This window comes from Pinus tabuliformis, chromosome 1_1, assembly GCF_031772625.1.
Source record: "Pinus tabuliformis cultivar Carrire ecotype Pingquan chromosome 1_1, CPIR1, whole genome shotgun sequence".
NCBI lineage: Eukaryota > Viridiplantae > Streptophyta > Pinopsida > Pinales > Pinaceae > Pinus > Pinus tabuliformis.
Window position 1 is genome coordinate 150535397 of NC_142297.1, and position 72089 is coordinate 150607485.

A 72089-nucleotide genomic window follows, 5' to 3' on the forward strand; every position below is an offset into this window, starting at 1 on the left:
TAAAAAAACTCCCTTTTGGCCTTAAGAATGCTGGGGCTACTTTCCAATGAGAAATGTCTGATGCTTTTCATGACATTAAAAACATCGTTCAACCTTATTTGGATGAGCTTCCTTCTCATTCACGTAAGCATTGTGACCATCCCAATCACCTTCGACAAATATTTCTTCGCTATCGGCACTATAATATTCGGCTTAATCTGCATAAATGTGTCTTCTGCGTTGAGTCCGGATGATTTCTCGGTTTTATTGTTTTGAAGGATGGTATTCGGTTTGATCCTCTCAAAGTTGAGGCTATTGTTAATCTACCCCCTCCCTCTTCATTGCATCAATTACAAATTCTGCTAGGGAAAGCGAATTTCCTTCGTCGCTTTGTGCCTAACTATGTTGAGCTAACTTCAGAGTTCACTCGATTTCTTAAGCAAGGAAGTATATTTTGTTGGGATGAGACTGCCTAAAAGTCTTTTGATGACTTGAAATTTGTCCTTATTAATGCTGCTTTATTGCACCCTCTGAACTATCATTGTGATTATTTCCTCTATCTAGTTGCAGCTTCTAGCACTATTGCTATGGTCATGGTGCAAGACGATGATGAAGTTCATGAACATGTCATTTATTACCTTAGTTGAAATATCCTAGATGCTGAGACCCATTATGCTCATGTCGAGAAGTTGGCTTTGGCTGATGTTCAAGTTGTTCAATGCTTTTAGCATTATATTCTCCTCCACACTACAATCATGATTTCTGATTGCAACCCCATGACTTATATCCTAACTCGTCATTTTCTTAGGAGTAAATATTCCAAGTGGATTTTCATCCTCCAGGAATTCGATTTGGTGTTCACTAATACCGAATCGAAGAAGTCACTTGTATTTTTTGAGTTAATTTTCTCTTTTCCCTGTGCTTCTCTCCCTACTGTTATTGATGAGAAGTTAACCAATGAGACTCTCTTTCTGATTAGCACTCTCGATCCTTGGTACAGTGATATCATTGTGTATCTCCAAAATTATACCTTCCAGTCTGCGTTGTCCAAGGATGATTGTCGATGCATCCAGCATCAATCCCAACCTTACCGCATCATTGGGGATACTTTATACCACATTGGTGTTGATTCAGTTCTTCGTCGATGTTTAACTCTCAATGAGGCTGAAAGAGTCTTAAATGGCTGCCATTCTGGCACATTTGGTGCTCATTTTTCTGGCAATTCCACTGCTCAAAAGATCCTTCACACTAGTTATTTTTGGCCCTCCATCTTTAAGGATTTCATTCTTGTTGTCTTGAAATGCCACCAATGCCAGATTTATTAGCGGAAAATGTGCACCCCACCCACTCTCATTCAACCCTTTATTATCATTGGTCCCTTTGCCAAATGGGGCATTGATTTTATGACATGTAACCCTTGTTCAGCCATGGGGCATGGTTATATTATCGTTGCCATGGATTACTTCACCAAATGGGCCAAAGCTCTGACTACATATTAAGCTAACGGTAAAACGGCGGCACAATTTCTATTCAATCATGTGATTTCCAGGTTTGGAGTGCCTCAAGTCATTGTCACTAACCATGGCTCCCATTTTTGCGATTATATGATGGCTCCGCTGACCTCAAAATTGGGCTTGTGTCATGATAGGTCAACTCCGTATTACCCTCAAGCCAACGGCCAAGTTGAAGCAATAAACAAAGTTTTAGTTAATGCTTCAGCGCACCATTAGGATGCACAAATCCAATTGGAATCTCATGTTTTTTTTAGCTCTGTGGGCCTACCAAACCTCAACTAAAGACACAACTGGATTCACACCTTTCCAGCTCGTCTATGGTCTCAAAGCTACCATACTGATTGAATGTGAAACTCCCTCACTCAAATTGGCTGTCGAATTACTCCTTGAAACCTCACCACAAGAAGAGTGTATCCTATATTTGGAACGACTCTATGAAACACGTCATCTCGTTGCTCTAGTCATTGAATCACATAAAAGGCGATTTAAATCCCATTTTGATCAGACGGTTTCTCGTCATGCTTTTTCTAAGGGAGATTTGGTCTTGTTGTATGACCAAGCTAACAATAAGCTAGGGGCAGGAAAATTCAAACCCATGTGGCATGGGCCCTATATTGTCAATCGTGTATTACAAAAAGGGGCCTATGAGCTAATTTATTATGAGGGTAACCATTTGAACAAGCCCCGCAATGGAATGTACCTTAAAAAGTATTATGCATGAGTCATCTCACATGACTACTTGTGTACATAAGTGTGTTATTCATTTTTGTGTAGTTTGGTTTGGTGTGTTTTTTCAAGCAGCTTTCCTTCTTATTATACCTTCACCTGCTTTGCAGATGTCTGTGACTCCTTATGTCGGTTTCACTAATGGTGCTTGTCATAGTACCCAGAATCTATCATCCACGACATGGGCTATTTATGACCCTCATGGTGAGTTGATTGATCTTCAAGGTATTTGTTTGGGTCAGACAACTAATAACATTGTTGAATATAGCATAGTTATCGAACTCTTAGCAGAAGCCATTGCTTTTGACATTCGAGAAATGGTTGTTGACCTTGATTCACAACTTGTTGTTCTTCAGCTCAATGGGAAATATTTTGTCAGAAACCCTCAGATATTGAGAATGTATTTGCATATTCGTCTATTGGAAATAAATTTGGATTATATCACATATCATCACATTCCTAGGCATATGAATACATTAGCAGATGCATTAGCTAATTATGTTTTAGAAAGACATTTATGCAATATGTGAAAACATTGTATCATAGTAAATAGGAAATATAGAATATATATATATAGATATATATATATATATCTATATATATATATATATGTTGATAATGTTTGAGTGTAATACATCAACATCCAAAAAATAATATATGTGTTCCAAGTACATTCGTGGCTCGCAGGCCTCAAAACTGTAAATGCTAAACTATGGACTACTCTGTGTGGTGATCATGATAACATGTTATTGCTCATACTACACAAGTCAGTAATCATCGAATCCGATCTGACACTCCCACTGTGTGCCAATGATAACGGCGAGGAATGTCCTTGATCCATGCATACTCTGGGATTCCTCTGGTCAGGCCCTCCAGATTTCGGGCAATCTCCTCTTCATTGTCCACTCCTTCCTGGTAAGGAGCGACCTTGAACTATCAAGCCACGCGTATATCTATAGGGGACATCCCTACTGGTCTTTCTGGTCCAACATCTGCAGTTACAAAGTCAAGATGTCACGAATACATACATGTAAAAAACAATAAAAAACCAAAAACAAAATTGTTTTTCTCACCTCCATCCTCAAAGTCTTCTCCCTCTAAGATTGGTATATCAGGATCACCATGGAAGTCAGTCCCACTGTATGGCCAATTGTCTACCATGATCAATTGTCGTCTAAGCCATACAAAGAAGGTAGGCCTGTAGGACGTCTGTTGGCCCCCTCTAGATCTAGGCATCAGCTCACTCCATCAGACCATCCGTGGATCTCATGGTATTGGGGGATTCACCTTTGCTATCTAGTAATGGAACAGTGGGATCTGTTCCAAGAAGAATATTAGTAGAATGGAACCATATCCAAATTGCCTTAATTTCCCTACTTTGCACTTGGATAGTTTCCTTTTCATGTTTACCTTCATGGCTTCTGCCCAGTTGAAAATTGTGGGCGACATGGCATCCACAGCATACTGGAACAGAGATTTGTTCGACTCTTGTAGTGCTTGAGCCCCAGCCACTTGGTTGATGGTTAAGAGTATTACCTTCAATACAATATTATTTATGGTCCTTATGTCGATCTTTCTTCTTGTATATTTCAGGGCTCCTGGGCAATGTTGGGCAAGCAGCATGTTTACATTCGCCCTAATAGGCCTACCTCCATACAATTGAATCGGTTCCCCTCTGCGAGACAGCCCAGTAATGAAGTAAATGTCTGAAGTCTCCAACTTCATCTCTTGTTCATGGATCACAAATATGTCCCATCCAACGTCCCATAGACTAATCAGGTATTGTAGTAACTCAGGTTGAGCCCGCAGGCCGAGTGTCAGAAAGAATTTGAGGAGCCCACAATTCCTCAATGAATCCAAACAATTTGGATCTTCCAAGGCCATTTGATCTATTCTTTCATGCTCACGTTCTCTCCACTCAATCACCATATTTTCTCTTTGATTTGCCTATAAACATCCCACATTTAATTTAACATCAATCTTTGAAAGGGAAATTTCAAATTTAAAGCATTAAAATTGGGAAAAGTTTGAAAAAATCTTGTTCTCTGCACTGGTGCGATTGGTTTTTAAAATAGGTGCACTGATGGCACAAGTCCCTATGCTAGAAGCTCCCAATTGGCACGGTCTCATGCTTAGATCCCGTGCCGACCTAGGGCGGATTTTTTAACTAAAAATCCCTTAAAGCCCCTGAAAATATGGCAAAATGCGTAAAAATCAGGTATCAATGCAAAGATTAGGGCCTCAACTCTTAACTGCAATAAACGGTTTGACGATCAACTTCCTGGATCCGCAACAATCCGCTCCTAAAGATTTAGGGCACAAGTGGGTGAAAATTGCTCCCAATGAGGCAAATGAGGTAAATGGTAACAATGTTTTACTTTTTTCCCTTTTTATAAGCTTTTCGCTCTATTTTATGGTTTTAAAAAGTATTTTTTTCCATTTTTCCTTAGAAATGGATAATGAATTTCCTTCTTATGCAGAGACATGTGATGGTTTGCTGGTGGTGATGCGAAACTGGAGTCCGCTTTAAGCTCTTTTCCAACTCTCAAAACATGAAAAGATTGTTGAGTTCTTGTTTTTTTGGCCTCGTAAATGGTTTTGAAACGTCGTTTACCCCTTTTTTGGGTTGGGCTAAACTATTTATGAAAAAGGTACTCCTTGGCTGACATGGTTAAGAGGTTCTTTTGAGTATTGTTTTCTACCTTTTCGGGCTCGAGAGACAACTTTACAAAAAAGGGACCTTTTGGAGTTTTCTTTTCCATGCCTTTTTCAAACTCTCTAAACATGAAAAAGATACCAAGTTTTTCCTTTGTCAAACGCCTTAAAATTTATTAACATCGGATTCGTCACCATGACAGACACCGATCTTCTCCTTCCTAGGGCTCGTTAATCTTAATAGGTCGGATCTATCTGAAGGATGGACTTATATTACAAGCATATGTTATCCCCTTCAAGCTTGTGATAAAAAATAATTGCGGTACCTACCAGAAATTGTGGGGGGGAATAGAAAATTTTTACCAGTTGTATCGGCATCTTGTCACTCTTGAACATGACACTCTTCTGCTTCATGTCAGGTTGGGATATCCTCACTTAATCATTGACCTTTTTTGGTTTGGGCCTCCACTTTTGCCTTTCCATCTGATCTTTTCCACGTCATCATGACCTCTGAATCTATAGATCCAAAAGCTGCCAAACTCTGGAGTCGTGTTGTCGATATGTTCAAGAGTTAATCCTTCTATAGTTTACATTCATTCCTGATTCTTTGTATCATCCATACTCATTTCATCCCCTTGTCTCATGTCAATGATGTGGGATACATCATGGCCCTCCTTTGACAAGGCCACTTCCTGTCGACTTCAACTCATTATCCGAGAACTTGGCCGAGAGACTCCCTTCCAGTACTTTAGAGCTTGCATACCTTAATGGCAAGTTCTTCGCAGACTTCACGGGTGTTTGACTTCAATCCCTTGTTCACACTCCGTGAATTGTGTTGCTGGTACCTTGAGAGACATTGTCATTATTGGTGGTTTCTCTCGTGCTTGTTAACGGTTCACATCATTGACCGGTAATCAAGCGACTTTCTAGCATGTTTGACTTCGACACATCTATTCACATGCTAGAATTTGTACTTTGATCAGGTTGTGTTGGAGTGAAGACCCTGGGCTCATATTACAGAAGTCCAGGTTGTAGGGCGATGTGACATGATCATGCTTACATACATGTCTCTTTCAGATGGATGGTTGTGACCATGCCATGAGTCTATTATATGTGATCCTTCTCATTATTGGATGGTTGCGACCATACCTTAGGTTCGATATGATCCTTCTTGCTGGATGGTTGCGCCCATACCTTAGATCCATTTACATGATCTTTTTCTGGATGGCTGCATCCATACCACAATTCATGTATCAGATATTTCAGTGATGTATATGTATCTATTCCTTCTAGTAGGTTTTCCGATGATAGTTCCGGTTCCATGCATCTACTCGTAAAGCATTTCATCCCTCACTCTTATTCAGCCTTCATGCTTTAGGGGGCATCTGTTACACAACATTTTGTCATTGTCCCTGTACTCCCCATTCCTCGATCCCTGAGTACCTCTACAGTCACCCTCATGTGTTTCCCTGTCATGAAGAACATGTCGTTACATCCCTATTCATCTATAGAACATTTTCATCTTACATCATTTCCCAATAATATTCCTTCAAACTCAGTTTTCATGATCGGCGTTATCACTCAATTTCTTCCCTGTGCTGATATGCAGAGTCTAACACTGGGCCTAGCGTCGAATGGCGCTGGTAATCTATTCATGACCCACGCTGACCCTCTTTTGGAAAGTTTTAAAAATGGAGTCAAATATTCCAGGTCTAGAAGCTTCATGAACAGAAGTCTGGTAAATGGTTTGGCAAGATAAAGCCGAGAGAGACTATTTGGGCTCCTTTCCCCTATTAAAGTTGAACAAACCAAAAGGGATAAGGCCTCTCCTATCACAAGAGGATCCATTTCCCCTCTATCAAGCTATATAAAATCCTCCTTTTCCAACCTCAGCTAGCTAATGAAAGGGCTGGAATAACTTGCAAATCTTGATAGCCATCTTGAGAGCCTTAGCCTTCTAGTTTGTGTTTGTGAAGGGAGAATAAGCTTGTATTTTGTTTGGCTTGGAGAAAAGAGGAAAGAGCCTTGAACTTCCATTGTTTTGAGGGTGAATCATGAGATTCTAACAGTGGTGCTGGAACTTAGATGCGTCGAAGGAAACTTGCAACAGTAAGGCGAAAGTTGTACTTTCCTTTTTTTCATAATAATACAACTGATATTTTGTTTCCTATATCAATTGCATATGCTATTTGGTAGCTTAAGACTCCTTAGCCTCTTAAGTAGGTTGAATATTTTGTATGCTATCATGTGTGCTTTGTTTTCTCGTCTCATTGTTTTAGGTGCTTCATTGACACTAAGGAGCTAATTGTTGAAGCAAAGGCACAAGGACTTCATCAAACAAGGATTAGCGATACAAGAGGTAGGACCTTATCCATTCTCAATCTAAGGGAAATTATATTAGATTGTCTTGTTTGTGGCTAGACCCTCACCCATGGGCTAGAGGGATTGTCTCTGTCTGCAGAGAGAATCTTCCTACTCCACAAGGAGTTGCTCAGCCTGCATCTGGCCAAGTCCGGAGAAGAAACCTGTGAGGGGAATGCAACAACCTTTGATAGACATGCTATCTTTCTACAAGAAAATCACTAAAGCTTGTGTACTTGAAGAAGCAAGACATGTTGCTATGAAAGGTTGGTAGGGAGGCTCCAAAATGAAGCTAAGGCAAAAGTTTGGAGGGTCATTGTAGCCACTACAACATGTAGATAGAAACATCCTTGATGCCCTTAAGGAGAGGGACCTTGACACAAAGAATATTTAATTCTCCTGTAAGTTCAGCTTCTTCTACAACAATAAACATAAAAATTATGCATTCCAACAAAAACTAAAGCTATTTAGTCTGTAACACCAAAAATAATGAACAACTCTACCAATTTATTTATTTAAAAATGAAAATTTTAAAATTCCTTGCTTAATAATGCTCAAAAGATTGGTTGTCCCTATACAATTTTAGTCAGCTCCCATTTACAAAGAATTCCAAAGGTTCACCATTTAACTTATCCATTTGTATTTCCCCTACATCTTTCATAGTCTTGATCACATATCCTCTAAGTCAATGCATCTGAAGTTTTCCTAGGTCCTTCAAGATTTATTGTCATAAAGTAAAACTAAATCCCATAGTTGAAATTATTTATGCTTCATGCATCTATCATGTCAGGCTTTCTCACGTTCCTTTTAAAATTCTGATGGAATCATGCAATTACTCAATATTCTTCTAACTACATATATTCTCCAAGCCTTAACTCCAATGCACCCAATTCAATCATCTATGTGAAGGTAACAATGCAAGGTCTAGGTACCAAAAATTACATTTGACAATTTCTTTCTATATAGTAGCCAAAAAGGATTTTGTCCTCTCAACCACTTGTTGGTTGTCTTATAGGCCAAAACTAAAAGAGGTATCCTTAGATCCCAGTCATCTCTATTCACATAGAAAACTTTGTTCAAAGAATGCTCGAATATTTTATTAAAAGCCTCAATTGTACCATTGGATTGAGGATGATAGGGCATACATTTTTGCTGATAAATCTCAAACTTCCGAGCCATTGCACAATTGTCGAGTTCAATAAATGAGTACCTTGATTAATCATCGTGATTTTGGGACATCTAAATCTAGTCACTATATTCTGAAATAAGAATTGTGCATCCATTTCTATTCTACAATTCTTCACAAGCATGGCTTCTATCAATTTGGTCAAATAATTTGTTGTAGTAATTATATACCCTACTCTTGATATTTTAGTTGGTGGGTTAATATGACCCACAAATTCCATTGCCCGTTGATTAAAATATTTTTAAGTATAATTTGTGGAACTAAGGGATTATCATTTATTACTAAGGCTTTCTGACCCTTTGACAAACATCATAACTTTTACAAAATTCTTTAGCATCAGCATGTAAAGTTGGCTACCAAAAACATGTGCGTAAAATATTCTGCACACTAGCTTGTCTTTCATAATGTAGTCAAACAACCCCTTAAGGTGATTTTGTCATAATTATTTTCCATTCATGAAATAACACACATTTTCATGATATTTCATCAATAAATAACTTGTACAAACAACCTGCGATCAACCGGTAATTTGCAGGCTTCATTACTAGTTTTGTTTTTCTAAGTGACAATATATTCTGCTGGAGAAATCCTTGTATTGAGTTACAAGGAATTCTCAACAAAATAATCATTAACCATCATAACTATAAATAACTTTGCATTGGATAGATCATCCGCCATATTCCAAGCATCTTCAACTATTGTTATCCTAGACACATAATCTGGGCCTATATTCAATCGCTCATGCTTAGTGACTGCCTCAAAATTATACTCCTGGAACAACAACAAGCATGTGACATATGTGCCCCCCAACACTAGCTTGTTCACAAAGTACCTTAGCACAAAATAGTATGTACCTAGCCTAAACGTATTGTTAATTTTAGGCAACAATGGTATGTTCTATGCTTTAGAGCAATTTTACTTCAATTTCTTTATTAGCCCAGTATCAATATTCAGATTAGGAATCACATCAACATGATAGTAAAATGCAGATAGAACATAAAAACAAACAGTAGAAGACAAGCCAAGACAAGAGGACACAAGATGTGGAACCAACCAGGGAAAAAACCCAATGTGGGGAAACCCTTGATCAAATCTTCTTTTAGTCTTCAATAGTTCAATGGAGAGATATAGTACAATTTACAAATTTGATAATTTATAATGGTAGCAAAAGAGCCCTAACCAGAAAAGTCAATGCTATTCAACAGGGCAGATTTGACCCTCAGCAAATCGGTCAACTTTAGTCAACTTGGGCCTCCAAATGACAAGATAAAACATCCCTCAAAACAATCAAATTAAACCTAGTCAAAGTCTGGTCAAACTGCCCACTTGTTGTCAGCCCTACCTGCAGTCAATGCTAGGTCAAACTATCCACAAATTCCGTTTCCTGAAATTTCGACCTCCTGAAATTTCACTCTCCTAAAATTTCAACCTCTTGAAATTTCGCTCTCTTGAAATTTCGAACATGTGGAGAGAGAGAGGCCCATAAATCTGTACCCAATCAATGAGGAGAGAGAGAGAGAAGTGTGAAGATGTGTGTATCCAAATGAGGCTAAGTCATCATGTATTTATAGTAAACATTGTGGGTGAATAGACGTGACTGTTGGGCTTCTAAGCCTACATAAGTTTGTTGGTCGACCTTGACAATTTGTCCATAATTAAAATAAATTCATAACTTCATTTGTACATGTTAGAATCGGATGATGTCTAGATCAATCCTACACCTCTCAAAGAGAGGAATCGAATAAAAATACCAACTGGCATAAATAAGATGACCCATGTGGAGTTTGGCCCTAGTTTCTGATTTTAACACTCCCTCTCAACTAGGGAGAACTCCATCTGCTAATCCATCTGCTAATTTGTACTATCTCTGCCACTAATGCACTGCTCTGCTTTTCTCTGATGAACTATGAAGAAGAAGAAGTGATCGAGAATGTATCATACCATTCTCTACTAAACCGAAGTCAGTTCCAATCAAAAGAGAGTGCCTCATACCACTCTTATTGACCCAAAGTAAGTTCCAATCAAAAGAGAGTGTCTCATACCACTCTTATTGACCCGAAGTCAATTCCCATTGATCCCAGGTCAATATTTGTCATCATAGCATAGGGAGTACATTAGTACACGATGCATCCATCGGTAGTACTATGGTCCCTATCCTCATTTTCCTACTTATTGGCCAAATGAGAGGTACTTCCCATGAGTCCCAGAATGCATGGGTAGGATGTCTCAGCAGGAGAAGGATGAACCACTCATCCTACCTACATTTTTCCAAGGGGTATCATAGGGGAAGGTTGAACCACTCACTATGTACATAGAAACCACTAAGGGAAGGCTGAACCACTCACTCTGTACATAGAAAACCACTAGGGGAAGGCTGAACCACTCACCCTATCGTTGCTCACCACTCCAAGAAGTACCACAAGCCCCCCAAAGCTCCCAGAGCTCAATTTCCATCTCATACAGGACCCTCACAACAGGGTCTCTCCACGACTCCAAGTCATTGTCAAAAGGCCAAGAATTTGACCTTCCCCTGGGGCTTTGTCAAAATATTGGTGCCCTGCTCATCAGTCCTAATGTGATGGAGCCTTATTTCTCCTCGCTATACCATATCCCAGATAAAGTGGTGCCTGATATCTATATTCTTGGAGAAATCATGAAACACGAGATTCTTTGATAATCGGATCCCACACTGGTTGTCACAGAGCATCACGATGGTATCCAGCATATGTCCAAATAGCTCACTGAAGAGCTTCCTCAACCAGACACATTCACAAGAAGTAATACTAGAAGCTATGTATGCGACCTCGACGGTGCTCAAGGCAATCGATTCTTGCTTCCTTCTCATCCAGGATATTGAAGCAGAACCTAAAGAAAAACAACATCCAGAAGTGCTCTTATGATCCACCACACTGCCAACCCAATCAATATCAAAATAACCATGCAGCCTCACATCTCAGGCAGTGTATCTCAGTCCATGAGTGATTGTGCCCTGAAAATATCTCAAAAGATTCTTGGCACCAATCCAATGTATATGATGAGGCTCAACCATATACTGGCTCAATGTGTTAACTGCAAAACATATGCCCTGATGGTATTTCACCAAGAACGTCAGTGATCCTATGAGTTGATGATACTCGGAAGCATTTCCCAATTTCAATCCAGCAACACTACCACATTACTTCTTAAAGCTAAGTTCCATCAGAGTAGTCACAAACTTTCAGTCTACCATCCCAAATATTTCCAATATCTTCACAACATATTTTCCTTGAGAGAGGAAAATTTCACCTGGATTTTGCCAGACCTCCAACCCTAGGAAATAGTGCATCGGTCATAGGTCCTTCATCGCCAAATCAAAATCCAACTCCCTCTTACATTTGTGAATGAGAGGGTCTGCACCTGCCAAAAATACATGGTCCACATAAAGTACCAGAATGAGAGGTTTATCATTTTCAACCTTAAAGTAAAGGTTTGGATCGTCTTCACTTCAAGTGAATCCCAACTTCATCATATAGTTATCGATCCTCTCACACCAAGCCCGTGGTGCTTTCTTAAATCCATAGAGAGCTTTCCTCAACCTTCATACATGATATTTCCGATCATGAACCTCAAACCCCTTGGGTTGTTCCACATAGACTTACTCTTTGATTAAACCATGCAAGAAAGTGGTCTTCACATCCATCTGATGTAGGTTCAATCCTTGCAAGGCATCAAGGGCTATGATCAAGCGAATGGTGGTGTATCGGGCAACAGGTGCAAATATATCATCGTAATCTACACCTTCCTTTTGAGAGAAGCCTCAAGCAACAAAGCAAGCCTTGAACTTTTATGCACTTCCATCAGCTCCATGCTTAATCTTGTAGAGCCACTTAGAGGTGACAACCAATTTTCTTGGGATCTAGGGACCACATACCAGACATCATTCTTCATAATTGACTCATATTCTTCGTTCATAGCATCCTTTCATACTTGATGCTTCATGGCTTCTTCGAATGATGAAGGCCCATTTTGAATGATAGTGCTCATGGCAATCAAATATCCTTGATACCTGTCTGACTTCTTCCGTTCACAAAAAGTCCCCCTTGGTGCAATGTGTCTCTCGGCATCTTTGAGAGTCTCCCTAATCATGAGGGTCTCCTTTTGTAGGAGGAGGGCTCATGAGGAGGAGGATTAATAGTATCCATAGGTTGATCAATATCAAGCATTGTTTCATCTTCTTTTTCACCCGGTGTCAGCTTCTTTATCCTTCCTTTGGATAGGAAGGTTGTTGATATTCATGAGGACCATATCTTCGTCAAAGGTGACATCATGAGTTATCTCAACTTCCTTTTGACCAACCACATAAATTCTATATCCCTTAGAATTTTCACTACAGCCCACAAAGATTCCTTTCTTCCCAGATGCACCCAATTCGCTTCTTTCTCTTTCAGCACATGAAAATATACGAGACTTCCAAAAATTTTAAAATGAGAGACTTTGGGTTTCTTACCATTGAACATTTCTTCAGGAGTCTTGGAGTCCAATTCTTGAGGAGGGCATCGATCTTGAACATACACGACGATATTTGCAGCTTCAACCCATAGGAACTTCAGAAGGCCTTGATCATGAAGCATGGCGCAAATTGCTTCTACAATAGAGCGATTCTTCCTTTAAACCACACCATTCTGATTAGAAGTGTATGGCATTGTAGTCTCCCTCTTAATGCTAGCTTCTTTTCAATAACCTTGGAATTCATTGGATTCGTACTCAGTCCCATTATCAGTCGTAAATATATTGATTTTCTTTTTGAATTGGTTTTTGATCAAGGCTTTGAAGTGTCGGAACTAGGTAAACAGTTCATCATTCTTCTTCAAGAAGTAGATCCAGGTATTGTGAGAATAATCATCCGTAAAGGTGAGATAATATAAATATCCTCCCAAAGAGTTTATAAGCATCATACCAGATATGTCGGAGTGGATCAATTGCAATATATATGTGGTCTTGCTATTACTTGAGGGGAATGGTCCCCTTGAAAGTTTTCCTTTGGCACATCCCAGACATACACCTTCATGCTGTACTTTGAACTTGGGAATACCTGTCACCCTCTGCCTCACATCGGGTAGGGCCTTATAATGAAGATGGGCAAACCTTTGATGCCATAGTTCAGATTGTAGAGATGTGTCGCAAGACATGGCCCCCAATGGACTTCCTCCAACTCGATATAAAGTGTCAACCCTACACACAAGAGTAAAAGAATATTTAAAAATTCATTTCCAAACAAGTACCTTTCCATCGATAATTTCCACCTTGAATCCTTTGTCCTCCATGGCTAAGATGGACACCAGCTTCTTCTTGAGGTCAGGTACATATAGTACTACTTGCAAATGAATAGTGTTACCTTGATTCAATTTAAGAGTAACATTCCCTACTCCCTTCACAAGATAGGTGGCATCATCTCCAAGGATGATCTCCAATTTTGTCTCCTTTTCTATCAGATTAGAGAGGGATTCTTTGTATCTGGTGAAGTGCCTTGAGGCACCACTATCAATCAGCCAAATTCCCAAAGTGTCCGGAGGAGAGGCAGTGGAGAGAGACGATATAAGATAGTACTCTTTTTTCCTATTGTTAACAACATTGGATTCTTCATACCTAGAGTTCCTTGATTTCTTAGAGGGTCAACCATTTCCTTAATATCCCGCATTCCTTTTTCCTTTTCCACTGGACCTGCCATTCCTCTGATCGTTGTTATCGTAGTTTCCCCTGGAACGATTGTGATCATGATCATGTTATGTGTCCCTTGTATTTGGACACTCCCTTGCATAGTGGCCAAACTTATTGCAAACAAAGAACCTGCCCTTCCTTCCTCCCTTAGATCCAGGCTTTCCATGGAAATGACCTTTAGACCCTGCATTATTTCTCCTTTTGGCATGAGCGGACAATGCAGTGGGTTTTCTTCTATTAGAAGCAATTTCTTGCTCCACCATTCTTCTTTCTTCTTGAATGCATCTCGACATCAATTCTTCAAACCCTGGAATTCGATCATTGTTGAGGACGGTGGTTCTAAATACATACCACTCAGGTGGGAGTCCTCCAAGGGTGGTGAGAGTAAGTTACCTGTCATGAATGATTTCTCCAATCAAGAGTAGATCATTCTTGATCTCAGTAATCTTCAAGAAATAGGATTGAATATCATTGTCCTTCCCCTCTTAATATCCTTCAACTTATTCTTGAGAAAGGGAATTCGATTAGGATTACTAACCTTGAACATGTTGACCAGCCTATCATATATCTCCTTGGAGGTCTTCAATTTGGAGATATAGGCCACCAGATGCTTGTCAATGGAATCCCTGATAATATTCTTCTCTTTGACTTCAACCTTATTGTACTTGGTCATTACAGTGGTTGGTGCATTTGAAGGAGGCTCAGGGATTTTACCCTGCACATAGTCCATCACTTGTTTTTCTTCCAAGGTCAAATCAAGAGACATCTTCCATCCATGATAGTCAGATTTATCATGGAGCTTGTCTTTAGTTGGGAAGTAGAATGAGGTACCCATTGAACCTTTTGTCCTTGTCCAACTACCTTTGGTGATTTCTCTTTCACTCTTTCTTGGGCTTTGTCTTCACCTCATCTCTGATACCATATTAATTTTAGGAAACAATGGTATGTTCTATGCTTTAGAGAAATTTTACTTCAATTTCTTTATTAGCACAGTATCAATATTCAGATTAGAATCACATCAAGATGATAGTAAAATGCATATAGAACATAAACATAAAGAGTTGAAGATAAGCCAAGACAAGAGGACACAAGATGTGGCACTAGCCAGGGACAAACCCCAATGTGGGAAAACCCTTGATCAAATCTTCTTTTAGTCTTCAATAGTTCAGCAGAGAGAGATATTACAGTTTAAAAATATGATAATTTGTAATAGCAGCAAAAGAGCCCTAACCAAAAAAGTCAATGTTGGTCAACAGGGCAGATTTGACTCTCAACAAATCGGTCAACTTTAGTCAACTTTGACCTCCAAACAATAAGATAAAACAACCCTCAAAATAGTTAAATTTAGCCCAATCAAAGTCTGGTCAAACATACCACCTATGGTCATCCCTAGCTGCAATCAATGCTAGGTTAAATTGTCCAGAAATTCGGTTTCCAGAAATTTTGGCCTCCTGAAATTTCACTCTCCTGAAATTTCGGCCTCCTGAAATTTTTCTCTCTTGGAATTTCAGACGTGTGGAGAGAGAGAGGCGCCGAAATCCATACCCAATCAATGAGCAGAGAGAGAGAGAGAAGTGTGAAGATGAGTGTGTCCAAATGAGGCTAAGTCATCTTGTATTTATAGAAAATGTTGAGGATGAATAGACGTGACTGTTGGGCTTCTGAGCCTACATACATTTACTGGTCAACCTTGACAATTGATCCATAATCAAAATAAATTCATAACTTCATTTGTACATGTCGGAATCGGATGATCTCTAGATCAATCCTACACCTCTCGAAGAGAGGAATCCAAGAAAAATATCATCTATCATAAATAAGATGACCCATGTGGAGATTTTCCCTAGTTTCCAATTTTAACACTTATTCCCTGAGAAGTAATGATGATACTTCTACAAAGCATAGACCATGGCTAATTCTTCTTGCTCTGTGATTGTATAATGTTTTTTTTCCATTGTTAACCTTCTGCTAGTGAAAGTAATTGGATGATCCAAGTCGCCTTCTCCTTGTTGCGCTAGAATCGCTCCCAAAACTATGGATGAATCATCCACATGCAAATGAAACTCCTTTGTCTAATCAGGAAAAATTAGAATGGGTGCAGAAACCATTTTTCTTTCAACGTATCTAATGCCTGCTGACATTCTTTCGTCCACTATTGCACATATTTCTTCAAGGGCCTCTCCATAGGTGTTCTTATACGCACATATCCTTTAATGAATTTATGGTAATACCCATTATGACCAAATATTGCACACAATTGTATAACAAATGCAAGAGGAGGAAAATCTAATATGATGGTGATCTTAATAGGGTCCACCAACAATCCTTGCTTACAAAAATTGTGTCCCATCAAAATACCAAAAGAGGAGAAAAATATATATTTCCTTAAACTCAAAGAAATCTTCAACTGGATACACCTATCCAACATTAAGCATAGCACCTCTATATGGTTTTTTAGTAAGTTGAATAGGTCCAATTATCTAGATACACCTCCAAGAACTTGTTGATGATCTCCTTGAATGTTGCAACCATGATACTAGGAAAGGTAACAGGTGTATTCTTCAATCCAAAAGGAATCATTGTATATTGAAAACAACCCTGCTCAATAGAAATTGCAATTTTATGTCACTCTTCTTCGGCAATCTTGATCTGATGGTATCCTGAAAATACACTAGTGAAAGAATATGCTTATTTTCCACCAACAATATCAAGGACCTCATCTATATGTGGGGTAGGAAACATATCATGAACACATGCATCATTTATTTTTCTTAGATCGACATAAATTTTGATTTCTTTCATCTTCTTGTTTCACACCACCATGGGATTGATCATCTGACTCTTCCACTGGTTCAATTATCCCTACCTCTAACATTCAGTACAGTTCCTACTTATCCCTCTGCTTATAGGTCATATTGAGTCTATGTGGTCTCTACTTGACAATCCTAACATCTAGCTTTAAAGGAATATATTTTTCATTGAGCTCACCTGCCATCCCCTTCATTTTGACAAAGGTGTTGTGGAATTAATCCTGATACTCCCTCAATAAATTAGTTATCTTCTTTAGTGCCTCATCTTCCCCATAATCCCCTATCAAAGCCATCTTTGGGTTCTATTCACTGACAATGTTTACTTTCTTCATCTTAATAGGCTTTGAGTAGTCCCCCATCTATAATTCAAGTCTTGATATGGTGCACTCTCTTTCAGTCTCTAGAATTTGCAAGTGCCTTTCATCCTAGTCGGCATCAACACCTTATGAAATGATATAGCATTCCATGATATCTTTAACATTCTATAAGTGCATGTGCATTTAATGCAAAAATACAGATCGATGGGGAATCTGATCTTCAAGCACAAAAGTATTCTTCTTCATAACCTCCAAAGCTCTATCCAATGCACCATCCTCAACTACAAAAATCAATGTAGACTTAAAAATCTAGGTCATCTCCTCTTAATGTACCATGCCTTTGCACACCTCTAACTGAATATACTAGTTCATGGGAATGACATCTAAAGTGTGCACAAACCTATGGACTTGTTCGTCTTGAGGTATCTTCCTTTTATTTCAAGTAGTGACACAACTTTCTACATGGGTTGTTGGACAATGAAACTCAGTGTAATTAAATCCTCTAACCCCTGACTCAAGACCAAATTGAATACATAACATGTACTTACATTTCAACTAGGTAACTACAACAGTCTTATGGACTGCTCATAATTGCACTAGAGTTGACCTCAAAGCAACATATAATGCTAACAACCTTAAATGTTTAGGTGTTATTTCCTTAAATTCTTAGAAAAAAGACATAACATTATTTAGATAGTCATACCTGGGAGGACTCTACACTTCTTTCGTGATCCAACACGTTGCACGAGTGATATGCGCACACCTCGTAGTAGATACTTCATGCAATTGATTCTGTCAATTCTCCAGTCCTTCTTCAGAGTTTGACGGACATGAACCAAAATTGTGCCAACTCAATACCCCATTTACAGTAGGGTTAACATAGTCCTCCATCTGTGTAGTCATATTATAGATATTGTCTAATGCCTTTATGTCCAGTGCCTCCTGAATAGTCGATACATATCTATCTCCTTCCCTATGATCTAATGGTGCGATTACTTAGACATCGTTAGATTCAAATATAATCAATATTTTCTTCAAAATGATAATAACCTGATTTTCAAAGGTCTAGTCAATACCCAACAATGTTGGATATGGGTTAATATTATCAACTATCTCTATAACTTCAAAATATGTCAGACTCTTGACCCCATCGATATCCACCTCTAAATTTGACAATCTTCCAATCACAAAATATCCTGTACTAATTCGCCAATCTTAGTTGGATAGGAGTTAGGCCAGCTTATGGCTCCCCATCATATGCTAGATCTTCTTATGAAAGATATTCACATAAGATCCCAAGTCAAGAATGATGTTATTCACATCGTAATCTCCTATCCGCACACAAAAAATAAACTCTCGACTTGTCCTCTTCTTCCACACAACTTTATTGACAGCGCATCTTGGGGAATGTGTTGTTACAACTTATGGTTCCTTAGTACATTGATCAATCATTCTATGAAGCTTCTACAAGGCATTGCCATCTTGCATCAAATCTAGGTAACTCTTCAAAAATTCATTAATAGGACTATCTCTTACTTTAAGACTCTTAATAGTGGTTCTATCATAGACTCTAGGCATCTCATACACTAGGCTATCCTTCAAGATATCTCATTCTGATGAAACAAAATCTCTACGTGTGTCCACATAAGTGGCCTTCTGTTTCTATGGATCAAACTTGTGTTAGGTCACTATACTACTAGTGTAACCCCTTATTGTTATTAGTGCAACCCCCTTATTATATTGTTGTGCCCATGTAGTCCCCATATTGTTATTATTGTGTCCCATAGAAGCCCACTATTTTTATTGTTGTGCCCTTACATTATTATTGTTATGTTGGCTCTGATTATATTATGACCCCTTAGACTCCTATATATAGAAAGGAGGTCTTGTCATTTGTATCATCCAAGAATTTTTCATTTGTGTAATGTAAATAAGGTTTCCCCCTCGAAGAGGCTGATTTTGAAGTCATTGATCTATATTTTATATCTTTTTCTGAGTTGGTTTCATAACAACTTGCGTGGTGGATCAACAAGTTTTCTCACCCACTAATGGCTTGTGTTATTTAGTGTAGCAACATAGATTCATGTCTTGGTACCTCCATGTATAACAACATTCACATACGACTAATCGTTGTGTCGTTTTGCAGTAATCTTTTGAATATTTTTCCCCTTCTTCTCCTAACACTTTGTTATAAACATAGGACAATCTTATTTTGCATGATCGAAATCTTTGTAGTACATATATGTTGAACAAGAATTGGTATAATCTCTGGCCAGATGTCCTAGTTATCCACAATTATAACAAATAATTGATCCTCTTCCCTTTTCCAATGTGCCTCATCCTTAATCAAGCCCTCCAAGTCCTCTGCGCAGAATGACCTGACCTTTGCCTTGTTGTGTGTATGCTCCTGGTTGATTATGATTTTTTACCATCCCATCCTATCCCTCATGCACTTATATGAATCTATAGTGCAATCCATCATCAAATCTAATGCACAGGGTCTATGAATATCATGTTTTAATGAATTATAGAAATCACAAAACAGAGTCATTGCAAAGTTTTCATACTTATGCATCATGGGGAAAATTGGTGGTGAATTCCCCCCCACACTACAAATTTCACATGATATTCCTCTTACTTGTGCTATTGCATGGGTTTCACCAATCGCCATGTAGTCTGTTATAACTGGGAATTCATTTCTATGGTCCCCCTCCTTTCTGTAGATTGTACACTAGACCAAGTGATTCTCCTTGCATTTGGCTAAATCTTGCAATTGGGCAATGAGCATGACCAACTGTGATTGAATCAAGACATGCCATAATTTTTTCCACTTGATGCTAGAGATGCCTCCAACTTCAATGCAAATTCCAAAACATCCAATTAAATCACAATTTCTACTGGGTTAATCGCATTCAAATATGGGGAAGAAATTTGGAAATAAAACAATTCTCATGTTGCTCATATGGGATCTCAAATGCAAGTTTGCCTAACAATACTCTAAACCTCGTCCATAATCCTAAACAATCTCATTCTATTCTTGATTAATCTCCTTCATCTTCGTGATGCACTATGACGCGGACTTAGGCCTACATAATTCTTTCAACATCTCATACTTGATCTCTGCTAAGGTTCCCGACTATCCAACTAGTGCATTTCTCTTGTACTTCATATACTAGGTTAATGCCTGATATCTAAAAGTGGTTTGAGTTGTATAATCTTGGTGGCATCATCTTGCACAATTTTAGCAACCATATTGCCTCACACACAAACATATGATATTCTAGATCCTCTCCTTCTATGCATGGTATGCCAATTTTCACTCTCTCAGGGCTTCTCTGGTTTCCTCTACTTTTTCTTCCCATATGGCCTCTCTTTATCTCCTTCACTAGACATCAATCATTCGTAGCTATAGACACAAATCTCTCTCCTCTCTCATAGTTAACTCAAAACCTTCTTCCATTATGCAAGATGTTGGTCTCAAATTTTTTCATGCTTTCCCTCCATACATTGTCTCCCTTGGCCTCTTTGTCATACCCCTAGCAATGTATTTATAGTTCTCTATAGCTCCTTCATTCTCCTTGTTCTTCTACTCCTACATCCTAACCCTGTTTACCCATAGTACTCCCTGTTCATCCCCTAGATCATCTTTTGCGCATAAGGGGTTTAGCCTCTCATGCTACCGAAATACATATTCATAGTTCCCTTATCACACAACAACATCTTGATGAGAGTAGGAAAGGATCAAATATACTCATCACATGGTCCCTTCAAAAGCGTTCTCTCGACAACACTATAAGAGACTGTAGATTCAATGGAAAACTATGTAATATACCCTTATAAGATATTCTCAAGCTAGTAATCTATGGCATGGGAAACCTTATTATTAACAACTTTTAATAATTGAACTAACTCAGGAGTTCATATTCTAGGATTGAAAAGGTTCTAGTTTCTATTTTGACCATTTAGATTTTGTATTTGCTCTACTAGAAAATGCAGGAACTCGACAAAGAAAAATTCATAAAATTCAATAAATACCAAACGTTGTAGCCATTCATGTACATTGATCCATCGATCTCCAATTTATTTGGAAACAAATTACCTTTCCTTCAATTCAAGCCATAGGTTGATTTCCTCCTTCGTGGGATTCCACATTCTCTTTAATAATGAATCCTAGTCTTGAAAATATAACTATTTTTTGGAATTTTCTATAGTTCGACCTACGTTATGTGCAAAGTGTGGACAACAAAGCCCCATTACGTAATGACACTTTTAACATCACCTATAGAGTAGATGCGGTCTCACTTGGGGCGTCAATGGGGGCTACAGGAACCAAGATTTTGCAATATCAAAGGGAATAGTGATCAAATAAGCGTACAAATTTACAACGTCCTACTCATTATTCATATGCTAACACCATGTGTAAATATACAAAATAACCAATATTACATCACATTTGTTTTAAAGGGGGTGTCTTAATTTACCAAAAAGTTGTAATAGACTCGGGGATCAATCAAAACCATTAAAAAGAAACATAACTAATACCTAATAAAATCATCTCACATAATACAGGAATTGAGAACAAACTAAGCTTCAACCATATTTCATTAATAATAAAAAAGGAGCACTTTGAGCAACACTTACAACATACAACAATATTTCCCTCAGCTCACCAGCCTAATTATCATAATATTACAACAACAAAGAGACTGATTGAATACCCTTAGTTTCCCAACTATCCAACCAACCAACCAAACAGAATCCCTCAAAATTTTCCTATTTATACACAGTTACATACATATGAATCGACCATATTACCAAGGGTAATACGAGGGAATATAATTATTGGGAAACAAACTACCATTGGTAATCTAAGCCAAATAAAAAAATTGGTTCAAAGATGCAGTCAAACTTAGCCAGTCTCGCTCATTCACTTCATGTGTTGCTCCTTTTTGTATGGTTCTCCTCTTTTCACCAGTTCTTCGAACTACTCCTAGAACAAATCTATGCGTCACTTATGTGTTTTGTCTTCTACACTTCTGCACGGAATTTCGCTCAAGCTGCTAAGAATTTTTCAAAAATTAATTAACTCTTTTTCACCAAAAACTAGCCCCAACACATCCATATTGGTAATTTAATTTCCTCAATTTATGAAATTTAATTCCTTGAAATGTTTGGTGTTCTTTAGAGGGACATGATAAAGGGATTAGAGATTTCATAGCTTGGCTCTATTATTTATTTTCTGCAACTAAGTTTTTATTCGTGGAAATTAGACTCCCATGTAGAACAAATAGTTTGGCGACAATAAGGTATTAGTAGCATGGGGATTCCAAGTGCATGAGGTGTGGCATGATTTCAATTTTTGCAAAGAATTTGATTTTCATGGGACTATTAAATATTGTAATTTTAATGTGTTAAAAAAATGTTGGATGTTGATCTATTTATCAGTAGGAGCTCTGGACCATCAGGAGGAAATTGAAGATTTTCAATAATTTATTGAGTAAATGAGGATTAGCTCCCAATAGGACATTCTGAAATCCTTATCCATAACCTATAATTGTCACTATGGATGGATCTTCCTTTTAAGAAGAGCAAGGAATCCATGAAGAATATCTATATAAAAAGGATTTAGAAGTCCTTTATACTTAGAATATGAAGGAGATGAATGAATCTTGGTCCACATCCTATCAAGATAAATTAGAACCAAAGATTGAGGAAATTCTTTAATTCCTATCACCAAACCCTTTGTGCATTCAAGAATGGGATGAGCAACCTTCAAAAACGTTTGATGGCTTGAAAACCATACAGGGATAAAGAGACAAAGACTAGATTGAGACATGGATCCAAATTGTCATCAAGACACAAAACCACTCCATATTTCAACATTTATTGATATTATATCCATATGAGAAATTTTCCTCTCACATCCCAACAATTATTAAGCCTACACTTTTTAGATTTGGACATGAGTTTAGCCGCTATCTTGTTTCGTAAGTGGATGCATTAGAAATATTTCCACACTTGAAGAATATTTTTTCTTCCAAAAGAGCAAGCTATTGTAGGGAAATAAAAGAATAAATAAAATAATAAAGATGAAAACTAGGGCTTCACTATAGTTGGACATGAACTTTTCTTGAAAACCAAGCTTTTGGATAGCAAAGTTCACAATATTAATGTAAGTTCAATCGTTTATAACTAGTTCTTCAAAGGTTTTTTGAATTTGATGATGGACCAAGTTCATGCCAAGCACATTATGCATATGTTTAGTAACAATAGTAGTGGGTTTCAAAGAGGGGGTTCTCTATTTTGGTAGCACCAATAATCTACAATAGTTTTGGTAGTGGACTTCCACCTACGAGAAATATGGTAGCACCAATCATCTATAAGAAATATGGTAGCAGAATATCACCTATAGGAAATGAAATAATGTCCATTATCTATGTGTAATCCATTAGTTGATTGCCACCTACACGAAATTTGGCAGTGCCTTGATGTTCAACATATTTTTTCCATTATGGATAAGTTTTTGCATCTTGGCTTTCTTAAGGATGATGTTGTTATGCTCCTTATAATTAAAATCAAACTTACATCCCTTGAATAAGGCATGAATATTCAGTCAAAGTACACATTTGGAATGTCTTTCCTTTTATGATATATAGACTATAAGCTACTTGTTTGTCATTCACCAAATTACTAGTCGAGTTCAATGATAAGAAGGGGTTATCCTCAGAGGTCATCAATTTTGGTAGCAATTATCATATTTCCCACATAATTTCAAATATTGGCTTAAAATTTATTGTTAACTCTCTTACTAGCAGAAGTATTCATGTTCTAGTACCAACTGCCTCATTCAACAAGTTGTAGACAACATACTCTCTAGCACACTAAGCCTAACATATATTTCTTACATCAAATCAAAGACAACCAAGCTTCTCCATGTGGTTTGATAGTCCCAAAAAGCTTTGGGAAGCTTTTCTACCCAATATTTGAGGTGAATATGAATGGTATTGGTCAATGTGGTTTGAAAAGTTTTATTTTTCCCCCCCACCACATATATGTTGGCGTATAAGTGGTAAGGCATGGTTATCCCATGTTTTATTTTGTACAACTTTTTGTTGGTTTTAATATGTTTTGAAGTGAATTGAGCTCTTCATCTATAATAATCTCTTGGGTTACTCCAACAACAACAAAAAAAATTTAGTTGTAGAGAAAATATGCTACTTATTTTTCTATAGCTATTGTTGGAAGTGGTTTTGCATGCATCCATTTGGTAACATGGTCCTTGCAAACAAGGATGTAGGAGTTTTTTCAAGATGGAGGATTGATTATACCCACAAAATTGATGGCCCACTTTTCAAATGGTTCTACCACAAGATGTGTTTCCAAAGGCGTCTCATTGGAATGAATTGGGGGTCGCATTCTTTGACAACTTTCACATATTTTCACGTATTGTTTTCATCACAGAAGATAGTGGGCCAATAGTACTCAAGATGGAGTACTTTGTGGCCAGTCATCTTATTTTAAATATGTCAACTTCATTTTCCATCAAGAAAATATTTTAATGTCTTATAAATTTCATATTCTTGAAGATAATGTTGTGTGATGAGCCCTATCCCTATAGAAAATATGTCCCTCGATCTAGGAATACGTACTAGTTTTCTTGAAAATTATTTTCCATTCTTTAGGTGAGAGATGTAGTGGAATCTTCCTCATCGTTGAATCATTTGAAATATCTACAAACCATGGTATTTAATTTGATATTTCAAAATGATGTTCGTCAAGGAAGGTATTGTCAATTGGAGATGCATTCCTATCTATTATAAGGTTGTAAATGAAGTTGACAAAAAAAATTATCTCTCTTATGTTTATCAATGATTATGATGTCAAACTCTTATAATATTAATAAGAATTTGGTCACCCTACCAATATTAATAGGTTTGTTCATTAAGTATGATATGGTAAAGTTGTCATTATATATAATTATGAAGTACCTAGTTATATATTATCGAAATATGTTGATGATTTGGAAAAAAAAGAATCTACTTTTTGTTCTTCTATAATTTAGCTCAACATGAGTGAGATTCTTACTAATAAAGTATATTGCAGATGGATTATATTATTCTTGTTGTCTAAGTACTACCACAATAATGATATATGACACATTCGTAGATATTTGAAATGGAAGGGACCAATCTAGTCCTCTTAGGATAGGTGTTGTGGTTAATTTCTTCTTTAGTCCTTCAAAAACATTTTGGCATTTCCCACTCCAACTAAATCGAACAATATTTGTGAGTTATAAAAGTAAATTACATGCAATTTTTGTATAATTTTTTATAAAACACCTATAATATCTATTCTTTCCTAGAAAACTTCTTACCTCTCTTTATGTTTCTATGGGAGGGAGATTGAGTATTTCCGGTATTTTCACTTGATCAACTTGTATATAATGTCCCAAGAAACTACCTTGTGTTAGCATAATGGCACATATTCCATTATTAAGGGCTAAATTTGACTCCTCACATCCCTTAAGTATATTTTTAAGTGAATTAAAACTAATGCAAAGGTATCACCATGTGTTGTAGAGTTATTCACATATACTTCCACGCATTCTTGATTTAGATCAGCAAATATACCAAGTTCTAGTCCCTTGAAAGTAGATAGAGCATTATAAATACAAAATTACAACACCCTATATGAAAATATTTTCCATGGTGTTGTAGTTTCTACAACACCCTCCAAAATGTTGGCCTATACCCAATTTCGGAGCCTTCCTTGATCTTGTTGATCATTGTCGCACACTTTGAAACCCATTCCATTTGTTTTCTTAGAGTCTTGTTTTCCCCTTTGCAAGACGGGAAAAGTGTCGTCATTTAGCATGTTCACTATCATATCCTATGTATAAGCCCATTTTGGTAGTTCTAAGAGGTCATATTTGTGCAAATTAGTTGTTATAACCTTGTAAGTACCTATCGCACTCATTTCCAAAGTTTTGAGCATTGTCACACAAGTGTTGTTACGGTTGTTGTAAAGTACATCTTTGGTGTCGCACTTGTCATAGCTTATTGTAAATCTATTAGATGGATGATCTATGTTATCATGTCATCAAATATTCTAAGTGTGAGATCACAGTCAAAGTTCATCAATGTTCACACTAATCTCATTGATTCCACACTTAGCCATTTTCGGAAAAACTTCCCGACCAGGAAACCTAGCTTCATCGGGCCTCCCTTCAGTTAAACATTGTGTATTCTCACTCTTTTAGTTTTGACATTGCTACTTGGCACTACGCAATTCGAATTTCCTGCCTCCTAGGACTGTTTCATTGGACAATTCTTCTTCCCGAGCCTCATCCTTCACCTCCATAATTGTTCAGTCATTCTTCCTAGTTCGGCCTCCACTGCGCATTGCGCAATCACAAGCCTCAAGATATACCTTAATATGTGTATCTTTGTAGTAGCCTTGCATCCTTTGTCTCCCAAAAATGTGTAGTGTGTCCTCTCATTGCTCATTCCCTTAGCCTATCCCACTAGCTTCTAAAATTGGGTAGTCTTGTCCCCTAGCTTGGCTTAAACTACACACCTCGCAACCTCAATCCTCAAGCTCAATCACTAGGCCCTTAAACTATGAAGCTCTACAGCAGCCCAACCATCCTTGACTCCCAAAACTGTGTTGTGAGCTCTCCCAATTCCCATCCCTTCAACCTGTTGCACTAACTTCGGAAATTGCGCAGTCTTGTCCCTTAGACCTTCCTGAACTATGCACTGTGCAGTCTTAAGACTCAAGATTTTCATCTTGATTCTACAACAATGGACTGCACAATCACTTAGTCCCTCTTCCTAGCCTGTCACTTGTTCCAGGCTCCGTTGGTGGATAAGAATGCATCATCTTAGACTAGGGGGTTTTCCGATTGATGTTGTCTCGTCATGAATTAATTGTAGGAACACGTACCCTATCATGTCATGAAAAGATGATGAAGAAGGCAGAAGGATGGAAGCATGCTCAAAGCCTCTCTTGTAGATGAACTTACAAGTTGATTTATTAAGAGAAAGTGAAGGGACACTAGTTTGCAACCACTATTCAAGACTTGAGATCATTGAAGATTCCCCATCACCAAGCCATGTGGAGGTGGAAATAAAATCATCTTAAAGAGAAAATCTAACACTTAACAGGAGGAGTGGCTTGACATTTCCATATCATAAACTAGTCTATGTCAACGGTTTCATGTCATGCCATGTCATTTCATGAGTGGTCATATACCACCTCACTTTTGTGGATCATGTATATTGTATACAAAATGTATTGTGAAGTGGAAGTCCAAAGGACACGCATGGAATGTAAATAGTCATGTAAGTTGAAAAGTCATAGCAAGTCCAACAGTCATGAGGGTAGTCAAAGAGTCACCCTTGGTTATATATACTCCCTCATTGTATGAGCAAATGACTTTTCACATTGGCTCCTCCCGCAAGGCACTAGAGAGACAGATCAGTTCTTTTGAGGGGCAAGGAGTAGCTCCAATGCTCCACTATTGGAGATAGTGATGTTCATTGTATACATGTGTCTTGGAAATTCTACTTGATAACAAAATCCTTCAAGACCAACATGTTCTTCATGCATGGATTATGGATATTTTTCACACTATTATGTGAATGTTTGTAATTCATGTTTGCATTAAATCTGTGCTAAAGTAGTTGAATGATTTAGGTTATTTTGGTACTTATCATATTGAGAATTTGTTGTAATTTCTATTATCGTTGTCACATCCTCGTGGAATATTTCGCTGGATATTAGACAAATATTCCTCATCATATTGGTTTCAATGATTGTCGCATCTCTGTGGACTATTCCTCTTGATGTTGCATGGACCCCTCTTGTTCATGCGTGTCTCTACTAGGGTGGTAATACTACCTCTCTCTTAAAGGCTAACTTCTCCTCCTCTTCGCAGTGAAAGAAATTTAACACACATATGATCGAACACTCACCAAGCACACCCCCTTACTTTTCAAAGGTGAATGTGCGCTCCTCTCTCTTGTTGATAGTTAGAGTCAAGGCATATCTATAAGAATACATGGCAACCAAGCCGGTCTTCTGGATGGGGATCATATTCCAAATGATGTGAGGTATAATTGGGACTTCACGTCGGGAAGACCCTTTGCTTAATGGATTTCTAGCACCGTCAATAGTGGCGCTAGAAGGAGGGTCAGATGACAAGTTGAGCCCATTGATTTTGGTCTGAATCTCTTATTTAAAATGGCTCATACTCAAATTTTAATCCCCAGGTGTTTATCTTATATTTCCCTTTATCAATTTTCAATCCTCGATGAGCCTCTTTATCACTTGTCTAATTTAAAGTTTGATGATGAGGATGGAAAATCCATAACCGAGCACATTTATGATTTTAAATTTTGTGAATCTTATGTAATCAATGATGAAGAGTTTGCTTGTGTGCTTTTCTTCCTCACCCTTGAAGGTCATGTTTATTGATGGTTCCATACCTTTCCACCTGCTTCAATCAGTTCCCTTCATTATTTCCTCAGGGAGCTTCATCAAGCCTTTGATAGGTATAATTTCCAAGTTGTTTGTAAAAGAATCACTCTCTTAAGAATAAAGCCTAATGAATCAGTTGAGGAGTTTTCAAATCGATTCCTTCACCTTTGTTGTGAAATTTCTGAAGAAGACATGAATCAAGATTTCTTGAAACAAAAGTTTGAGTGCTTGGTTCTTATCGCTTTACATGGTGAACCTGAACCCCCTGATTTTACTACTTCCCTAACTCTTTTGAATCATGAGACACCTCTAATTTCAAAGGAGGAATTTACTGCTCCTTTTTTCTTTGTCCTCCTCCTTTTCCAGTTCTGATGAGGGTGCCTCGTTGCAGTGATTATGAAGTTGGTAAATCTGGAAATCAAATTCCTAATCCATATTCTCATTTTTCTTTTGATTCTCATGACTCAGATTCAATGGAGGAAATCAAAGAATGGCTCATGAATCCTATTGTGAATACTAGCTCCTCCATTCTGCAAGATGATGTTACTGTTCATAATTCTAGTCTCGAATCTGATTTAGATTTTTTTTATCCTCTATCATCTACAGGCCATGATTCTTTGTACCATGATCTGCGTGAGCAATCTGTTCCACCAGCTAGTTTTCTAAACTCTCCTAATTTTTGCGTTGCTGGTTTAAATTGCGATTAGATATAAGACGGTCACATTACATAGTTGGAGTATAAAGGTGAAGATTTTTTCAACCCCTCTTCTATTTTCAAAAATCCTCTATGTGAAGATGATGCACTTCCATTCTTGGATGATTCTCAATCTGCTTATCTCGGTAGTGAATCAAATGTAATCAATTCTTTTGATCAATATGTACCCTTGGGAAACAATAATTCCAATGATGATGACTCTATTAATGTATGTAATCACAAATGCCCAGGTGTATCAGCGGATATTTTGGTTTCTCATGAATATTTTACTTTCGATCCAGAATATGATTTGGTCAAAGAAATGTGCTTATTGAAACTTCATCTTCATCTCACTATACCTTGTGCTCTACTATCTGTGATGCATCTTGCAATGGAGATACCCCATGTTCTTCAAGTCTGACATCCGAAGACTTAACCTCTTAATTGGCACAAATTGGTGATATTATCCATGATGCGAATGAAAACAATCAAATCATTGAGTACTCTTCCAAACCCTTATCATCTCTTCTCTTGCATGAATACAACTCTTCAAATCAGCTTGATCATGAAATCTCACCAATTTATTCATCCTTGAATTTGTGATTAGAAGAATCTTTCGACTTTAGTAATATGGTTGTTGGAGATGAAAGTTCTAGTGAATTTAGTGACAGAGATGGTTGTCATCCGGTGAGTAGTGGTCTTATTGAAACCAGTGGTACTAGTTATCCTCACACCATGCATGATTTGGTCCAGTCTTTAAAATGTGATTCTACAATCCTTGAAAGTTTTGAGACCTGTCAGGGGGTAGAAGCACTTCAACTTCGATTGATGGTTATGCCAGGATCTCGTGACTCTGGTAATCCCCCTTAACTAAGTTAGATCTAGTTTCTCATGCACAATCCTTCTCTTTGCATGGTTTCACTATATGAAAATTTCCTTTTGAAAAATGTTTGGTATTTCGGTTGTGATCTTTCAAATTTTCAAGATTTTACTTTTGACTGGATTTAGCAATTTTTTTGGGTTGATTCATCTTCATGCAAATCTCTTGCATCAAACTCGGGTTTGGAATGTGTATCTCTCATAGATTCATGGAATCTTGAAGTTGATGATTCCAAGGATTACCTTTGGCCGAAGGAATCATGCCTGTCATATTCATCTCTTAATAGTCATCTCCCAGGTTTTCTCGTGAATGTTATATTGCAAATATTACCTTTCATCACACCTAAAGTCCTATTGAGTCATAATGAATGCACGAGTTATCACACGAATCAAGGTATTCTCCATTCACCATGTCCCGACTGGTATTATGTATTTGTTGTGCTGACATCCCTTTTAAATTATTTTCATGATTACGATGTTTATATAGTTTGTCACTAGTTACATGAAGATGGTTTGTCACATTCGGCTTGCGAGGAACTTAGTTCGATTGTTTAGAGAATCGCAGAATTGTTCAAATTGATTTATCTTCATTTATTACAAATTGGGAATCTGATGCTTTAATCAATTCATCTAATCATTATTTTGTCTTTGATGACTGTCATTTGTTTTATATTTTTCTCACCATTACTTCCAATGACATTTGTTTTACATCCTTTGATCTTCATCGTTCAACATCTCACTATTCGATTTTTTGTCGATCAATTGAGGCACTTCAGCCCTCGCTAATGGTTATGTCAAGTCCTCGTTGTCTCGACATGACTGCGGAATATGGTCATATATATTTTCCCTCACAAGGTTCCCGTTATAATCCCGTGCCTCTAATTATAAATCCATCTTTCCAAATATTTTTGGGTTTTAAAGAGGATCATTATGAATTTTATGATCTAATCGTTGAATGGTTGGAGCAATCTTACTCTGCAAGCTCCATTGTAATAAACTTGTTTCACCCTTTTCGTGTGCTTGCTAAGTAGGATGACACAGAAGAAGGTGTGTTCGTAAGAAGTCTTCAAGGTTTGTCTGATTATGCTTTCCATTAGAGAGGTAAGAATGTGATTTGGATGAAAGTAGTGGTTGTGACACATATTTTTGCCTACAGGAAAGACCTTCAAATGTTTGTGCAAGTTATTTAAGTTTTTATCTTTTCTGTTGCAAATTACTTTATATCTCTTTTAATTGTTCATATATTTGTGGATGCAGGTCGGGAACAACTATATTGGCTTCACTGGAAATTTCATTATACGTGACCCCGAACTTCTATATTTTAAGTTAGGAGTAGAATTAGTTCCATCCTAGTTTTCCCTATCTTGCATTCATCTTGTGTTGTTCTCTTTAGTCTCTCTTGTCTTTTCTTATTTATTTTTTCTCTTGCATCATGCTTTGGTTTAGTTCTTTTTCTTAGCTTTTGGTTTTTTTTCCTTGTTGTGTGTTGTATTTCCTTTCATTTTGTTTCTTTAGTTTTTCTTTCTTGTTTTCACCATGTGAATAAGTTTTGTTCCTCGACATGTTGTGGCTTATTAGTATGTGTGAGGCCTAACTCTAAAGGGTATTGTGACACTTCAAAATTTGGCTAACCTTCCGTCCATATTCCTTGTGTTGGTTATATCTCTTGGTCGATGAAGTGCCGACGGAAAATACGATCAGTTTGTAAGGAGATTTTTTTCCAACCATGAACCGTTGTCTATTCTGGAAACCTCATGCCTACACTCAGCCTTTATGTTTCAGTGTTTTTATGCTTATCCAATCAGTATAATTGGAGAAGGGGAAAATCTAAATGAGAAAACCTAAATTAAAGGTCCATGTATGATTCTCTGAAGGAACAACCTCTTACGCTCTCAATAATTTGGGATCCCTCTTCTGCCCCAAAATAAATAAGTGTTGATGCACAGTCCTCTTAAAATAAATAAATAAAGGTGAAATAAGAGAAATAATTCTTGTGTAGAGAGGTGAAGCAAGAAACTCTGCTAGGGTACTGTCCAGGCTCACTGGCAACGAAGAAATGTTTGTGTTCCTACATGACTTCATTGGGGTACTGTCCAAGCCTACTGGCAGCAAAGCAATACCAGAGATTAAGAATTATACTCTGAAAATATTAAGATCGTGAGCTACACTACCCTTCCCAACTCAAAACATGCATAAATGGGACCATGTCTGTTCTTGGGGTAAGTGAGAATACCAAATTAATCTGCATGATGAATCAATACTCCTTGAAGAACCAAGCCCCTGCATAGAGAAAAGACAATCGAGACAGAGAACATGAATTCTACTAGTGTGTCACCAAGTGGTGTAGTTTCTACAACACCCTCCAAAATTTTAGCCTATACTCAATTTGGAGCCTTCCTTGATCATTTTGGTCGTTGTCGTAAACTTTGAAACCTCTTTTATTGTTTTCTTAGAGTCTACTGTTCCCATTTGCAAGATTGGAAAAGAGTTGTCTTTTAGCATGTTCGTTGTGTTGGGTGTGGAGCCTGATTATCTTCTTTATTTAGAGGTATCACCGCATTGGACCCCAGTTAATGTGGTGACAATGCCACCCGTAATATTTTCGTTGCAAGGGGGGTCCAAGGGGGCGGAGGCAGTGCCCCTGAAGCTAAAAATAGATGTAAAATTTCCTTGTAAAATGTTGTAATTTTGTATCCAATCTGGGTTGTTCATTAGGTGGAGATCTGACGGTAGAAGTTATGTTTAATTTAGGGTTTATTGCCCTAAAAGGCAACCCCTCGCTATATATGAGGGAATTGTATGGAATCTATGTAGATCTATATTCTGAGTGAGAAAGGGAGAGGAGATTGTGTGAGAGCAAAGAGAGAATTACAGCGGATCTGTTGTAGGTTGTATCTCTTCAGTTTGATGGATAATATAAAAGGAAGGACTAGTTGTTTCCCGTTGACGTAGCTCAAATTGGGTGAACCACGTATATCTGTGTCTATCTTGTTTTATGTGTTTATACTTATGCAATATATTTTATGTGTTCCATTGCTCTGTAATATATAATTTTCTAACAACTGGTATCAAAGTTGAAGGTCTATTTGGTTGATAAAATCGCAGGAGAGAATGGTTCCCGGTTCAAGTGGGAGCAATGGTGGAAGATGGTAGGTTTAGGGTCGAAAAATTTAATGGCCAAAACTACCAGCTATGGAAGATTATTTGTGCTAGAAAGATTTGTACTAACCATTGAGCGGAAAAGCAAAGAAGTCGACGAGTATGACAGACACAGAATGGGATATTCTCGAGGGAAAGGCAATTGAAACAATATGGGTATGCCTGGCGGCATCAGTAGCCTTTAATATTTCAAAGGAAACAACAACAGAGGGTTTAATTATGGTTTGTAGATTTCTATGGTGTGGTTTTTGAGACAATGAATTCAGATATTCCACAGTTTTGATTTTCAATTTGTCGACGTTTCTAGTCTAGACCAAGACTCATCATCAGGACTGATTTACAAAGAAGAGGAGTTGGAGTAATAAATATGATTAGGTGAGGTTTTCAAGTTAGGGAGCTGACCAGTTTAATGATTTATATTTTAAATTCATTATTATTATTTTATTGTTAATAAATTACTAATTATATAAGTTACTTTATTTTAATAATTGATATATTGCGTTCATTATTGATTATATTTTTCTTTTATGTTTTTCAACTTTTTTATTTTAAATTTATTCTAATTAAATACACTTATTTATGTTTAAATTGTTTTACCCAATATTTTTAATAATTGATTAAAAATATTGGGTAAAACCACCTCTTTTCCTTTCCTTTGTGTAGCTGATGAATCATTCTTTGATGCCTCAACATCCTTCCTTTTCTGAATTGGTTTGGCCATCACATCTCTGTTTCTAAGTGAATATCGCTGCTACTGTGTGAACAGAGCATTCATATACCCCCTTTGATACTCCTCTAATTCTTCTTGTAAAACAGTGTCACTTGCTAGAATGAAATCTGCATCTTTGTGTGTAGCTGAGCTCACCGCACACTCCTCTTCTTCGGTAATGTAAGTAGGAAGCTCATCTAGAGTAAAGAGATGGTTTTCTTCACGTATTAAATTTCTGTCCTCATCTGACTCCGGTCCATACACAAAATTTTGCTGCAAAGGTGTCTGTACTGGCTGTTGTGCTGTCTTCTCTCGGGCGCGCTGATCTCTCTGTCTTATTCTATATTGTGGCTGCTACTACTGGCCACGGAAGTTAGGATTTCTAACTTGTGGCTCAGGTTTGTCGAGCTTCACCCTTTCAGGCATCTGCTCTACCTTTTTGAGTAATTGATCCATCGAAGAAGACTCTTCCTTAATAGTGACTTTCTTTTCTGCTTTTGCTCTAGCTCTCTTGGACAGCGGATTTGCTTCAACGTTGACCGTGATTTTCTACATGTCTTCCATTGTGGCCGGTTCTCTCTCTCTTAATTGGTAGGCCATGTCAGCATCAAAACCATCTGGAAATTTCGTCATAGCTCGTCCCACAGGTGGCTTTAGATGATCTGGAATTTCGTTATAAACTGAATTGAATCTAACATAATAGTCTTGGACCGACTCACCAGCGTTTCATTTGATTTGCTCATATTCAGCCAGAATTTGAAGAGGATTCTTTTTCACTTCCCATCAGTTTAAAAATTGTCTTTGTAGGTCGGCCAAGGTAGCGATACTTGCCGCCGGCAAACCTCTGAACCATTTCCTCACATCACCTGCAAATGTCTGTACAAAGAGTCTCATTGCCACATTCTCCACATTGATCTCATGAAGTTCATAGAAATCAGCCATTTTGTCCACATGTTACTGAGCAATAATGCTGTTAGGAGTGCCATCAAAAAATGGGATTTTGCTTTGATAATCTGCAGGCATATCACCTAGAACTTGAGGTAAAACAAGGGGTGCAAAACGGGCAGCCATCACTCTTGGTGGATTTGGCCTTGGAGGTGTTGGAGGAGTTTGCACAGTTTGTAAGGGGCTAGCAATTGGAGTTTGAGGATGTGTCGCAATATAATTATCAATTAGTCGATTAGCTCTTTCGGTTTCTAAATCTACAAGAAATTGTGGATTGGGGACAATATAGTCAACAACCCTTTCGGATTTAGACTTGAACTATATTTCAAACCGTTCGTCAAACTCAAGCTCTTCAAGATACTCAAAAATGTCAGGACATGAATGGGATTTGAACATGGGAGTTATGGTGGTCTCTTGATGAAGGAGTCTCGGAATCAAATTGGGGTTTTCGTAAATATGAGGAGGATCCGGGTCTGGATTGGCTCTGGTATATTGTCTCAAAGCCAGCGTGCTATTGAGAAAAATCACAGGACACAACCAACTTACTCAGCCTATCCAATCCTAAACTTATCATCCGGAAGCTTAGAATTATTAAGAAATAAGGGGATTTTATTTCAGTTTCCCCAGCGGAGTCGCCCCTATGTTAGCACCTAAATCTACCTTAGGCTGAAGGAAGGCAAAATTCAGGGTAACCACAAATCACACTCAGTCTCGTAGCTAGCCCTACCAGAACAGGAGAGGGCTCTATCCGAGTCACGCTCAGTGAATGGATAAACGAAACGGTCTGAGATGACTTCCATTGAAGTATTGATCTTAGGTTAGTAAGTGAATAGGGATACAAGAAACAATTTTTATGAATGACTGAGCTTCTGGGATGGTATGGGACCAACAGTCAGCAAAGAACAGAGAATTTAATACAAAGGCACAGATTACTTCGTGAGGCAAGGCAGGCGGAAAGTGTAGCAATTTAGTTTGAAATAACGCGGAATGGAGAGATTGTTTAGGAGAGTGAAAAGGGCATAGGAACATGAATCCTTTTCAACAGAAGAAGAACACTGAACATGAAATTTTCCCACAGGCAGAGCAATAAAATTGAATTCTACCTTATCTAACTCATAAAATTTCACTGGAAATGAACATGAATTGAATTATGAAACATAACGAAATACATATGAAAACATAAGAGACACATTTGCTACACTCACAACCACATGAATCTCATGAAACAGAACTGCTGCCTTTCATTAATACTTTGTCAAAAATATACAGTGAAGAAGTAGAGTTTCTTTCCCACAATCTCCCAGAAGTTACAAGCCAACCAACCCTTTGCAAATGGTTTGCATACAATATATAGAATGTGCCATGAAGAGATAGAACGCCCAAGGGTTGGGGAGTTACTCGAATCATTACAAAATGGAGATGAAGAGCCAACCATCAGCTACAGGTGCAGCGTTACAAACATGACAAATGGCTTGGGTGACCGTTTGCCTTCTTTCGCCACTTGGATAGAAGCCAATCTGGAGAGAAAATACTTTAAATGCCACCTTAGGTGTCAAAAAACTAAAATGTAGATGAGTGGGCCCACTTGGAGAAGTCGCGAATCGAAATTTCACGAAACGAAGGCAAATTTGGCATTTTTTCCTCTATGCGCCGCACCATTTTCTCTGTGCGCCATGTCACTTGGGAGCCTATTTTGAGGCACTTATATGAGTCCAAAATGTTCCCAAGTGTGCTTGTTGGAAAGCCTATCCTGTCTAATTCCTAACCCAACTGAAATTTCTGAATTTGGTGCTCATTTGCCCCTCCAAATCTTCATTCTCCCAAGACTGCTTCCTGTGTATCAAAATAGGGGCAGAGAGGTCATTTTTTGGGTGTTTTTGACCTCCTGGAGACTCAGATCTTTCCCAAATTTCTTGTCCAAGCACCAGTAGTCGTGATTTTTCATGCTGAATCCAAAAATGCAAACCATTCTTCATTTGGAGTTCCCAATTTTTAGCGCCACAGGGAGAAAAAACTTGTGTTTTGCCAAAAAATTTGTCATGTGACCAAAATTTCCTCAAATTTCTTGAAATTTGGGCTGGAGGTCCCCTATGAAGTGCTATGCTATGATAAGGAAGCTTCAGCCAAGATTCGAAGCTGATCTTGCTCTTTTGCCTCTTTTGCCTCTTTTGTTGCTTTGCTCAATTTTTCCTTCAAGCTCTTTATCCGGGCCCTTGCACTCATGTTTCGTGCCCTGTAATGGAAAGCCATGTGTCTCAGTAAGGCATGGTCCTTGTCGGCCTTGTCCAGCAGCCTCTCCAAGTGCATGTTGACTCTCTCTAGATTGGCCTCCCGATCCTCATTGATCTCTTGCTCCAATGACGTGAGCTCAACTCTTCTTCTTTGTGCAGCTTGGCGATGCTCACGAATGTTTTGTAGCTCCATAATCGCCTGCTGATCCTCTAGCTGTTTGTTTCTCTGCTCCAGGTACTTCATGTTCCACTTGGCCCTCTCCAAGTCAAGGGATAAGGCCTCAATCACTGATTGCTGCTCCTGGATGATCTCTCTAAGCTCTGCATTTGTTGGTTCTGTATCTGTCTCATCATCATGAAGGAGAACGAATTTTGTCTCTCGTTCACTTGATGGCTCACCTGAAGGCCCCTCATCATGCATTGGCTCCTTACCTCTGTCCTGTTCCTGTGTCATCGATGTAGGAAGCGAGGCCCCTTCCACCCCGGGTGGAGATAACACTCGCTTTGCCGCTGCAAATAAATGTCTACTGCCTCTCTGATAGGTGATGAATACTAGCATAGTAGCGGTCTCATGGCGCTCATACTGATGAGAAGGACCACCTATCTCATTCTCTCCCTCTGATACTACCTGTCGAGTGCTGAAGAAGTCACGGGAGATGAAGTCCTCCCAAGCAATGCCCTACAATCCCAACTGATGATCCACCAAAATCCGGACAAGAGCAAAGTGATAAACACTGTTAAGCTGCTGCTCAGGGGTCTTATGTTGCATGAAATTGTTCATCCTCTCTATGTTCCTGCAAATGAAAAATGGAAGGTTCATCATCCGCACCCTGGTAAAGTGCATGAGCAACCTGATGTGATAGGCATATAGGTGAGAGAACCTCCCCTCACAACTGAAGTACTTCATGATCAATTTCATGAGCGGTGCATACTCATCTTTCAAATATCTGAATCGGAAGACTCTTGTGAGATGCCTCAAACAACTGGCCTTAATGTAAGGCTCATAGTATTGCCTATCCAACTTCTTCTTCTTATGCCACTATTCTCCAACATTTGGTATGCCTATTGCCACTGAGATAGTTTCGGGTGTCAATGTAAAGGTGACCCCGGCGAAGATAGACTGACAAAAAGACGGGCCAACTCATGATGAACTCTAACATTTGCCACCCTTTGACAAAATTCAAAACATGCTAGGTGCTGGAAACATGACATAGCAAGAGGGCATGCCTGCAATTCAATGAGGGTGTTTGGCTCATCCCTAACATGTTTTCCACTCTTGTGATGTCTCCTGGGGGCCTGTTCTCCTGAAGCTGTATCACTGTGATTTTCCACCTCATACTCTGATGAACCCTCAGATGCCATGACTACTGTTTATATATTGTATTAAGGTTGCCCTTTGATGATGGTGAAGCTGGGTGTTGTTTGTGATATCTACCACCAAGGGGAATAATGAAACAAAGGGAGTATTAGGAGGGCAGTAATGTAATGGGAATAGGGGTTACAGGGAGAATTTTGGTTAGGGATATGTAGGGGTTTTGGGTATTTTGATAGGTTAGGGTTTGCGGTTTTTATTGACCAATAGGAGGAGGGGGGAGGGAATAGGGTTTGGTAGTGTTTTAGTGTAGTGATAATAGGAAAAATGGCATGGGGGAATAAGGAAAAATGGTAAGGAAGAGAAAATGGTACCTTGGCATCAACAACACAACTACACAACCCTAGCAAAAATGGCCCTTTGTGTTTTCTTGTGGTTGCTTTATGAGTTTTGTTGCATTTCAATCGTAAGCATACATCACTATATCATTTACATAATTTGAGGAACCATTGAGGTTATAGAGCCTACCTCTCGAGCTGATGGGCATCCACAAAAGATTTGAGGGAGTTTTGGCAAGTTTCTGGCACTTTGTCTGTGTGCGTCGCCCGCAAAACCTAGTGCACCGTGCTCTAGGTGTGCGTCGCGCTAGTTAGGAATTTGCACTGCGAGCGGGCTCTATGTGCGCCGCGCCCCTGCCTATATGCGTCACATGCCTATAATGGCCTCCAAACTTGCTCCAAACCATGCGATTTCACTCTCCACGACTTTGCAATGTTTTACCTCTGCCTTTGATTGCACAATGACTTTGATTTTGGTGGGAATTTTGTATATATAGACTTGGAGGTCATGATTTAAATTTTGCTTTTTCAAAAAACCCACTTTCTAATGTTATGTTTGACACTTTTTTACTAACTTTAAAATAACCCTGATTTTCACTTTTCCTCTGAATTTGGCTCAAGTGATGAAATTTTCGACACTCTTTGCAGGGATTGCTTGACAGGACATTTGGCCACGGAAACCATGATTACACCTGAAGAGATCAACTGAAGATTTTTTTGAAAATTTTATCACCCATGACACTGTTTGACTTTTCTTCAAAACAGAGTTTTGGAGAACAGTCGAAGTTTATCAATATGACGATGAAACTCTATGAATCATTACTTTACAAGGGCATCTATCTAGCCTGCATGGCTTTACTGGACATATTTAAAGACCAAATTGATTTAATCCCTAGACCTAATGACCGAAAATGACTTTTGTCCATTAAAGGACCAGACCTTGACTGTCATGGACTTTGGTGATCATTGACAAAAGACCTAAGCCAGCAGGAGCCAGACATGAGGGGAAATGACTAGCATGACCTTCTCCGTCAGATCATGGCATGCCCCTAGCGGAATGCAACTGAATGAATGGAGCGAGACACCTAAAAATGAAATGCATAAAGAGTTTTGATCTCTGACGGAGGGCTGACCAGACCAACTCTAACATTAGCTCCAATGGGGGATGGTAGCTCCTTGGAGGTGCCAAGAACAGCAGATCTCTGGAAGAGCTAGATAGTGCCTTCGTCCATTGGGCTATGGAGTCATTTTTCGAAAAACAACACAGGACTCTGACTCATTTATGAAACTAAAATGACCAAAAATTGACTCAAACTTGACATTGAAATGACTCAAAAACTAACTTGACAAACTCAAACCAAACTGAAATAAAAATGGTATTTACAATGACAGTGGAAGCAGCGTTAATAACTCAGAAATGGTACCACTTGAGCAGCCGACCATTGATCGGCCCTCCTGGACAATCTTCCCCGTTCATTTCCTTCAGAAGAAAGGCATTTTGACCCCTATATGCTGCAATCTTGAAAGGACCTTTCCAAAGATTCTCGAACTTACCGTGCTTACCTTTCTCCTCATTCCTTGCATCCCACTTCAGCACCACATCATCCAACTGAAATTTATCCACCTTTTCTTTTCTGTCATAAATTTTCTTGATCTTCTCCTGCAATTTGGATGTGTTCTTGAAAACTTCTTCTCTTGTTTGCTGCAAGTGGACCATTTGATTCAACCTTCTCTGCACGGGATCTTCTTCACTGCCGGCCTCCTGAAGAAGTTTGACTACCGGGACAGCGAGAGAGGTAGGAAATACTGTATCAACTCCATAAACAAGCTCAAATGGTGACATACCAATGGATTTTTTGTGACTGATCCGATCTGCCCAAAGCGCATGGACCAACCTCTTATTCCAACTCTTTTTATTTATTTCCAGCAGCTTCTTGATGATGTTGACCAATGATTTGTTCAAAGACTCCACCAATCCATTGCCTTGCGGATGATAGGCAGTTGAGTGACCCAAAATGATGTGATATTTATGACAAAATTCTACCATCCTTTTTGATTTGAAAGCTGCTGCATTATCAGTGATTAACTTATTCGGACAACCAAAACGAGACAAGATGTTATTTTCAAGAAATGAAATGATTACCGTATCTGTAGCTTGTCTGGTGGGAGTTGCCTCAATCCATTTTGTGAAATAATCTGTCACTGTGAGGATCCATCTATGCTGACCGGAAGAAGCGGGATGAATTTCACCAATGAAATCCAACCCCCACTGCTGGAAAGGAGCGCTCACCTCAATAGGCTTAAGTGGCAAAGGCTGTAACTTCTGTTTTCCTTCGAAAATCTGACATTTATGACAGCGCTTGACCATCTTATATACATCAGCAAACAATGTCGGCCAATAGTACCCTGCTCTCAGAATTTTATTTGCTGTTGACTTCCAAAAAAGGTGACCACCACACTCTCCTCCGTGGAAATCCTCCATGACTTTCTTTGCCTCCTCTTGTTGGGTGTGGAGCCTGATTATCTTCTATATTCAAATGTATCGCCACATAGGACCCCAGTTCGAAATAGGGGCGGAAACACCGCCCGTAAAATATTCGTTGTAGGCGGGGTCCAGGGGGAGCGGCTGCGACCTTTGGGAGCCCCCTGCTGGCGGGGGGTTTCGGGGGCAGCGCCCCCGAAGCTAAAAACAGCTGTAAAATTGCCTTGTAAAAGTAGAGTAATTTCTAGTCAACCTGGGCCGTTCATTAGCCAGATGATCTAACGGTAGAACTTATGTTTAGTTTAGGGTTTTTTGCCCTAGAAGGAAAAATCTCTCTTTGTATGAGGGTATTGTATTTGAGGCTGTGAGATAGATGTGTATTCTGTGAGCGAGAAACATAGAGGTGAGACTGTGAGAGAAAACAGAGGATATTACAGCGGATTTGTTGTAGGTTGTGTCTCTTCATTTTGCTGGATAATAGAAAGGAAGGACTAGCTGTTCGGGGTGGACGTAGCCCAAACTGGGTGAACCACGTATATCTGTGTCTCTCTTGTTTTGTGTGTTTTCTGTGTTTATATTTCTGCAATATTTTATGTGTTTCATTGCTCCGTAATATATAATTTTCTAACAACTGGTATCAGAGCTGAAGGTCTATTTTGCTGATAAACTCGCAGGAAAGAAGGGTTCCTGGTTCGAGTGGGAGCAATGGCGGAAGATGGTAAGTTTAGGGTCGAGAAATTTAACGGCCAAAACTTCTCGCTGTGGAAGATGCAGATGGAAGATTATCTGTATCAGAAAGATCTATACCTACCATTGGGCGGAAAAACAAAGATGCCGATGGGTATGAAAGACGAAGAATGGAACCTTCTCGATAGAAAGGCACTCGGAACAATACGGTTGTGCCTTGCTGCGTCAGTCGCCTTCAACATTTCGAAGGAAACCATGACAGAGGGTTTGATGCAGACGTTGTCGAAACTATATGAAAAACCCTCGGCCTCAAACAAGGTATTTCTTATGAAACGGTTATTTAATATGAATATGTCGGAAGGTGGATCTATTGCAAACCATTTAAATGATTTTAATACAGTTACAAGTCAGTTAAGTTCTGTAGTGGTAAACTTTGATGATGAAGTTAGAGCTCTGTTATTCTTGTGTTCATTACCAGAAAGTTGGAATGGTTTGGTAATGGCCATTAGTAACTCCGTTTCTGGATCTAGTACTTTAAAGTTTGATGATGTTGTCAGTGCTATCCTTAGTGAGGAAATGCGACGGAAAAGCTCCGGTGAGACATCGGGAAATGCTTTGAGTGCAAAATCTAGAGGAAGAAAAATGGAAAGAGGAAAGAGCTCAGGATATCGCAGCAAATCAAGGAAAGGCAGATCCAAGTCCAGATCGGGGATAGTGTGCTGGAAATGTGGAAAGAAATGATACCTAAAGAAAGACTGTAGATCTCGAAAGGGAAAAGAAGGAGATGCACAGCAAGAAAACAATCATGAAGCAAATGTGACAGGTGAGGTGTTACAAGATGCTCTGATTCTTTCTTTCGAAAATATTGTTGATTCCTGGGTGGTAGATTCAGGGGCTTCATTCCATGCCACACCTGATAAGAAATACTTTCATGACTATGTTCAAGGAGATTTTGGACAAGTTCGTCTGGGTGATGATAAACCCTGTAAAATCGTTGGAATGGGTAAGGTTATTGTAAAACAGCAGAATGGAAACCAATGGCTACTAAAGGAGGTAAGACATGTTCCAGATCTAAAGAAAAATCTGATTTCAACAGGGCAGTTAGGCGGTGAAGGTTGTGTGACAACTTTCATAGATAAAGCTTGGAAGGTCACCAAAGGAGCCCTGGTAATAGCAAAAGGTGAAAAGGTTGGTACATTGTATTTATGCAATGGTATTTCTAACTCTGTTAATGTTTTAACTTCCAAAGGAGCAGATGCAGCATTATGGCATCATAGGCTCAGACACATGAGTGAAAAGGGGATGAAGATTCTTCACTCAAGGAATTTGTTGCCAGGTTTGAATAATGTTGATTTGGACTTCTGTGAGAATTTCATTTATGGAAAACAGAAGAGAGTCAGATTTCTCAGAGTTGGGAAAGAAAAGAAGAATGAAAAATTAGATCTTGTGCATACAGATGTATGGGGACCTGCTCAGGTATCATCTTTCGGTGGCTCTCGTTATTATGTTACTTTTATTGATGATGCAACTAGAAAAACTTGGATTTATTGTATTAAGAATAAATCTGATGTATTTGATACTTTCAAGAAATGGAAAGCTTTGGTTGAGATTGAGACAGGAAAGAAATTGAAGTGTCTTAGATCAGACAATGGAGGTGAATATTGCAGCAAAGAGATTGATAAGTACTGTTCAGAGCATGGAATTCGCAGAGAGAAGACAGTTCCAAGAACACCACAAGAAAATGGTGTGTCAGAAAGGATGAACAGAACAATCATGGAGCGTGCAAGGTGCATGAGATTGCATGCAGGATTGCCTTTACAGTTTTGGGCAGATGTTGTAGATACTGCTGTATATCTAATAAACAGAGGGCCTTCAATTTCCTTAGATGGTGGTGTTCCAGAGGAAGCATGGATAGGTAAAAAGGTAAACTACTCCATTTTAAAGCCTTTTGGTTGTGAGGCCTTTGTCCATATTGATAAAGAAAATAGAATAAAGCTTGAGGCAAAGTCAAAGAAATGTACCTTTATTGAATATGGTGTTAATGATTTTGGTTATTGCTTATATGATTACGAAAATCACAAAATCATTAGGAGCAGAGATGTAATATTCAATGAAAATGTCTTGTATAAGAATCAGTTGTGGGAAAATAAATAGGAAAAGGAAAACAAGGAATACGCAGTTCTTGATGAAATCACTGGAAAAGTAAAGGTGCCTGAAAATAATAATAATCAACAACCACAACAATAGCAACCACCACAACAACAACAGGCACCCCAAACACCTGAAAGTGGTGTTAGAAGATCTACCAGGATAGGTAGACCCCCTGAACGATACTCTCCTTCATTATATTATTTATTGTTGACTGATTCCGGTGAACCCGAATGTTATGAAGAAGTAATGCAGGTTGAAAGCAGGAAGAAGTGGGAGGTAGCCATGGAAGAAGAGATGGACTCCTTAATGCATAACCAGACTTGGGATTTAGTCAGGTTGCCTGTAGGAAAAACTACATTGAAGAATAAATGGGTTTACAGGCTGAAGGAAGAAGATGGAGGAAAACAGAGGTATAAAGCTGGACTTGTGGTGAAGGGGTTTGCACAGAAGAAAGGTATTGATTTTGATGAAATATTTTCTCCTGTTGTTAAAATGACTTCAATCAGAACTATTTTAAGTCTTGTAGCAGCTAAAGACTTGCATCTTGAGAAGTTAGATGTAAATACAACCTTTCTCCATGGGGATTTGGAGGAAGAGATATATATGCAGCAGCCACAAGGATATGAGGTGAAAGGGAAGGAGAAACTAGTGTGCAGGTTGAAGAAGAGCTTGTATGGCTTAAAACAAGCTCCAAGGCAGTGGTATCTAAAATTTGACAAGTTTATGTCTGAACAAGGTTATACTAGATGTCACTCTGATCATTGTGTTTATTTGAAAAAGAAAAATGATGGCAGCTATATTATATTGTTACTGTATGTAGATGACATGCTTGTTGCAGGATCTAACATGCAGGAAATAAATGTGCTCAAAAGAAAATTGGCAAATTCATTTGCAATGAAGGATTTGGGAGCTGCAAAACAAATCCTTGGTATGAGAATAACTAGAGACAGGAAAAATCATAAATTAACATTGTCTCAGAATGAGTACATACAAAAGGTGTTGAAAAGATTTAACATGCACAATGCAAAACCCGTTAGTACACCTTTTGATAGCCATTTCAAACTTAGCAAGGAAATGTGCCCAAAGACCCAAGAAGACATGGATTATATGTCTAAAGTTCCATATGCATCAGCAGTTGGAAGCTTAATGTATGCAATGGTCTGCACAAGGCCTGACATTGCACATGTAGTGGGAGTTGTAAGCAGGTAATGAACAATCCAGGAAAAGAACATTGGATGGCAGTGAAATGGATTCTCAGATATTTGAAAGGTACCACAAATCAAGCATTATGCTTTGGTGGTTCAAACATCTCCCTACAAGGATATGTTGATGCAGATATGGCAGGTGACAGAGATAACAAGAGGAGCACTACAGGATATGTATTTACTATTGGAGGAACAGCTGTCAGTTAGGTTTCAAAAATCCAAAGTGTTGTTGCACTTTCAACAACAGAAGTAGAGTATGTTGCTGCTACAGAGGCTAGTAAAGAAATGATTTGGTTACAAAGGTTTATGGGTGAATTGGGTAAGGATCATGATATGGGCACGTTATACAGTGATAGCCAAAGTGCCATTCATCTTGCAAAGAACTCAGCATTTCATTCCAGGACTAAACACATACAGCTCAAGTACCATTTCATACGATCAGTGTTGGAAGATGGAGAGTTGAAGCTGGAAAAGATACACACTAGCTAGAATCTTTTAGATATGCTAACAAAAGTTGTAACCAGGGAGAAACTGAGAATATGCTCAGTTTCAGTTGGTCTTCAAGGATGACGATGAAGATGAGAAACAGCCAAGTCCAAAGAGGAGTCATTGTCCAGCAAATGGAGCAGCGGTGGAGTTGCTACAATCAGTCTCCAAGTGGGAGATTGTTGGGTGTGGAGCCTGATTATCTTCTATATTCAAAGGTATCTCCACATAGGACCCCAGTTCAAAATAGGGGCGGCATCGCCGCCCGTAAAATATTCGCTGCAGGGTCCGGGGGGGGGCGGCTGCGACCTTTGGGAGCCCCCCCCTGGCGGGGGGTTTCGAGGGTAGCGCCCCTGAAGCTAAAAACAGCTGTAAAATTGCCTTGTAAAAGTATAGTAATTTCTAGTCAATCTGGGCCGTTCATTAGGCAGATGATCTGACGGTAGAACTTATGTTTAGTTTAGGGTGTTTTTCCCTAGAAGGCAACCCCTCTCTTTGTATGAGGGTATTGTATTTGAGGCTGTGAGATAGATGTGTATTCTGTGAGCGAGAAACAGAGAGGTGAGACTATGAGAGAAAACAGAGGATATTACAGCGGATTTGCTGTAGGTTGTGTCTCTTCATTTTGCTGGATAATAGAAAGGAAGGACTGGCTGTTCGGGGTGGACGTAGCCCAAACTGGGTGAACCACGTATATCTGTGTCTCTCTTGTTTTGTGTGTTTTCTGTGTTTATATTTCTGCAATATTTTATGTGTTCCATTGCTCCGTAATATATAATTTTCTAACAACCTCTTCCACCAAAAAATTTAACAAAACGCCACCGGGATATTTCCAATACAACGCAGAATTTAGAATGCAAAACTTGGCAGCTTTCAACTTGAGTGTTCTCACTTTGTTTCTAGGCATGCCGGGTGGTGGTGACAAATTTTTAAGCACATATATGATATCTGAATACCATGGAGAAAGAGCAAACATTTCAGATACCTGCATTGATGATGATTCTTCATTCTCATCGGACATAGCAGCGATCAGGTTTATTTCCAAGGCATGCAAGTTTGATTCGGCCATTAGCTTTGCCAATCCCTGTCCTTTGACCAAATTTGTGGGCTTTATTTCCACATCATATTCTAGCAAGGCTGCAATCTATTTTCCTCTTCTTCCTTCAAGATCGGTCTACACTAAAACATCTTTTACAATGGCGTTAGGTACATAGGCCAGAATATGAGAATGTAGAATATATGCCCGGAAATCTTTCAATGCCTTCACAAGTGCCAGGGCTTGTTTCTCAATGATGTTGTACTTTAAGGCTGCATCCCTTATAGCTCTGCTAAAGAATGCAATGGGTCATTCATGGTCATCTCTTTTCTACAATAATACTGCTGCCATAATGTACTCCGAAGCAAACGAAAACAATATGAAATCTTGAGTGTAGTCCTGGCTTACTAGAACAGAAGCTGAAGAAAGATCCAATTTAACCAAATTGAAATATTTTACAGCCTCCTCCATCCATTTCACTTGGCTGTCCTTCTTAAGCATGTTGGTCATTTCTCTTAGGTGTTCAGCAAGATTAGGTACATAGCGACGTAGAAAATTCATCTTACCATTAAACGATTGTATCTTTTTTTATTCCGGGGCAGATTGATTTGCTGAATTGCTTGCACACGTGCTTGGTCAATACGAATGCCATCCTTTGAGATAATATGCCCGAGTAATTTTCCTTCCTCCATGGCGAATAAGCTCTTCTTCGAATTCAGCGATAAACCATATTTTCTACACTTTTAAAAGACAGTTTTTAGATGATGCATGTGCTCTTCATCAGATTTGGAAAACACCGTCAAATCATCCCTGTACACCACCAAAAACACACCCTTCTCATTCGCAAAAGCCAAGTCCATTGCATGCTGAAATGTGGCACCTACATTCTTTAAACCGAAAGGCATTTTGGCATAATGAAAGGTTCCCCATGGAGTGGTGAATGTTGTTTTGTCCCGGTCATCTTCATGGACAGAAATTTGGTTATATCTGGAATAGCCATCAAGTAGTGACATACGAGATGCCCCCACTACTCGCTGAAGTATATGGTCCATTTTGGGCAGTGGATAGTTGTCCTTCAATGAAACTTTATTGAGATTTCTGAAATCAATGCATAAGCGGATCTCACCTGTCTTCTTTTGTACGGGCACCAAGTTAGATATCCAATCTGAAAATCTGATGGGCACAATGATCCCTGATTTGTACAACCTGTTTACCTCATTTTCAATAGATGGCAACAACTTTGGATTTATCCTTCTCAACTTCTGTCTGAATGGTTTTTGATTGGGCTTGATGGGTATAGTGTGCTGAATTATATTGGTATCATATGTCTTTAAATCAGAATAGTCCCAAGCAAACACATCTGCAAATGAAGCCAGCAAACTGATGTATTTGTCCTTGATCTTTGGCGGCAATGCTTTGGACAATTTTACCAACTTAGGATTAGCAGTTTTTCTAATGTTGACCTCTTCTACACCCTTCTCTGTTGGCTGCAATGTTGGCTTGCGGGCTACATCATCTTGATCAAAAAGTTCTTCTAAAGGTATCAAGCCTTTAGGAATAACGTTATTCTTCAGCTGCAACACGTCCATTTCATTGATCTGTACTTCATCTGTACCATTCCCTTTACCATCGTCATTTTCTACATCTATTGAGGTTTCTTTGAACTTGCCTTTGTTTTGCAGAAAATCATTAATCTCCTCATCATCTTGAAACACTTGCCAATATCTCTGATTGTCTGGAACGGTTGGACGATGCTTGACATGGATTTCGAATTTATTGCTAGAGTTCATTGGGATCTTCAAACTACTTGTTGCCTTGGCAAGAGCGTCAGCAATACTATTTTGTATACGAGGCACACATGTCAAGGTGTATTCTGAAAATAATTTTAGGATGTCTAGAACTGCATTACGGTAGGCCCGCATCCTAGGATGCTTTGCTTGATACTCGCCTCTGACCTGCTTTATTACCAATTCGGAGTCGCCATATACCAAAATCCTCTTAGCATTCAGCTTTCTTAAAATCTTCAGGCCAGCAATCAGAGCTTCATACTCAGCTTCATTGTTTGAACACTCAAAAGCCAACTTGTAAGAGCAAACCCTCACGTTACTAGGCACTTTGTTTGGGGCGGAGAAAGGACTGCGTACCCAAATTCCAATTCCAGCACCATCATTTCCCACTGCTCCATCAAAATCCATGGTCCACAAACCTTCTTCCTCCTCTTGCAAGTGCTGGAAATCTGTTTGTTGTGCCTTGTCTGCTTGCTGTCCATTACTTTCAGCTGATTGCCCAACATTGTTCTGTTGTTCTTGTCCTTCTTTCTTTAAAATTTCTCTGAAATTTTCTGTTATTTCCGGAATATCATCTGCTTCTACTAACTGACTATCTATATCATTTAAACTATCTGAATACAAAACAAAAGACTCTAAATCTGTATGTACATAGTTAATTGGATGATTTATTGGTTTCTCCTTGCTTGTGATCATGTATTTCATTTTTTGTTCCCGATACAATTTCCTCATTTGTCCAAACACCAGAATCGTTGCATAGGAGAAATCTAGTTGTAGTGTCCCTTTCAATTTCGCTACCCAAGACCTGGAAAGAAGCATGCCAAACCTTGGAGGAATATCTGCTACAACCACATCCATCAAAACATTCTTCATTGGGAGCTGATCCAGACTCACAACCAAGTCTTTGATGAGTCCTATACATCTTACTCTGCTGGAATCAAATGAATAGAGATCATGGTATTGCCGGGTGATGTCCAGACCAAGTTTATCCATGATAGCCTTGGGCATGAGATTGTGAGAGGCTCCGGAATCGAACATGGCATTGTGTAACACAAAATCATGCAATCTTAAACTGATATAAAAGGGTGGCACATCACTATCAGGAGACTCACCATTCGATGCTGGTCCAAAAATCATTTCAGGCTGATCGTCTTCAACATTCACCATGTCAGACATTGGGTCCAAATTCAACATCTTAGATATTTGTCCTCTATAACTGTTGTTCTTCATTATTTCAGTCAAGGGGATGGATACTTTTAATTTGGAAATCTCATTCTCTAAATTAAAAGCGGGAATCTTTTCTACCTCTTTGACTGGGATTTCTTTCTTTTCCTTTTCTTTTGATGCAGCTTGCTGATGTGATTGTTCTGCTGATGTTGATTTGCTGCTCTCCGGACCAACCGCCTCTTTTCCTTTCCTTTGTGTAGCTGATGAATCATTCTTTGATGCCTCAACATCCTTCCTTTTCTGAATTGGTTTGGCCGTCACATCTCTGTTTCTAAGTGAATATCATTTCTGATGTGAGAACAGAGCATTCATATACCCCCTTTGATACTCCTCTGATTCTTCTTGTAAAACAGTGTCACTTGCTAGAATGAAATCTGCATCTTTGTGTGTAGCTGAGCTCACCGCACACTCCTCTTCTTCGGTAATGTAAGTAGGCAGCTCATCTAGAGTAAAGAGGTGGTTTTCTTCACCTATTACATTTCCGTCCTCATCTGACTCCGGTCCATGCACAAAATTTTGCTGCAAAGGTGTCTGTACTGGCTGTTGTGATGTCTGCTCTCGGGCACGCTGATCTCTCTATCTTATTTTACATTGTGGCTGCTGCTGCTAGCCACGGAATTTAGGATTTCTAAATTATGACCCAGGTTTGTCGAGCTTCACCCTTTCAAGCATCTGCTCTACCTTTTTGAGTAATTGATCCATCGAAGAAGACTCTTCCTTAACAGTGACTTTCTTTTCTGCTTTTGCTCTAGCTCTCTTGGACAACAGATTTGCTTCAACACTGACCGCGATTTTCTACATGTCTTCCATTGTGGCCAGTTCTCTCTCTCTTAATTGGTAGTCCATGTCAGCATCAAAACCATTCGGAAAGTTCATCATAGCTAGTCCCACAGGTGGCTTTAGATGATCTGGAATTTCGTTATAAACTGAATTGAATCTAACACAATAGTCTTGGACCGACTCACCAGCATTTCATTTGATTTGCTCATATTCAGCTAGAATTTGAAGAGGATTCTTTTTCACTTCCCATCAGTTTAAAAATTGTCTTTGTAGGTTGGCCAAGGTAGCGATACTTGCCGCCGGCAAACCTCTGAACCATTTCCTCACATCACCTACAAATGTCTGTACAAAGAGTCTCATTGCCACATTCTCCGCATCGATCTCATGAAGTTCATAGAAATCAGCCATTTTGTCCACATGTTGCTGAGCAGTAATGCTGTTAGGAGTGCCATCAAAAAATGGGATTTTGCTTTGATAATTTGCGGGCATATCATCTAGAACTTGAGGCAGAACAAGGGGTGCAAAACGGGCAGCCATCACTCTTGGTGGATTTGGCCTTGGAGGTGTTGGAGGAGTTTGCACAGTTTGTAAGGGGCTAGCAATTGGAGTTTGAGGCTGTGTTGCAATATAATTATCAATTAACCGGTTAGCTCTTTCGGTTTCTAAATCTACAAGAAATTGTGGATTGGGGACAGTATAGTCAACAGCCCTTTCAGATTTAGACTCGAACAATGATATTTCAAACCGTTCGTCAAACTCAAGCTCTTCAAGATACTCAAAAATTTCAGGACATGAATGGGATTTGAACACGGGAGTTATGGTGCTCTCTTGACGAAGGAGTCTCGGAATCAAATTGGGGTTTTCGTAAATATGAGGAGGATCCGGGTCTGGATTGGCTATGGTATATCATCTCGAAACCAGCGTGCTATTGAGAAAAATCACAGGACATAACCAACTTACTCAGCCTATCCAATCCTAAACTTATCATGCGGAAGCTTAGAATTATTAAGAAATAAGGGGATTTGATTTCAGTGTCCCCAGCGGAGTCGCCACTATGTTAGCACCTAAATTTGCCTTAGGCTGAAGGAAGGAAAAATTCAGGGTAACCAAAAATCACGCTCAGCCTGGTAGCTAGCCCTACCAGAACAGGAGAGAGCTCTCTCTGAGTCACGCTTAGTGAATGGATAAACAAAACGATCTGAGATGACTTGTAATGAAGTATTGATCTTAGGCTAGTAAGTGAATAGGGATACAAGAAACAATTTTTATGAATGACTGAGCTTCTGGGATGGTATGGGACCAACAGTCAGCAAAGAACAGAGAATTTAATACAAAGGCACAGATTACTTCGTGAGGCAAGGCAGGCAGAAAGTGTAGCAATTTAGTTTGAAATAACGCGGAATGGAGAGATTGTTTAGGAGAGTGAAAAGGGCATAGGAACATGAATCCTTTTCAACAGAAGAAGAACATTGAACATGAAATTTTCCCACAGGCAGAGCAATAAAATTGAATTCTACCTTATCTAACTCAGAAAATTTCACTGGAAATGAACATGAATTGAATTATGAAACATAACGAAATACATATGAAAACATAAGAGACAAATTTTCTACACTCACAACCACATGAATCTCATGAAACAGAGCCGTTGCCTTTCATTAATTCTCTGTCAAAAATATACAGTGAAGAAGCAAAGTTTCTTTCCCACAGTCTCCCAGAAGTTACAAGCCAACCAACCCTTTGCAAATGGTTTGCATACAATATATAGAATGTGCCATGAAGAGATAGAATGCCCAAGGGTTGGGGAGTTACTCGAATCATTACAAAATGGAGATGAAGAGCCAACCATCAGCTACAGGTGCAGCGTTACAAACATGAAAAATGGCTTGGGTGACCGTTTGCCTTCTTTCGCCACTTGGATAGAAGCCAATCTGGAGAGAAAATACTTTAAATGCCACCTTAGGTGCCAAAAAACTGAAATGTAGATGAGTGGGCCCACTTGGAGAAGTTGCAAATCGAAATTTCGCGAAACGGAGGCAAATTTGGCATTTTTTCCTGTATGCGCCGCGCCATTTTCTCTGTGCACCACGCCACTTGGGAGCCTGTTTTGAGGCACTTTCAGGAGTCCAAAATGTGCCCAAGTGTGCTTGTTGGAAAGCCTGTCCTGTCTACTTTCTAACCCAACTAGAATTTCTGAATTTGGTGCTCATTTGCCCCTCCAAATCTTCATTCTCCCAAGACTGCTTCCTGTGTGTCAAAATAGGGGCAGAGAGGTCATTTTTGGGTGTTTTTGACCTCCTGGAGACTCAGATCTTGCCCAAATTTCTTGTCCAAGCACCAGTAGTCGTGATTTTTCATGCTGAATCCAAAAATGCAAACCATTCTTCATTTGGAGTTCCCAATTTTTAGCACCACAAGGAGAAAAAACCTGTGTTTTGCCCAAAAATTTGTCATGTGACCAAAATTTCCCCAAATTTCTTGAAATTTGGGCTAGAGGTCCCCTATGAAGTGCTATGCTGTGCCAAGGAAGCTTCAGCCAAGATTTGAAGCCGATCTTTCTCTTTTGCCTCTTTTGCCTCTTTTGTTGCTTTGCTCAATTTTTCCTTCAAGCTCTTTATCCGGGCCCTTGCACTCATGTTTCGTGCCCTGTAATGGAAAGTCATGTGTCTCAGTAAGGCATGGTCCTTGTCGGCCTTGTCCAGTAGCCTCTCCAAGTGCATGTTGACTCTCTCTAGATTGGCCTCATTGATCTCTTGCTCCAATGACGTGAGCTCAACTCTTCTTCTTTGTGCAGCTTGGCGATGCTCACGAATGTTTTGTAGCTCCATAATCACCTGCTGATCCTCTAGCTGTTTGTTTCTCTGCTCCAGGTACTTCATGTTCCACTTGGCCCTCTCCAAGTCAAGGGATAAGGCCTCAATCACTGATTTCTGCTCCTGGATGATCTCTCTAAGCTCTGCATTTGTCGATTTTGTATCTGTCTCATCATCATGAAGGAGAACGAATTCTGTCTCTTGTTCACCTGATGGCTCACCTGAAGGCCCATCATCATGCATTGGCTCCTTACCTTTGTCTTGTTCCTGTGTCGTCGATGTAGAAAGCGAGGCCCCTTCCACCCCGAGTGGAGATAACACTCGCTTTGCCGCTGCAAATAAATGTCTAATGCCTCTCTGATAGGTGATGAATACTAGCATAGTAGTGGTCTCATGGATCTCATACTGATGAGAACGACCACCTATCTCATGCTATGCCTCTGATACTACCTGTGGAGTGCTGAAGAAGTCACGGGAGATGAATTCCTCCCAAGCAATGCCCTGCAATCCCAACTGATGATCCACCAAAATCCAGACAAGAGCAAAGTGATAAACACTGTTAAGCTGCTGCTCATGGGTCTTATGCTGCATGAAATTTTTCATCCTCTCTATGTTCCTACAAATGAAAAATGGGAGGTTCATCATCTGCACCTTGGTAAAGTGCATGAACAACCTGATGTGATAGGCATATAGGTGAGAGAACCTCCCCTCACAACTAAAGTACTTCATGATCAATTTCATGAGCGGTGCATACTCATCTTTCAAATATCTGAATGGGAAGACTCTTGTGAGATGCCTCAAACAATTGGCCTTAATGTAAGGCTCATAGTATTTCCTATCCACCTTCTTCTTCTTATGCCACTGTTCTCCAACATTTGGTATGCCTATTGCCACTGAGATAGTTTCGGGTGTCAATGTGAAGGTGACCCCGACCAAGATAGACTGACCTCCATGTAGATGAAGCACAAAAAGACAGGCCAACTCATGATGAACTCTAACATTTGCCACCCTTTGACAAAATTCAAAACATGCTAGGTGTTGGAAACATGACATAGAAAGAGGGAATTCCTGCAATTCAGTGAGGGTGTTTGGCTCATCCCTAACATGTTTTCCACTCCTGTGATGTCTCCTGGGGGCCTGTTCTCCTAAAGCTGTATCACTGTGAGTTTCCACCTCATACTCTGATGAACCCTCAAATGCCATGACTGTTGTTTATATATTGTATTAAGGCTGCCCTTTGATGATGGTGAAGCTGGGTGTTGTTTGTGATATCTTCCACCAAGGGGAATAATGAAACAAAGGGAGTATTAGGAGGGGAGTAATGTAATGGGAATAGGGGTTATAGGGAGAATTTTGTTTAGGGATATGTAGGGGTTTTGGGTATTTTGATAGGTTAGGGTTTGGGGTTTTTATTGACCAATAGGAGTAGGGGGAAGGGAATAGGGTTTGGTAGTGTTTTAGGGTAGTGATAATAGGAAAAATGGCATGGGGGAGTAAGGAAAAAAGGTAAGGAAGGGAAAATGGGACCTTGGTATCAACAACACAATTACACAACCCTAGCAAAAATGGCCCTTTGTGTTTTCTTGTGGTTGCTTTATGAGTTTTGTTGCATTTCAATTGTAAGCATACATCACTATATCATTTACATAATTTGAGGAACCATTGAGGTTATAGAGCCTACCTCTCAAGCTTATGGGCTTCCACAAAAGATTTGAGGGAGTTTTGGCAAGTTTCTAGCCCTTTGTCTATGTGCGCCGCGCGCAAAACCCAGTTTGCTGCGCTCTGGGTGTGCGCCGTGCCAGTTAAGAATTTGCACTGTGGGCGAGCTCTGTGTGAGCCGCGCCCTGTGTGTGCGCCGCGCCCTTGCCTATATGCACCGCGCGCCTGTAATGGCCTCCAAACTTGCTCCAAACCACGTGATTGCACTCTCCACGACTTTGCAATGTTTTCCCTCTGCCTTTGATTGCACAATGACTTTGATTTTGGTGGGAATTTGTATATATAGACTTGGAGGTCATGATTTAAATTTTTCTTTTTCAAAAAACCCACTTTCTATTGTTATGTTTGACACTTTTTTACTGACTTTAAAACAACCCTGATTTTCACTTTTCCTCTGAATTTGGCTCAAGTGATGAAATTTTCGACACTCTTTGCAGGGATTGCTTGACAAGACATTTGGCCACGGAAACCATGATTACATCTGAATAGATCAACTGAAGACATTTTTGAAAATTTTATCACCCATGACACTGTTTGACTCTTCTTCAAAACAGAGATTTGGAGAACAGTCGAAGTTTATCAATATGACGATGAAACTCTGTGAATCATTACTTTACAAGGGCATCACTCTGGCCTACATGGCTTTACTTGACATATTTAAAGGCCAAATTGATTTAATCCCTAGACCTAATGACTAAAAATGACTTTTGTCCATTAAAGGACCAAACCTTGACTGTCATGGACTTTGGTGATCATTGACAAAAGACCTAAGCCAACAGGAGCCAGACATGAGGGGAATGACTAGCATGACCTTCTCCGTCAGATCATGGCATGCCCCTAGCGAAATGCAGCTGAATGAATGGAGCGGGACACCTAAAAATGAAATGCATAAAGAGTTTTGATCTCTGACGAATGGCTGACCAGACCGACTCTAACAGCTTCTAATCATATGGAGAGTTTGTTTGTGCCGCTTGCATGAAAAACTTATACAAAGTTATCATATGCTACTATATTGTCACATTTGAGTCGCATTTCCAAATTTTTGAGCATTTTCGCACAAGTGTCGTCACAATCACCGCAAAGTACATCTTTAGTGTCGCGCTTTTCATAAATATTTTGCATTGAGGGAAATGCTTTATTCATGTGTTGGGACGATCTATGTTGTTGTGTCATCAAATATTCTAAGTGTGTGATCACAGTCAAAAGTCATCACCATTCACACTGATCTCATTGATCCCACACTTAGCCATTTTTGGAAAAACATCACGACCGGGCAACCTAGCTTCACCAGGCCTCCCTTGAGTTGTGCATAGCGTAGTCTCAATCCTCTAGCTATGACCTTACTTCTTGGCACTACGCAATGTGCAGTTCGTGCCTCCCATGACTGTTGCACTGTGTAGTTCTTGTGCCCAAGCCCTGACCTTCACCTCCAAAATTACACAACAATTCCACCCAGTGTTGCCTCCATTGTGCACTGCGCAATCACAAGCCTCAAGCTCATCTCTTGATCCCTTAAACTATGCAACTCAACAATATCCTTTCCTCCCTTATCTCCCAAAACTACGCACCTCGCAACTTCAAGCCTCAAGCGCATTCCCTGAGTGCTTTAAATGTGCATCTCCACAACATCCCACCCTTCCTTGACTTTCAAAACTGTGCAGTGAGCTTTCCTTGTGCCCATCCCTTTAGTTTATCCCACTAGCTCCGGAAACTGTGCAGACTTGTCTGTCAGACTTGCCTAAACTAGGCTTTATGTATTCTTAGGGCTTAAGATTTTCCCTTGGTTGCTAGAACTGCACATTATGTAATCACTAAGCCCCTCTTCATAGCATGTCACTTGTTCTAGGTTCAATTGGTGGATCAGAATCCATCAACTTAGACTAGGGGGTTTTTGGATTGATGTTGTCTTGTCATGAGTTAATTGCATGAACATGTACGCTATCATGTCATGAAAATATGATGAAGAAGGAGAAGAAGGAGGGAAACATGTTCAAAGAGTGTCTCGCAGTTGAGCTTACAAGTTGATCGATTAAGTGAAAGCGAACGGACACTAGTTTGTGACCACTATTCAAGACTTGAGATCATTGAAGATTCCTCATCACCAAGCCATGCGGAGGTGGAAAGAAAAGCATCTTCAGGAGGACATTCAACACTTAGCAGCAGTAGTCGCTTGACATTATCATATCCTCAAGCAGTCCATGTCAGTGGTGTCAAGTCATTTCATGTCATGAGTGGTCGTATGCCACCTTACTATTGTGGATCATGCATATTGTATACAAAATGTATTGTAAAGTGGAAGTCCAAAGGACACGCATGGAATGTAAAGAGACATGTAAGTTGAAAATTCATGGGAAGTCAAACAATTATGAGGGTAGTAAAAGAGTCACGTTTGGTTATATATACTCCCTCATTGTATGAGAAAATGTCTTTTCACCTTGGCTCCTGCTGCAAGGCACTAGAGAGACATATCAGTTCTTTTGAGGGGAAAGGAGTGGCTCCAAAAATACACTATTGGAGCTAGTGACATTCATTGTATACATGTGTCTTGGAACTTTTACTTAATAGCAAAAACCTTCAAGGCCAACACATTCTTCATGCATGGATTATGGATATTTGTAATACTATTCTGTGAATGTTTGTAATTCATGTTTGCCTTCATCTGTGCTAAATTAGTTGAACAATTTCAGTTATTTTGGCACTTATCACATTGTGAATGTGTTGTAATTTCTATTATCAATGTCGCATCCTCGTGGACTATTTTGTTGGATATTAGATAGATCTTCCTCATCATATTGGTTCCAATGACTGTCACATCTCTATGGACTATTCCTCTTGATGTTTCACAGGCCCTTATTGTTCATGTGTGTCTCTACTAGGGTGGTACTACTATCTCTCTCTTAGAGGCTCACTTCTCCTCCCCTTCACAGTGAAAAAAATTTAACACACATATGATTGAATGCTCACCAAGAACACCCCTTTGCTTTTCAAAGGTGCATGTGCACTCCTCTCTCTTGATGGCAGTTAGAGTCAAGGCATCTCTATAAGAATACATGGCAATCGGTCTAATATTGCAGATGGAGCTCCTACTCCAAACGGTGTGAGGTCAAATTAGGACTTCACATTAGGGATATCTCTTGGTTGATTGATTTCCAGCACCATCAACACATGGGAAAGTGAAAGTGGTCCGTTCTTTTCCCTAAGGTTGTAGCCACAAAACCCATCAAGTAAGGAGAGGTATTTCTTTCATGCTAACATATCTGAGACTTGGTCAATAAAATTTAATGGAAAGTGGTCTTCACGAGTGGCTCTATTCAACTCTCTATAATTAACATGGATTCTCCATTTTCCATTCTTCATAGGGACAATAATGAGAGTAGATACCCATTGGATATCAGAGATGTAATAGATAAGGTTTATGGAAAGTATTTTCTACAATACTTCTTTAATTATATATTTCAATGTCGAATTCATCCTTCACTAAGGCTAGAAAATGGATTTAGATTCATCTTTGGTACACACACACCCACGATGTGTACATAAATTTGGGTGAATTCCCTTTCTATTAATATAATTCTTTGCAAAATAATTACTATGTCTTTTAAGTACCTTAATTAGTTGTCTTTTGTAGCTTAGAAAGTCTATGATTAATGTTCATGAACTTCCCTAAGCTATTTTTTATAGGCTCAATGAGGGAATTAATATTTTCAATAATATGTGCATCATTTGGCGTTGGAGGTGTATTAACTATAGAGAGGTTTTCCTAAGCATGAGACTTAGGATTTGATTAAGGCCATGCTAGGAAAATGGTGAAGTTGAATCTATAAAGTCACTAATTTCATCATCTTATATTTTTTATGTAATGGCGAGGTGCTGCTTTATTTTAACTATTTGTTGGGAAGCTTCTTCCTCATTAGTTTTCTTTCCATTTTCCCAAATTGTTATTTTTGTCTCAATTCTAGGCTTGGGAGGGGGTATAAAGTAACTTGCTTGGTGAAATTACCATGAGAAATTCTCATACTTCTAGATAGATAGCCACTATAAGAATCAAAAAATGCTAACCATGGTCATCAAAAATTTAAGGGATATCCTCTTAAGGTAGAGTTAGGTTGTAAGCGTATGAAATCAATTGGATACTCTATGGAATCCACTAAGATTAAAATATCTTTTGGAGTACCATTGGGATTGACCGTAGATATGCATGTTGGATCATTGTGGGTGTTTTTCTAAGGACTATTAATCCTAAGGTTTGCATTGTTTCAAGAGTCATGGCAGCAATGGTGACCCCCAAGTCCACCAACAAATTGGGAATGACCATATTGTTGATTTTCACATTAATTATTATGCTTATATGGTCTCAATATTTAGTTATAAAAACACCCCTGAGAATTAGGTCTACTAATTTTCTAATTACATGGACTATTTGAGGATCTTTCCTCGTTCTCCCTAGTTTTTGAATGCATAACTTTCTCACAACTTTTGAGTAAAATGGAACATCATTGATGAGTTGGAAGGGAGGTATTCGGACAGACATATTTTAAGCTCCCCTAAACAAACAATATTTTGGTTGGTAAAAGGTTTTTTTTGTTCAATCTTTCTAGAAAACATGGATTTTGTAGCTCATTCTTGTTTGGGTTTAGATTCATAGGAAATATAAGGGATTGTACATTTGGTGGATTTTCATCTTGAGTGTCCTCCTTTTAATATTCTATTCATTCTATGGCGCCCCTCCTTACTACAAATTATGCACCAGACCTCCTCATGCTTCTCCTTACCTTTTGCTAATTCTTGCAATTGAACTCTGAGCAAGACCAACTATGACTAAAATTGAGCCATGCAAGGAATTCATTCTCTTGCTACTAGAGATGCCTACAACTTCAATGTGATCTCCATAACTTCTGACTGAATCACAATCTTCTACTATGTTAATGGCATTCAAACACTGGGAAGAAATTTGGAAATAAACCACTCCTTATGCTATGCATCTAGGATCTCAAATGCCAATTTTCCTAGCACTACTTTAAATCTCTGATCAGAATACAAAATAGTGTTGTTATGTCCCTGCTTGATCTCCTTTAGCTCTTTGATGCGGTGCATACTTAGGCCTGCAGATTTCTTTCAACATTGCTTGCTTGATCTCTGTTAGGGTTCTCGATTGTCCAGCTAGTGTATTTCTCTTGTACTTCATATACCAAGTTAATTCTCGATCTCTAAAATAGATTTTAATTGTATAAACTTGGTGACATCATTTTGGACGCTATTTGTAGTGCATACTGCCTCACACACAAGCATATGTTATTCGGGATCCTCAATCCTGAAACCATGAAGCACAGGCATCTTGGAAGTATCTTCCATTTTCTTCTGCCTACTAGTCCATGATAATAGTCTACTAGGCATAATCGTTGTCTATTATGTTTCACTTTGCCTAATTTTTTCAATGGAGGACTATGTGCTCTGCTTCCATTCAACTGACTAGATTCACTCCTACTACTAGTTGGACTACATTCACTTTCCTTACAAACTAAAGTATGTAAAACACCACTTGGAGAAATTACCTCTTGATCAACTCATGCACACGAGGTCATGGTTCAACATAGGATTTTTTGAGATAAAGAATATTTGTTTAGTTCCTTCAATCTTTGTGACAAACTTTATCTTTGTGATCTTCTTGCTTTGTGTCAAAACTGCATCTTGTGGCCATTTGCTTTTCTCGCTTTTTAAAAGTTGTTGAGCGACGATTTTGAAAGTTGTCTTTCTTGGTCTTTTGATCATTGTCACCAAGCTCTTTTTTGCTACTTTTTGGTCGTTAAGAGCATCTTGAAACCCCTATTTTGTTGAGTTGTCGCCCATTTTGAGTTGATAACTTGCAAAGTGTTTTTTGTTTCCTATTTTTTAGTCTCAGAGTTTTCAATAATATTTGGAGCACTTTTGAAAAGTTGTTTTTTGTTTTTACTTTTGAAGAAAAATTCTTGAAAACTTGGTTTTTGCTTTCTTTTGCCTTGTTTTGATTTGGTTTCAATCTTTGTGACAAACTTTATCTTTGTGATCTTCTTACTTTGTGTCAAAACTGCATCTTGTGGCCATTTGCTTTTCTTGCCTTTTGAAAGTTGTTGAGCGACGATTTTGAAAGTTGTCTTTCTTGGTCTTTTGATCATTGTCACCAAGCTCTTTTTTGCTGCTTTTTTGTCATTAAGAGCATCTTGAAACACCTATTTTTTTTAGTTGTCACCCATTTTGAGTTGATAACTTGCAAAGTGTTTTTGTTGCCTATTTTTTAGTCTCATAGTTTTCAATAGTATTTGGAGCACTTTTTAAAAGTTGTTTTTTGTTTTTACTATTGAAGAAAACTACTTGAAAACTTGGTTTTTGCTTTCTTTTGCCTTGTTTTGATTTGGTTTCCTTTTGCGAGTGAAAGTGCATTTTATTTGTCTTGAGATTTGCTTTTAGTGTTTGGACGAAAATGAGCATTAGCAACTTATATTCTATCTAAACATCTTAAGTGGCTAATTAGAAGCGATAAACAAGTTACTTTCATTCTTTGCTTTAGAGTAGTCTTAAGTTTTTTGCATCAGCATATACTTATTGCATTAGGATAGTTTGTGCATCTTTTAGGGCATTCATAGTTTTTGTTAGTTTTTGTGAGTGTGAAACTTGTTAAAAGAAAAGAAAAGAGAAATTTATTGCTTTCTTAGTAGTTCCTTAGAACCTGGTAGAAATTTCTTTCATCAAAAAACAAAATGATTGCATCTGCATATAGTTTGGTTTTTATTAATTTAATTCACGTCAAAAAACACCACAAGTTTCATTTTCGTTTATCCCTTGACTTAAGAACAGTCCATTTAAAAACAAGCGCTAACTAGAATATACTAGAACTTTTTTATATTGTCAATCTAGACACACCAACAAGTTTTAGGATATTTAGGGCCTTGGATTAGGCGAGTGGAGAGAAAACTCTCCAAGGCCATTTTCAATTGTCAAACATAGAAGTCTAAATAATGAGTGCAAATCCAATAGCGTTAGGGAGACCAGGAAAGCTCTGGATCTGGGAGTTAAGCACAAGGGTTTTTGAAGATAAGGAAGAGAGATACCCCCTCTCCTACTTGTCGGATCTTACCTCAAGACTATTCCGCCTGGCTTCTGACACGAGTTGGTAACCTTAGTTGCTTCTCCTAGGGATCTACATAGGTGGCTGTAGAGGGGAATCCCATGGCACCTAAGGTCGATGTTGTATCACTCTCAGCAGTACTTCTGGAGGGCACCCTTGCGAAGCTTGGGGGCTTGCACCGGCACAGGCTGTTGTTTGGAGGTCAGCGTAACTTCCTCTGATACCTTCACTGGTAGGCCTGGGCCATCATTATCCCAGACTATCTTCGGAAGGCCCCTACTTCACTTTCTTGTATTTTGGTGTCTGGTCCTCATCACCCGGAGCGGAAATACTTGAAAGTTGTTTGACTGGCTGATATCTTTTAGGGACTTTTTTTAGTGTGTGCTCTGTGCTCTTAGTTGGCCTAGCTTTCATTTTTTCTTGAGTCTTTAATTAGATCTTAATAAAAAATTCAAAGTGGCTGACCGATTGCCTAGACGGTCTCGAAGACTTTGTGGTCTTTCACCACCAAGTTTAGAGCCTTCTCCTAGAAGGCACAGAGGTAATACTGCTAGTGGTTTTCACCCAGTGGCAGCCGACGCATCAGGGATTGATCCTCCGCTTGGGGGAATTCGTGTACAAGACAAGCCTGGTACTACCACAGAGCCAGAGAGGAACACTCTAGTTCTCTCTCGAGTCCTCTTCTAGTCGGAAGATAACATTGAGGTAGAAGAACTCTCAGAGCCATTAGCAGCTCCGAATTCTCCTCTGCCTTCTGATCATCCAGATGTAGTAGTATACATTGGGACTCCGACACATAGACCTTCAAGTCCAGGTCACATCACACACATCCCTTCGATGACCACTGCTGGGAGCATGGCATCCACCGCAAGTGCTACAGGCACACAGACTCCTATATCAGTACAAGGGGGAGGAACCATTTCCATCCCTTCTACATCTTTATTTGGGTCTACTGCTAGCACATCTTTGTTTGGGTCTACTTCCATTCTATCGACGAGTGGAAGTTCCCAAGCGCATGCATCCAGTTCTGGATTCTTCCCGTTTGGCACCCAGTCACAGGGTATTCCGTCAGTTTCATTCAGTGCCTCCACATCCATGATGAGTGGATCGACTTCATTTCAGGGTTTTCCTTTTGGAAGTGGTCATATACCACATTCCAACCCGACGATAGGATCTATGCCTTTTTCTTCTATAGGTCAAGGCAGTAATCCCTTTCAAGGTTGGACTAACCCTGCGGTTAGTGGCATAGGAACTAGGAATCCACTTTTTGGCCAACAAGGGAATACACTATACTCCACAATTAGTTCGTTCCGAAGTATTCCTCCCTTAGCTACTACTTGGAATCCTTATCAAGGGTTATCAACTCCTTATAATGCTTTAGGAGGGAACTTCACTGGTTTTGGAGGTGTTTCGGCTAGAGTTGGTCAAACTCTGAGTTTTGCTGGACCACAAGGGTCACCTTTTGGTTCAGTGGGTTCTACTAGTTACTTCGGGTAGCTTGGTGCCTTTCAAAATCCAGGCCAATCTTTTCAGAACTTTGGGAACTCTGCCCAATCTGGGTGGAATCCCCAAGGTCCTCCTAGGCTTCCTTTTCTAGCAACGTTGAATTTTCCAGATCTCACGAAATTAACAAATGATCCAATCAGATACAATCTGGCCTGGCCTCCGGTCCCAACCAAACTCCCTTCGGACATTCCAAAGTTCGAGGGGAAGGGTGGTGAAGACCCGGGCGACCATGTAACCACATTCCATTTGTGGTGCTCATCAAACTCCCTCATCGATGACTCAGTTAGGTTGAGAATTTTTCAATGCACCTTAACTGGTAATGCGGCCAAGTGGTATATAGAGTTGCCAGGGGGCAACTTTACATCTTTCGTCGATTTGGCTAATATTTTTCTAAACCATTTCTAGTTGCCCGTCCGTTATGATGCCAAAACTGAACTTCTGGCCAATTTCTATCAGGATACGAAAACTCACATTTCTGACCATATTCAGGAATGGAGACAGAGAAAGAGGCTCATTAAAGCCGAAATTCCGCCTGAATACCGTCTCGAATGGTTCTTGAAATTGTTACAACCTGAGATTTCCAAGGATGTCTGATCTAATAATCACCCAATGAGTGACCTCAGTTAAGAATTATTAAAAATGAAGGTATTACAGACTCATATGTTGGTGTGTGTGTCTATGTTATTTAAGCAACGGATCGATCGGATTGCAAATACACAGACACTTGACATGGAAAACAATAAATAAATACAGTAAGCAACTACAAGAACACAAGAAATTAATAAGGAGTTCACCCTATCCTCCAGGGCTACATCTCCGGTCTAGCTCTAATTGGTGGCCTTCTTTTATTATGTCTTGAAGCAGAGAATTACAATGAAAGAGCTCAAAATGAGTCTCCTGAAACAGATTGGCTTGGCAGGGTGGTTCTTGGATTCCCCAAGCCACTAGAGTACATAGACTCTTTCGCTTACCAACTCTTTTACCTCTCTGGTCTGACAGATCCTCTCAGGGATGGCTTGAATCTCTCAAGCTCTCTGGTGCTCGACGCTGCCTTTGGTCAGCTCGACCCTCTGTCTTCTTTCTGCTTTTTGCTTCATTGATTCTTTTCTCTTCTCTATCTTCTGTCTTTGGTTCTTTCTCTCCATCCTCAGTGTCTTTCTGTTCTCTGCCCATGGCTTTAAACCATTCAAGCTCATGGTGGTTCGATTCCTCTTCCACCTCCATCGGATCGCCTGCTTGCAGCTGCACTTGGAGTTCCCTGTTTCGGCACCATCATCAGGCTCTCAAGGATGGCCACTTGTTGGGTCCCTATAATACTAGTGATTACACCATTACTATTGTAGTTATACCCCTTATTAATATTGGTGTGCCCCTATTGCCCCCATATTGTTATTACTATGCCCCATAGAATCCCTCTATTGTTATTTTTGTGGCTTTATATTATTATTGTTAGGTCGGCTGGATTATATTGTGACTCCTTAGACTCCTATATATAGAAAGGAGGTTTTGTCATTTGAATCATCCAAGAATTGTTCATTTATGTAATGTAAAGGAGGTTTCCCCCTTGAAGAGGCTGAATTCTAAGGCGTTGATCTATCTTTTCTATCTTTTCTTGAGCTGGTTTCATAACATTTGGTATCAGAAATTTGGATTCTAGGGTTTCGCTGCTCCAAACAAGTCATTGTGGAATTTTCGCTATAACTTTTATTGTGTGACGTTTCAGAAGTCTAAAAAAAAACCCATTTGAGAAAAAATTGCGCTGAACCTTGGGTCCAAATTTCAGATCTTTTCACACGATATTTACGGAGATATGATCTAAGGAAGTTGGTCTTTTTGCAGACTCCTGAATTTCATTCAAAACAGGTGACCTAGGGAAAATCGTCATAACTTTCTCTCTGGGGATCAGATTGAAATTTCGTAAGAAGGTACAGAAATAGGACGGACTGTAGATTCTTGTATGCATGTTTTAGATCCAAAGGTTGAAACAGTGACTCGTGGCACGTCATACAAGTTTGCTCTACTGAACTAGTCTATAAGCAAGTCACTGTGGGAGATTTCACATAACTCTTCCTTGGAGAATCCAATTTGGGTCAGACTTGTGGCATTGGAAAGAGGACACAGAGGGCTACTATAGATCACAAATTTAGAACTAGATGATTGGAAAGTACAGAGATACATCAGAGGCAATATCGAGCTCCTACAAAGTGAAAAAGGTGTGTAGATTTTCTTAAATTTTTGCTTAAGCTTGGTTTGAAAATTTATTTTGAAGGAATTCAAAGGGCATAGTAGAGAATTATTATCGGTAACTGATGCCCCGAGGAAAGAAAATGCAAACACCTAGTAAGGAACCTGAAAGCTCTAGCATGACTCATGAAGAAGAGGAAGAAATGCAACATGATATATCAAAATTACAAGACCAAGTGCAACAACTGTCCCTTGCACAAAAAGGAACAGAATCTAAGATGGATGGTTTAAAGAAAGATGTAGAAGCTAAGATGGATGGTTTAAAGAAAGGTGTAGAAACTAAGATGGACTGTTTAAAGAAAGGCGTAGAAGCTAAGATTATTGAGGTGGAAGCTAAGATGGATGATTTGAAGATAGATTTGAAGACAGACATAGATGAATTGAAGATAAATATGAATAAGTTGCTACAAGAAATGGTCCCTAAGGGTGAAAGGGTACTAAAGGAAACTCATGATGAGAAAAAAAGAAATGTTAATCATGATTCCATAGACGCTAATGTTGGATCAAAGACTCACCATATTCCAAAAATCGATATGAGGAAGTTTGATGGCAAGGATCCTGCCACATGGATATTACAGATGGAGCAATTCTTCGATCTCAATAATGTGCAAAACACACAAAAGGTACGTATGGAAACTTTATATTTGGAACCAAATCAGTTTGTATGGTATCAATGGCTTTGCTCTCGTAAACCATTTATCACTTGGGCAATTTTTACGGAAGAATTGATAGCACATTATGAGGATACAAAAAACAACACTTTTTTTAGCCAATTGATAAGTCTCAAACAAAAGGGTTCAATAATGGAGCACATTGAGGAGTTCCAAAAATTGAACATAAGGGTAAAAGATATTCCAGAGGAGCATAGGATTGATGTGTTCATAGGGTCTTTAAAGGATAATATCCAACATGATGTTCGCCTTTGGGAACCTGATTCATTAGAGAAGGCATTCAGGTTAGCAAGAAAAATGGAAAGCAAAATTATGGCAACCAGGAAGCATACCACTCACAACTATAAAGACGGAAGTGTTGTTGCCCCTAGTCTTCCACAACCTATAAGGTTGACACCACAACAATTGGAAGAAAAAAGAGCAAAAGGGCTTTGTTACAGTTGTGATAGAAAATACACTAAAGGTCATAAGTGTGCTGAGAAGAAATTATTCTACATAGATTGTGAAGAGGAAGAAGAAAAGGAGCAAGAAAGGTCAAAAGAAGAGGATATACTCCAGGAACAAAGCCTAGATCAAGAACAAATAAATCCGACCATATCTTGTAATGCATTGGCGGGAATTACCACTCCTCAAACCATCAAGATAGAAGGACAAATCAAGAAGAAAAAGGTAATAGTGTTGATTGATTCAGGAAGCACCCACAATTTTATTCATTGTAAGGTAGCAAAAGAATTGAATTGCTTCCTATATCCAGCACCAGAGTGTCAAGTGATGATTGCAAATGGAGGAACAATAAATTGCTCTAGAAAGTGCCATAATATCAAGCTATCCATGGGAGAATATGTATTGACTAGCCCAATGCTTTCCATTCCAATGGGAGGTGCTGATGTTGTACTAGGAGTCCAATGGCTACAATCCCTGGGTACAATAGCTTTTAATTTTCAAGAACTTTTCATCAAATTTTCTAAGGAAGGAAAGGAAGTTGAATTAAGGGGTATTGCAGGGAAACCAAGAAAGATAATCAGCTCTAATGGTATGACAAAGCTTCTAAAAAAGGAGCAAAGAGGTGTAATTGCACAATTATGCTCGCTAGATGTTTCCACATCGGAATCATCTATTTCTCCAGATCTCCAAAAAGTCCTGGACAATCATTCCAAGGTATTTGAGACTCCCAAAGGTCTCCCACCTATGCGTGATCATGATCATGCTATTCATCTGATTCCAGGAAGTGTTCCTCCAAACATCAGGCCGTACAGATATCCCTATGTCCAAAAGAGTGAAATTGAACGTATGGTTGCAGAAATGCTAGAGGCTGGTATAATTCAACCGAGTCAAAGTTCTTTCTCTGCTCCAGTAGTATTGGTGCACAAGAAGGATGGATCATGGCGCATGTGTCCGGATTATAGGGAGCTCAACAAGCTCACTATTAAAGATAAGTTCCCCATTCCTGTCATTGATGAATTACTGGATGAATTGCATGGATCAATTTACTTCACCAAGTTGGATCTTCGTTCAGGATATCATCAAATCAGAATGAAGACTGAAGACATTCCAAAACAACATTTAGAACTCATGAGGGTCATTATGAATTTTTGGTCATGCCTTTTGGCCTTACCAATGCACCTTCAACATTTCAAGGTTTGATGAATTCAATTTTCAAACCATTCCTTAGAAAATTTGTGTTAGTATTTTTTGATGATATACTAATCTACAGCAAGTCTTGGAAGGATCATGTTGAACATGTTGACAGGGTGCTACAACTATTGGAGGAGAAACAATTATATGCAAAAAGATCCAAATGTTTCTTTGGAGTCCAGGAGGTGGAATATTTGGGTCATATTGTATCTCATGAAGGAGTTAAGGTAGACCCTAGCAAAATTAAAGCCATTAAGGAATGGAAAATCCCCACATCCATAAAGCATCTGCGAGGATTTCTCGGTTGACAGGGTATTATCGCAAGTTTGTTAAGAATTATGGGAGAATAGCAGCACCTCTAACAACATTATTGAAGAAAGATGCATTTTCATGGACTCCGGAAGCAACAAAGGCCTTTGAACATCTTAAAGAGGCAATGTGCCAAGCACCGGTCTTAGCTACACCGGACTTCACAAAAACCTTTATTGTGGAATGTGATGCTTCAGGAAATGGAATTGGTGCTGTTCTAATGCAAGATGAAAGACCCATTGCTTTTGAAAGTCGTCCAATCAAGGGAAAGTTTTTAAGCAAAGCTATTTATGAGAAGGAAATGTTGGCAATACTCCATGCACTTAAGAAATGGCGACCCTACCTAATGGGAAGACACTTCAAGGTAAAAACGGATCATGATAGCCTTAAATACTTTTTAGAACAAAGATTATCCTCTGAAGAGCAACAAAAGTGGGTCACAAAGATGTTGGGTTATGACTTTGAAATCATCTACAAAAAAGGGAAGCAAAATGTGGTGGCAGATGCACTCTCAAGAAAGGATGAGGATGTGGAAGCATTGTTGTGCGCCATTTCTATTATCCAACCAGATTGGATAAACGAAGCAAGGGAGGAATGGAAGAATGACGAAGAAGTGTGGGCACTTATTCGAAAGTTACAACAAGATTCCAGTACGTCTGATACATTTAGCTGGAAAAATGATTCGTTATGGTACAAAGATCGCTTATACCTCTGTAAGAATTCCCAGCTAAAACAAAAGATTCTTATGGAATTGCACACTTCTCCCTTAGGAGGGCACTCAGGATTTTTAAAAACTTACCACAGGGTTAAGAAGGAATTTTTTTGGGATGGCCTTAAATCAGATATTCAAAAGTTTGTGGCGGAATGTTTGGTTTGCCAACAAAATAAAGTTGAAACAATTAAGACACCGGGTCTATTACAACCTTTATCCATTCCAAGCCAACGTTGGGAGGAGGTTTCAATGGATTTTATCACAGGTTTACCCAAGTCTGAGGGAAAGAGTGTCATCATGGTGGTAGTTGACAGACTTACCAAGTATGCACACTTTTGTGCATTATCACATCCATTTAAAGCCAGTACAGTTTCTACTGCATTTATGGAAACAATTCAAAAGCTACATGGAAACCCAAAGATTATTGTAAGTGACAGAGATCCCATTTTCACTGGAAATTTTTGGACAAAATTATTTTCTTGTCTTGGTACTCAGTTAGCTCATAGCTCATCTTATCATCCTCAATCTGATGGGCAAACTGAGATAGTAAACAAATGTTTGGAAGGATATCTTCGTTGCTTTGTATCTGATAAACAGACACAATGGGTCAAATGGTTGCCTCTGGCTGAATGGTGGTATAACACTTCCTTCCATACAGCAACAAAAATGACCCCATTTATGGCACTTTATGGGTATCAACCACCATCCATCACATCATATTTAAGAGAAAATTCTAAGGTTCAGGCAGTGGAACATCACATCGAACATCAACAACAAGTCCTCCAACTCTTAAAGGATAACCTCGTGTTGGCACAAAATAGAATGAAACAACAGGCAGATCAACATCGCAGTGAAAGAAGTTTTGATGTAGGTGATTGGGTATTCCTACGGCTACAACCATATAAGAAAATGTCCCTCAAGCAAGCTAAGAAGGATAATAAATTATCACCAAAGTATTATGGTCCGTACAAGGTGTTGCAAAAGATTGGTACTATGGCATACAAATTGGAGCTTCCTGCAGCTTCTCGATTGCACCCAGTTTTCCATGTTTCATGTTTAAAGAAGGTTATAGGCGACAAGCTCCCAGTTCAAAAAATATTGCCAGAACTTGACGAGGAAGGAAAAATTATATTGGAACCGGAAGCAGTCACAGAAACAAGAACTCGACAGCTACGAAATCGATCAATTTTAGAGTATCTTATCAAGTGGAAGAACTTATCTGCTGAAGATTCCACATGGGAGGATGAGAATTTTATGCAGAAGTATCCAGAACTACTCAAGCGTTGAGGACAACACTTTTTTGAAGGAGAGGGGCATGTTGGGTCCCTATAATACTAGTGATTACCCCATTACTATTGTAGTTATACCCCTTATTAATATTGTTGTGCCCATATTGCCCCCATATTGTTATTACTGTGCCCCATAGAATCCCTCTATTGTTATTTTTGTGGCTTTATATTATTATTGTTAGGTCGGCTGGATTATATTGTGACTCCTTAGACTCCTATATATAGAAAGGAGGTTTTGTCATTTGAATCATCCAAGAATTGTTCATTTATGTAATGTAAAGGAGGTTTCCCCCTCGAAGAGGATGAATTCTAAGGCGTTGATCTATCTTTTCTATCTTTTGTTGAGCTGGTTTCATAACACCACTTGTCCTCCTACAAACTGCGCTAGCTTGCCTCGTCAGTTCGTTTCTGTAGTTACGTTATGGAATGAGCCATTTGCCACCGTGGCGGTCAATTCGGACTTCAAATTATTTCATATCGCAGCTTAATCCCCCGTCAATTTTGTCTTCTCCATCGGGCATGATCTCAGCCATTAAATCTGGAGCCCCCAGATCCGACGCCGTTCGCTCATCCGGCGCGGTTGACTAGCTCGACCGTTAGCGCGCGATGAGTGGCGGTTTCCACTCTCCTCCACTTGCCACGCATTAGGCGCTAAGTGGAATCACTCCTTTTTCATCAACACTGCTTACCGCCAATGGACGCCCCCGATCAATACCGCCAGTTTTGGAGCGGGTCCCGCCTTTAGCGCTTAGTATTTTGTCCCATGGTTTTCCCAGCTCCCACGCGACCGAGTGCTTGGGGCTTCTCCATTTTGAGGGTTTTCGCCTAGCGAGCGCTAATCGTGCATCAAAAACTCCCTTTGTTTCCCGATCCAGGCCTCCCAGGGGCTAATTCCACCTCCCGTGCAGTATCCATGGGCCTCAGTCTGTGCACTTTGACTGAGGTACTTGTCGTTCCACGCTAGCTGCCACTGCCACTGGTTTAGAGGTGTTTTGATCGTTGTTTCAAATTCTTTGAATTCTGTGCCAACCCGGTACAGCCATGGCTCTGTTAATCATTCTTTATGGATCCAATTTAGATCACGGCCTTCCCACTGAAAAGATTTTGGACAACCAAAAGTTGGTTTTCAAGCATCGACTAAGTGAGGGTACTGCTGTCTCACTTGTCCAATCTTAATCCACTTTACACTGCTCGACTTTGAACCTTTGAGCCCAATTCTGAGGTACTCAACATCTCCTCTACGCGTCGTCCTCAC